The sequence below is a fragment of the Mixophyes fleayi genome, chromosome 7, assembly GCF_038048845.1.
Source record: "Mixophyes fleayi isolate aMixFle1 chromosome 7, aMixFle1.hap1, whole genome shotgun sequence".
NCBI lineage: Eukaryota > Metazoa > Chordata > Amphibia > Anura > Limnodynastidae > Mixophyes > Mixophyes fleayi.
In genome coordinates, this window is record NC_134408.1 from 25,358,354 (window position 1) to 25,422,272 (window position 63,919).

The 63,919-nt window shown below is 39.9% G+C and overlaps 1 protein-coding gene across 2 annotated transcripts; it reads right to left on the reverse strand.

The window, feature by feature from the left end:
* Window positions 1–10,409: 10,409 nt before the first annotated feature.
* Window positions 10,410–41,866, reverse strand: LOC142097538 (uncharacterized). Of its 2 annotated transcripts, none has more exons than XM_075179445.1 (14): window positions 41,823–41,866; window positions 31,659–32,695; window positions 31,322–31,535; window positions 30,736–30,881; window positions 29,514–29,621; window positions 27,699–27,875; window positions 23,809–24,350; window positions 21,183–21,507; window positions 19,861–20,071; window positions 18,615–18,763; window positions 18,397–18,510; window positions 17,588–17,764; window positions 14,429–14,522; window positions 10,410–13,383 (listed from the first exon to the last, which is right to left on the reverse strand). In XM_075179445.1, exons 2-14 carry the CDS (start codon window positions 32,503–32,505, stop codon window positions 13,320–13,322), a joined length of 3,168 nt encoding a protein of 1,055 aa, XP_075035546.1. In that variant the 5' UTR covers window positions 32,506–32,695; window positions 41,823–41,866; the 3' UTR covers window positions 10,410–13,319. The 2 variants fall into 2 exon arrangements, with proteins under 2 accessions (XP_075035546.1, XP_075035547.1); XM_075179446.1 differs by lacking the exon at window positions 41,823–41,866 and adding an exon at window positions 35,505–35,579.
* Window positions 41,867–63,919: the final 22,053 nt, after the last annotated feature.

Genomic DNA, 63,919 nt, shown 5'->3' on the forward strand with positions numbered 1-63,919 from the left:
TAAATTCCGTTGGTCTAATGGTTTATAGACCCTATTATAGGCTCTATATTTAGGTGGATTCCTAATAAGAGGAGATCTAGATACATTCAATCGGTGAGATCTCTTCTTTGGTGTATGATTGGATCTGCCATGTATATTAGGTGTTGCAACTAGTTTCTTGTTTTGAGATTGTGCATATATGTGAGAATGTGATTCTCTATTTGTTGGTAATACATGATAACCATATTCTAGATCTTTGAGATCCCTCTGAAATTTCTTTCTTTTTAGGGCAATAATATCCTCTTCGATGCTTTGGATTTTAGTCGAGGTCAAACTTTCTAGATTTTTAAAATCTTCCAGATGTTCTATGGGTTTAAGTTTTTCCCGTATGAGGTTCAGTTCCTCATCAATCTTGAGGAGGGACGAAGTTCTATTTTCAATGATGAGACTCATCAATGAGTGAGAACATGTATCCAATATACTGTTCCATTTGTTTAGGAAATCCTTATCCTCTGGGATAAAAGTGGGGGCCTTTTTAATTCTAAGGCCTCTAGGAATGATATTGTGTTCTATGTATTTAGTGAGGGTGGTGGATTCCCACCAATACTTAGTTTCTAAAGTGCGAAGTTTCTCATATCTGATATAATAGGAACAAAAATTATCATCCTCGACTTGTGGTGTTAGTACCCTCTCTTGTCTCGAAAAGATATCGTCCACCCTAACAAGCCTATTATTCCTAATGATATGTATCATTCCTACAAATGTGGATGGAGGATGCTGCTAGCCTTAATCTAGGGGTATAACAGAATGGTTGAAAAAGAGGGATAGGCTGCGCTTCCTCCAAATATATGAAGCAGCCAAATGCGAACCTGAGAGTGTGTGGGGGACCCCTAAACTCCCAACAATGTTAGATACGTATAAAAATAGTCAGGTTCTGGGCGCTTGTAAAGGAAAGATATATCAATTTAATATGGATAGGTCCACAATACGCTCCGGCCGGAACGAGACAGCTTAGATGTGTTAAACAATTAACATGCATCAATTGACACTGCCGAAAACAATGATAATGGTAAAAAACACTATAAACTCAGTGTGATTGAAAATATGGTTAGAGTGCACTTGCAAGCTACTAAATATGAAATGACAATTGGTATGAACCGCAAAAAGGGAATGTAAGGAAATATAATGTCCAGAGTTGTAAAATAAAATGTTGGTGATGATGAAAAATGCAAGCAAAAATGAAATTGGTAGCCGTTACTCACATGAAGCAGGGATGTCTGGCTGTCTATAATGCAGACAGGCACTTAGTAGCGGTCCCAGAGTCTGTGCTGATGAGGTTAGATATAACGTTGATTTCAATGATAAAAAGCACCCAGCAGAATGCCAATTATTAAAACAAGAATGAGGAAGAAAGTTCTTCTAGTTCCTAAAGGGAAATCCTCTCCTTGTTGAAAGAAAAAATGATCCCGCTCAAATAGCGTGTGCACGCTGCGGGATATCTTCGTGTTGAGATTAAATGTATGGATATCAAAATGCCTCCAATGATGGACAGGTACCCAGCAGAATATAGGTGGTGATGATCCAAATGTAGTCCTCCTAATCCCCAACGTAGTCTCTCTCTTTCTCATAAAGTTGAGGCTAAACAGGGGAAGCGGTAGTGCCGCTACGGATGAGCGCATACACGCTACAGGCTGGTCTCCGATGTGGATGTCTGTATATGGTAATGTAAGATGCTAGCATGCTAGTAAGTTGAATAAAACTGAGTTGAGGGACAGTCTCCAACGCGTTTCGCCCGGTGGCAATGGCCAGTGGGCTTCCTCAGGGATAGTAATGTCCAACTGGTCTTCCTAGCCAGTTTTTAAAGAGATCCGGATGTGCCAATCAGCCAAGAGGCAATGGAGTAATTAAGTAATTAGTGAATAAATCTGAGTACTGGTGATTGCACAACAATCCAACAGGCATGATGGAAAAAAACAAAAGAAAACGATAGTGCACTAGTTGCAAAACAAAAAAGAGCATGTTTGAACATATATAGAAAAATATATATAAATAGATCTGGTTGCATAAATATTAATTGGAAATTGAAAATTATTGGGGGATCCCACTCAGAAGTATAAAGCAGAACTCACTGTACTTCACTGTACTTCTCAATAGAGCTCTCCAACAAGGTATTTTGACCAAAGCAGAACATCAGTTTCTAAGCACTCAACATCCACGACTACCGGTTATATACTGTATACCCAAAATCCACAAATCCATCACTCACCCACCTGGCCGACCAATCATATCTGGGATTGATTCACTTACTACACACCTCTCTAGTTACATTGACACTTTTTTACAACCCGCAGTTATCACACAGAGGAGTTACCTCCGTGATACTGGTCATGTCTTACAGATTTTACAAAATATAATTTGGCAAACTGGATATTTACTTATGACATGTGACGTCTGTTCACTCTATACCATCATTGACCATGAGACAGGCTGTGAGCATGTCCAGCATATTCTCACAACAGAAACAAGTATCCCGACTGATCAGATACAGTTTATCATGCAAGCTATTGAATTTACATTACATCACAACTATTTTTGGTTCAATGGAGGATACTATGAGCAGGTTCGTGGGACTGCGATGGGCGCGAAGTTCGCGCCCAGTTACGCGAACCTGTTCATGGCCCATTGGGAAAATCTTACCATTTGGCATAACAACCCATATAGTTCACACATTCTTGGATGGTACAGATACATAGACGATGTGCTATGTATATGGACCGGTAATGTGGACACACTCCAAGAATTTCTTAAATATCTAAATACGAACGATCTCAACCTCAAATTTACCGCTCAGTTTAGTGATACCAGAGTTGAGTTTTTAGATTTGGACATTTCTATCGTCGACAATTGTATACAAACTAAAACTTATCTGAAACCTGTAGATTGTAATTCGTACATCCCAGCATCTAGTGGACATTTGAAGAGATGGCTCACTAATATACCAAAAGGACAGTTCTCTCGAATCAGACGGAATTGCTCTAATCTGGCACTATATGAGGAACAATCTGAGGTTTTGAAGACTAGATTCCTTGAAAGAGAGTATAATGATGTTGAAATACATAAAGCATTCGAACAAGTTAGAGACACGGACAGAGCCACCTTACTTCCATCAAAAGTAAATAAGGACATTTCAAATCCTTTACCACCGGCCCTCATCACAAAATACAATTCCAATCATAAAGAACTTGAAAGAATTGTAAGGAAGCATTGGCACATATTACGCATGGATGAGCATCTGAAGGACATCCTTCCCGGACATCCAAGGATCATTTATAGAAAATCAGATTCGCTTAACACTAAGCTCGTCAAGTGCTGCATTCCAAAAACAACTGCAGAAAAAGGCCAACAGAGTTGGCTGGAAGAGAAAAGTGGGGGCTTTTATTATTGCAATAGGTGCCATGCTTGCAAAACTATTAATCATAAGGGAACAAAGCCCATCACCAACTTCCACTCTCATACAACAGGTGACTCCTTTCAGATCAAAACCAAAATCACCTGTGATACTATGGGTGTGGTTTATCTGTTGGAGTGCCCGTGTGGACTACAATATGTAGGGCGCACTATCCGGAAACTTCATGTTAGAATTTCAGAGCACCTTCGCAACATCACCAATCAGTTAGATAATCATACCGTATCATCTCATTTTCTTAAACATCATAACCACGACCACACTAAACTTCAGTTTTTAGGAATATGTAAAGTTCATAAACCTTGGAGAGGTGGAGATTTCATTTCCCTCATTTCAAAAGAAGAGGCGAGATGGATTTTTAATCTTAAAACCCTGATCCCAAAAGGATTGAATGTGGATTTTGACCTGGGTTATTTTCTCCACTCATAATGTATCCACTATATTTATCCTTATACACATTGATACAATGGGAATAATATGCTAGCTATACCATATTCCCACTTTATTTTTATTTTTATACTTCTATTTTTTTTTTTTTTTTTTTTTTTTTTTATTTATTTATTTATTTTTTTATTTCATTTATTTATTTATTTTTATAATTTTTTTTTTTTTTTTTTATTATTATTATTTTTTTTATTATTATTATTTTTATATATATATATATTTTTTATTATTTTTATTTTTTTTTTATTATTATTATTTTATTTTATATTTTATTTTTATATTTATATTTTTTTTTTTTTTTTTTTTTTTTTTTTTTTTTTTTTAATTTTATTTTATTTTATTTATTTATTTATATTTTTTTTTATTTTTTTTTTTTTTTATTTTTATTTTTATTTTTATTTTTATTTTTATTTTTATTTATTTTTATTTTTATTTTTTTTTATTTATTTTTTTTTATTTATTTTTGTTCATTTCATATATATACCATGTACATCACCAATTAATATTTATGCAACCAGATCTATTTATATATATTTTTCTATATATGTTCAAACATGCTCTTTTTTGTTTTGCAACTAGTGCACTATCGTTTTCTTTTGTTTTTTTCCATCATGCCTGTTGGATTGTTGTGCAATCACCAGTACTCAGATTTATTCACTAATTACTTAATTACTCCATTGCCTCTTGGCTGATTGGCACATCCGGATCTCTTTAAAAACTGGCTAGGAAGACCAGTTGGACATTACTATCCCTGAGGAAGCCCACTGGCCATTGCCACCGGGCGAAACGCGTTGGAGACTGTCCCTCAACTCAGTTTTATTCAACTTACTAGCATGCTAGCATCTTACATTACCATATACAGACATCCACATCGGAGACCAGCCTGTAGCGTGTATGCGCTCATCCGTAGCGGCACTACCGCTTCCCCTGTTTAGCCTCAACTTTATGAGAAAGAGAGAGACTACGTTGGGGATTAGGAGGACTACATTTGGATCATCACCACCTATATTCTGCTGGGTACCTGTCCATCATTGGAGGCATTTTGATATCCATACATTTAATCTCAACACGAAGATATCCCGCAGCGTGCACACGCTATTTGAGCGGGATCATTTTTTCTTTCAACAAGGAGAGGATTTCCCTTTAGGAACTAGAAGAACTTTCTTCCTCATTCTTGTTTTAATAATTGGCATTCTGCTGGGTGCTTTTTATCATTGAAATCAACGTTATATCTAACCTCATCAGCACAGACTCTGGGACCGCTACTAAGTGCCTGTCTGCATTATAGACAGCCAGACATCCCTGCTTCATGTGAGTAACGGCTACCAATTTCATTTTTGCTTGCATTTTTCATCATCACCAACATTTTATTTTACAACTCTGGACATTATATTTCCTTACATTCCCTTTTTGCGGTTCATACCAATTGTCATTTCATATTTAGTAGCTTGCAAGTGCACTCTAACCATATTTTCAATCACACTGAGTTTATAGTGTTTTTTACCATTATCATTGTTTTCGGCAGTGTCAATTGATGCATGTTAATTGTTTAACACATCTAAGCTGTCTCGTTCCGGCCGGAGCGTATTGTGGACCTATCCATATTAAATTGATATATCTTTCCTTTACAAGCGCCCAGAACCTGACTATTTTTATACGTATCTACCGAGACTCCATGTTTATATACGTTATCCTCTTATGTAAGGGTGTTTTGCCGTCTGGCTTATGCATTCCAGTGTAATCACTTTTACAATGGGCCTTTAGCGGGTGTGTGATTTGTTTGTTGAGTAGATAGACAGATCTGCAAAATAATAGACTATTCTTGCCTTTATGTAAATTTATTTTAAAATGCCGGGAAAACATTCTCACTTTGCACTGGAGTGCACAGAGGGTCCGCTCGGTGCACTTCATGTTGTACTCCCTCCCTTTTGCTCTCAGGAGACACCTCCGTAACTACAAGTACGCCTAGGTATGCCCAGGGTCAGAATAATATAAAGAGGCGCAAAGAATCTCTATAAAGAGTGGTAAGGGTGACGGTCACATTAAAGTCCAACTTTCAATAAAAATGAACTTTTCCGCTTTTCACCTATGGCTTGGTTTAGCCTCGTTTGTGACTTAAATTATCATGTGACTGAGGAGACATTGGGTCGACCATTATAAGAGCAGGCAAACACACCATCTTGCTCGGTAAAAATTCTTTTGCCATGGCCATCTACATCTCAAAAGCCATTGAGCAGGTCATGTGACCCATTCCCTGATGTTTACATTATATTAACATTCCTGAACTGTGAGGAAAAAGACCCTTTAAACTTTTAGACTTTAATTTTAAATTGTGAGCTGTCAGAGATTTAAATGACAATATGTATGCATCTATAACTGTCAGACTACCAAATTGTGGTATGGTAATATTAATAGGGGGTTAATTTGTTTGATTGTAAGCTCTTACCACAGTCTTGCGTTAGTTAGGGGATGTAAGCCACTGAATAATCACTTTTAGCCCCACATGTTGACATATTCCTAGTACAGAGTCAGGTTTGAGCCATGGGTCGGTATTGGACATATACTGCCCTATTAGAAAATTGTTCACATATGATTGTTTTTTTAATTTTTGAAGTAGACCTGTCCCCCGTTCACGGGGGAGGCAGCCATTTTGTGGGAGAATGCTGCCTTCAATTCACAATTTTCTCACAATAAATTTTGGAAAAAAGTACAAAACAAAAACAGCTTATATAGTATAGTTGAATGTGTAAAAAAAAAAAAAAAAAAAAATAGAGGATGAAATTAATGGCATAAAAGTATAAATAGTTTCAGTATAGAAATCTATAACACATAGACTTGGCTTACTTTAGATTCAAATATATATTTTATTATTATAAATTAGGAAATAACGCATAATGGGATAAAATCATTTAAAAATTAATTCAACACTACAGACATCTGCATAATGTAATTAAGTACAAATGTACCAATTCTCTACAATTTATGTAGATGTAATCTTCAGGAAGGTACTACTCATACAAAGATACTGTTAATGCAGATATTGTTGCTGTACAGACCAGCCCGGCGGTTCCCAAACTGTGCGCCGCGGCTCCCAGCGGTGCCGCGGGCCAGACCTATAAAGAAGAAAGAAAACAGGAACTTACCAATCTGCCGGGCACCGGGACCCAGCAGCCTCCTCTCTCCCGCAGCTGTCACTGAATATCAACGTCAGTGACAGCTGCGGGAGATAGGAGGCTGCTGGGTCCCGGCGCCCGGCGGATTGGTAAGTTCCTGTTTTCTTTCTTCTTTCTGTGGCTGGCGCCTGGCGCGGGGAAGAGTGTGAGAGGGATCGTAGCAGAGGAGGGGGACAGAATGATGGCAGTGGAGGAGGACAGAATGATGGCAAAGGAGGAGGGGGACAGAATGATGGCAAAGGAGGGGGACAGAATGATGGCAGAGGAGGAGGGGGACAGAATGATGGCAGTGGAGGAGGGGGACAGAATGATGGCAAAGGAGGGGGACAGAATGATGGCAGAGGAGGAGGGGGACAGAATGATGGCAGAGGAGGGGGACAGAATGATGGCAAAGGAGGGGGACAGAGGGCAGAGGAGGGGGACAGATGGCAGAGGAGGGGGACAGAATGATGGCAGAGGAGGGGGGCAGAGGAGGAGGACAGAGGGCAGAGGAGGGGGACAGCGTGAGAGAGGGCATAGGAGGGGGACAGCGTTAGAGAGGGCAGTGTGCCTGGATGCAGAGGGGCATTTTTGCATACAACTAAATAAGTATTTCTGTCGTGACCTAAATACTTATTACAATTTTTTGACCCAACTACTTCTAAAACAGGACTGCTCAGTAATTATTTTGGAGGGGTGCCTTGAAAAAATTTGTAGACTCTAAGGGTGCCGCGAACTGAAAAAGTTTGGGAACCACTGGACCAGCCCATTCATATGTGTTTAGGCACAATTACAGTCCCAACAACTGAAAGGAGGGTTACAGTTCACACCCATACATCTATATTTGTGAATAATGTTTAGGTTTTTGTATCCTTTACTGAAACACTTTTTATGGGTAAAATTTTGGCATGAAATATTTTGCATTGACCTCATAATAAGCAGGCTGGAAACCTCACTGGTCAGCTATAGAGGCTGAGCTATAAAAGAGATAATATGATAAACCTATGTATATTCAACAATTGACACAAGCAGTAGTCCATATGTAATGTTTCGTTGTTTTTAAACCAGAGTAATCAATAAGACAGAGAAGTGCAATAAATAAGAGGAGATATTGACCCCCACTCATCTCTGATGTACCTGAGACAGCACCATCCATCCACACTGCAGAGAGAGTGGTGAAACCCCCAGAATATACTTCCATGCTCGTCCCTGATGTTGGACGGGAGGATAAGGGAACTGCTGAAGGCCTCATAGGGAAAATTATATAAACTATAATTGCTCACTTATATTACACAGAAGAGGGACTATAATTTAGAAAGGAATGTCGCCATCTGGTGGTAACAAGATCACAAATACATAAATCTCAAAAAACACTATTGATAAAGAAGACCAACATAACTTCAAGTAAAGAAGATGAGAGGAGAAACAGGAGAAGGCACGGTAGTGACCCCTAATCTGTCCTGGAAACAAGCGTCATGAAGATCTCCCAGGGTCACTACTAACCTAAACAGTAACTTGCCTGCTACTGGAGGATAATCTTGCCAAACATACACATAATCTTGTCCCAATCCTGTTTGTCTCTCCCCCATGCTTCACCTTTAACTCCTCCATCCCTACTCTGTGCCACCCACCCCTCTCAAACCTTTTATCTTAACAGCAAATACTCTGGAAACAATGGAGAAGCCCCAGCTAGATCTAATATCAGCATAGCAGCAACTGGGGCGATTTCTTAATCAAGTAATCTTCCATAACATTTAAGCATCATTCCAGACCTTCCATGAACCCATTATATAAGCAACGTTCTTTTAATTTACTTACCACTCCTACTGTCATATATATGTTTACATTGTTTTGTATCAGTATATATTTCTCTGTTTTTGCTCTTGCCTCACCACTACTCAAGCTTGTTGTTCTTAAATAGGCAGATCTCCTCACTGCCTGGTAATAATCATCATCATCATCATCAGCTATTTATATAGCGCCACCAATTCTGCAGCGCTGTACAGAGAATATTTGTGTGTCACATCAGTCCCTGCCCCATAGGAGCTTACAGTCTAAATTCTCTCACACACTCACAAAGACTGGGGTTAATTTTGTCAGCAGCCAATTAATCTACAATTATGTTTTGGCTGGCACTTTGTCCTTTCTTCTCTCCTCTCTCCCCCTCGCTCCTATCCAAGTAGATTCATGTTGGTATAAGACTAAACTTCTCAAGATTTACTCTTACAAAAGTAATTTCTCTAGCGGATATTAAGAGTCTAGTTATTTGATCTACTCTTTCGTGTTTTATATTTCTCAAGGGGAAATAGAAGTGTTCTAACCTATTAGTTAGTCTTAGAAATACTTATACAGTTGGTGACCCGTCTTTACTCTTTTTCTTTGTGTGATGAACAAATACGTTTCCAAATATGTGACCACGAGATCTATGCCAAGGGCAAATCTGGGCAACTTGGGTAAACAAATAGAACCAAAAACATAGTCCTTCCTCCCCACTTTCTTCTCAGAGCTCATCCGCTGATACGGGCAAGAATCCAGTGTGATGACTCTCATCTCTGATCCACGTAAAAGAAGTACCACCATATTTAATGTTATTACCATATATAAAATGATTATCATTATTACCCTATCTAAGGGTAATATATTTCTTACAGGTTAATGTGACATAGGAATAGGATGAGGCACAGATCAATACACATATATCCATTGGGTCTTATTTGGATCCATGCGCTATATAGGACCGCTCTTGGTAGAGCTGCGCCGTGATGTCACGGCGCAGTGCGCCTTGCAAGATCGCACAACCTGAGAGTCTCGCAACGCCATGGCAGACACTGGGAGTCAATGAAATAAAGGACACAAGCAAATGAACAAATAAATAAGAGACATGGGGGTATATTTACTAAACTGCAGGTTTGAAAAAGTGGAGATGCTGCCTACGGCAACCAATCAGACGCTAGCTGTTATTTTGTAGAATGCACTAAATAAATGACAGCTACAATCTGATTGGTTGCTATAGGCAACATCTCTACCTTTCTCAAACCCGCAGTTTAGTAAATCTAGCCCGTGGGGTACAAACCACAATTTTAGTAGACAAGGGGAGCAATCAATGGGAGCCAGATAAGAGACGGAAAAAGGGAGTAAGTAATTGGAGGTAAACGGGGGATTGACAATTGAAGCAAACAGGTGGAGGCTGAAGAGGGGGCTGACAGAAGACAGTAATACAGAGGACTACGGTACAGATCAAGGAGAATAAATTGAGAAACTGCAAAACCCCAGCCACATTGAGAAAGAAAGGTTCCCAATCCCACTAACCAATTATCCCTTCATAAATCTCTGTAACAAGGCTGTATATAGGAAACAGAAGAGTCATATTTCTTAAAAACATATATACAAAATTTTATTAAAACTAATTTTCCTTCAAACACAAATTTACAAGAAAAAAAAAAATATTGTCCTTTTCCTGGACAGTTTTCTGCTAAACTTCTACTAACCAGCACAAAACAAAATGGGTAATCCCCTCTATCCATGACAGTCTTATTAGATCTCTCCAGCAATTCAGAACATTTTGTCATTGCTTTGCAGACTTACGCTTTACAGCTGGTGTTCAAATGCATTTGAACGGAATTATATGTAAGGTAATAGTGTTGGTGAACTGGCTGTGGTAGAGCAGCTCTCTTAATTGTCATTGAGCGCCCTATGACTTTCTACATTTATTAGATACTTAGCGTCTGGGATACTATATTTGTATTAGATTTTTTTCTATGCTTCCATTTGTTTTGGATGCATTGTAAACATATTTTTGAAGGAATGTCCTTATATAGGTAGACCCCCTGATTTACATGACTATGTACCTTATAGACCAGTGTTGGCTAACCTGTGACACTCCAGGTGTTTGTGCAACTACAAGTCCCAGCATACCCTTCCAGCAATAAGCTGCTATATATTGGCAAAGCATGCTGGGACTTGTAGTTTCACAACACCTGGAGTGTCACAGGTTAGCCAACACTGTTATAGGGGCTTATTCAATAAAATGCACACACATATGCTGTGACCCATACCAGACATTGCGGTCATGTTCAAAACTGCAACAGAAAAAGAACAGCTAGAATCACATGGGTTGCTGTGTAATATGTGCACATTGCACCGTTTTATGAAATAAGCACCACAGAATAGTTAATTTACCTCATGACTGGTTGTAGTTTTATAAGAGCTAAGCATGCTGGGGGATGTAGTTCATACAACCCCCAGCCGGAGAGTTATATCCCTGGTAATGTGGCCTTATCGTCTGACATCGCTAACATCATCAACATCATCCTAACATTCTTTTAAAACATTGTGTTTTAAAAGAATGAACTTTCACATTTATTAAATTAGAAAAACATGTATAGATTGTATAAAGCACTTTATAGTATAAAAAGGTCTATTAAGTGATTTTCATTAAATGCTATACAGTCTTCATAATCAACACTGTGAAATATTTTTTCTCTAATTTAATATATTGCAAAATTGAGATGATGTTTAATTTTACACAATAGTTATTTTTTTTCTGGGCTGTTCAAATGCTGGAGCTTTCCGTGGCTATTATGTGATCCCGTTTCCTTGGTGCCTATAGTTTATGATTTTATTTTTATTGACAAAGATAATACACACTCAATGATAATATTGGACAGCGCTGTACCGGGGTTATTACAATATTGTTCTGCGGTTTTCATTCGATAGCTTTGGAGTTGCAGACGGAAACCTGGTGCAGTTTTGCAGCAAAAGCACCAACAGGGAAGCTTCCAAAATGCAATGGTTCCTTACGAGCGCACGTGTTTCTGCTTCCATTTCAAAGTGCACGTTCACGCCTCAGTGTTTGGAAACACCCCTGTAAAGTCTGTGCTTTGGGTTTGCAAGTTGGCCGAATTGGAAACAGTCAAAACATTGCATTAAAGTCTAACCTACAGCCGCTTCAGGACTAATATTTTTGCTTCATGAAATGAATCATGAGAGGGGGGCAATAGGGGACTTTATTACGTCTCACTTTTGTATGTTTGTAGCGTTTTATTACACTGGTGAAAGTGCACTAAAATGTGCTTTTATGCAGAAGAGAAACTGGAAGCTGCATAATGCATCCCATTATAGTTTTGGGATAAAACACGATCTGCGGCATCTCAGAGGTACATCGGGTCCTTTGTAGGAATGTGTAGACTCCGCGTTCAACTTTATTGCAAATCTATGAGCACTCTTATGCCAAATCCACATTCAGTAAGGAATGCTCCGATATTCCCAATTCCACCCATCTGATCTTCTAACAGACCTAGAAAGTCTTAAAAATAAATGTTCCACTGTGCATTAATAGCAACTGCAGCTTAGATAAGTCACATTTCGTAATGCTGAAGACATACTGTATATGTAAGAATATCCATGAACTTGGAACAGCAATTTCCAGATCCCTGTGGGAAAAACAATATTCTTCTTTGTAACACAGAACATAGAGACATCACTATGATGTGAAGTTTTCTGAGTCTGTTTTTTTTATTTTGGGTGCCAAATATGCCAGAAAAATGTTAGGACCCTATCCCCAAATATCCCGTCAATGCAGGTGTATCAGGGATCTAAATTCTAGACTTACTTTTGGTAAGAATCATGTCCTAATAAACCTAAGACTTATCAGAAGCCGCTGAGAAAATGACCTGGAAACTCTAAACCATCTTGATCTGTTCATGTAAAAATATTCTAATATTATTTAGCTACTGCAGTTATTTTTTAGCAAGAATTGTTTTTCTGAACCTTCCACTACAGTTTGTAAGCGGTTTTCAATCAGAGGTTGAAAAAAAAAACCAAAACCTCAACTCAGAGGTTGAAGAAAGCAACTTCCGAAGACATCATAGAACATGTGCTAAAGTCAAGGTGGAAGAAATACTGTAATGTGAGGCCAGGACAGCTGTATCCCGCTTTCCAGTATAGAGTAGTACCGATAAATGTGAATGTCACAAAAATATTTTTTCTTATAGAAACAATTGCATCGCTCTACTCCATAACTGCACCAATTTCGCAGAGTCTCCATATTCTGGTAAGAATCCTCATCTCTTGTATTAGAGTGGGCCGAACACTTCCCTGGCAGGAGAAAAGTGTTCACTGCATTGCGAAAGATAGAGACCGCTCAGACACCTTCAATTGCAGCATGATGTTCGTCTATGAAGCTTGCATCTAATAGACAGGGCTTGTGTCCTGGCTGAACCTGTTATATGTCCCACTTCTGTAGTCCATTCTTTCCTCTACTGTTTGCACTCTGCTCATCAGTATTCGGTTGTCAGCTCTGTGTGTGGATTCATTTCAATACTGGTGTAATTCTGAGGGCTCCTGCAGGACAAATGTGAAAATATTAATGTAGTATCAGAGGTGGCCAGGTAAGGGAGGAGGCCAAACTCTTCTTTTCAGTCAGGGTCAGTTCAGATAAAACTCTACAGCTGACACAGCAAATTATGGTTTAGGCTGAGCTGTCAGCTGAGTATGTCAGTTTCCATCATATCCAGTAGGTGTCTACCGGCACACTGTTAGATTATTGAATAGCCATTGCTATTCATCAGAGTGTCGGGGGGGTTCTGGCATGCTGATTGGTGTATGTCTAGCTTTATGAACCAATCAGAGGTCTGGTAGCTGTATACTGGATATAATGGATCACTGCATAGCCAAACTGTGAGACAGTAGAGATTTGGGTGAGTAGTATAGTGGTTATTAGTATGCATTGTGTTTTGCATAGAATTCACTTGAATGCTGTTCTTAATTTAAAGTCTGGGCTCTCCAAAACATTGCTGCACATCAGGCAACACAGTTTATGGTGCTGCCGAGTGTAGTCAAACCTGCTTTTTGTGTATATAAACAGTGATCGTAGAGGAAATTTAGAAGTGGCGGTATGTAAAATGTACTGGGAATGTAAGTAACTGGAATGTAATAGTGTTACAATGAAGGCAGTAGGAGAAGTAGCGGTATGGCATGACACAGTGCACACCCCCATTTCCAGAAGAAAATTAAAATATATATATATATATATATATATATATATATATATATATATATATATATGATATTTATTATATATATATATCTATATATCATATATATGTACTTCTCAACTGTCCTAATTTTGTGAAATAGGGACAGAGCTTATTTTGTCCTGATTTTGTGATTCTAAATGTTGAGAGGTATGTTGGATGTATTTGATATCACTGATTCCTGGTGAAATGTGTCTCAGTGATGTTACTAATTTCTGAGGAAGAAATGTAGGCAACAAATGTACACTTTAGTTATCTCACTGTGTATAACTTAAGTTTATTTATTAATTAAAGCCCTGAAGATATATTTAAGATAAAACTGCCATTTATGTTTGATTTCTGTTCCAATGTACCTTTTCCGCAGGTAGAGTATAAATCCAAGTGCTCCGCCTATCACCAGCAGCAACAGCAGCACCAGAAGGGAGACCTGCCACGCCCTGAAGGCTCCTGTCAGAACACAGACAGCACAGGTGACTAACAATCAGACGATACTATGGGGAGGTCATTTACAAACAGGATAAAATGTGCCCAGCAGAACATTTCATTGCACAAATGAACCTACCTGCACTCCTAGTACACTCCTGGCCAGCCTGCGGCTCTACAGGTGTTGTGAAACTACAAGCCCCAGCATGCTTTGCCAGGAGATAGCCAGACGATTGCTGGCAGGGCATGCTGGGACTTGTAGTTTCACAACACCTGGAGAGCCACAGGTTGGCCATTCCTGTCCTTATCTATGCATAGGTGTACACACACATTTAGCCAAATTTATGTCTTTAATTAATCAGGAGTGTGATTAATGTTCATGAAGCTGGACTAACATTCACACGGCACTGCACATAACATATTTTCTGTATAGAGAAGCTACCATACAAGTAGGAAAGGAAGTTGTGTGTGTGTTCCTTCAGTGCTAAACATGGCAGACTCCTATGTGAATGGAGGCCATCTTGGACGAGGCCAGGTCTGTGGTGTCTGACCAGTGTGCTAGAGAACCTGTCTGAGCTTCCCTCTTAACGCTGCATATTATTGAGGTGTCTTTTGGACGCATAGTCATGGATATAGTTGGTGTACTGGAAAAACTGGTGACTAGCTATCAATATATTCTGGTTGACGTAGAGACTGTGCCCTTGGGGAACAAAGCTTCATGTCTAGTAATACCCATGGAGATCTCAATGGATCAGGAGACCCCCTTCTAGTCCAAGATTCTGATAAATCTCTGTCAAGATGTTGAGGGTGAAAACCAGTGGTGGGATTCTGCCGGTTCGCCAGAACCGATACCTAATTTTAAGGTCAGTTCCGCGAACCGGTGACTCCAGACTCCACCCTCTTTGTTGGAAAAAGTAAAAAAAACAGAAAAAAAACCAGTTTGCGGCGCCGGCACTCCTCCTCCCTGCTTCATCTGCACTGAATGTCAAGCGTGATGACATCACGCCCGCCATTCAGTGAGGAGCGGTGCAGAGAGGAGTTAGCAAGCAAGAAGACAAGAAGAGAAGAAAAGAGAAGAAAGAAGCCGATACAGAAGGTGAAGTGAGAGTGTGAATGATTGAACAGTTTGCTGCTGTGGTCTTTAAAAAAAAAATGTCTTGGTCTACAATTGTGTGCAAGATTTTAAATTTAAGTAAAAAATGACTGTATAGCCAAATCTAGGTTGGCTTTGTCCTCCTCCACTCCTCTATGTGATTTTTACATTTGCTGTACTGAAAAAAAAAATGACAAAAGCTAAATGACTGTTTCTGCCTTTGTGAAAGCCAATTCATAGGTCAAAAGGGCCTCTAGATAAGGGGGGGATTGGTTCATGATATCATCCATCACTTGTGGCCGCTCTCTCCTTTGGAATGTCCTTTTAATAGCCAAGGATTGGATGTCTTCCTTTGGCACCATATTGTAATCGTGCCAAGAGTGAAAAGACAGAGGTCGTCGGGGACTTAAGCCAAATAAAAGACCAGCTTGCATATCAAAGGTCAAACATGAAAATGCCATAAGGGGTAGATAGTATGTGATCTTCAGATATGTTGAGCAACACATTACACGATGTTCTATGCATGCTTAAGAATCATGGGCATGAGAAAACCTACAGAGCCACAGGTTGCATAATACAGTAGTGTGGAACATGAATAGAGAGGCACATTGAACAATTTTAGTGGCACAATAAAAAGTATTGCAGGTTGCGTACAGTTGCCATGCTTTGACTTCTCTTCCCCATAATCCATCTATGTTTCCAAAGCTGTCTTGTCAATCTTTCTAAGGTGTGCTAATAATCCTCTAACAAAATAATATCTTAGGGTATGATCTAAAGGTAGGGGATATAGGTCACATGAATGGTGATGGGCAAGACTCGAAAGGACTGAAAAAAAGAGAGCTGACAGACAACTCCTTATGCGTGCTCATATTCTATACAGAGGGGTAACATAAAACTATTTGTACCCTGTGCCATACACAACAAGGTCATTTTGAGGTTACATCAAGGTTATTAACAGCACACAGCGGGGGCAGGGGTGATTCTTGTCTCCTGACGCTCAGTATAAAACACAGCCGAAATCCCCGGGTAAGAAGTTCCCACCTGACTAATATGCGGTTACCCAGACTGTAGTACAAATTATAGATTTTTAAAAATTGCATGACAGGTACACTTAAAAACTTGGGACTTGGAGGCCTTAAAAAAGTGCAAGATTTCAGGTGGGCACATTAGAAATCTAAAAGTTATAGTACAATGGAAACTGTCATAGGGGCAGACACATTGTTTTCTTAGATAGAAATCCACCCTTTTGTCACATTCCACATCACAGGGTATTTATAAGCATGTACCTAATATACGCGGTTATAATACATATTAATCATGCCCTAGTAGGGGACTAGACTACATTATGCAATATACGAATGGTTTAAATATGTATTATATCCTGTGTCCATAAGTGACCCTGCAGTTTGTTGGGGTGATTGAAGGCACCTGTTATTCTACACTAAATGTGCCAGCAAGACGCCCTTGCAATGTATGCAAGGTTGTGCAGCAACTATATATTGTGTCTGTACCTGTTCACCCACTGCCACACTCTTATCTCAACTAGCTGTATTTAGATTCTGTATAAATCACACAGTAAAAGGCAAGAGCTAGGATATACAATGGGCCAAATGTAAACTGAATTAGTCTCACAGGCCAACATAGGGCTGCAAATAACAGCAGGACTCCCGGAAGAGTAGGCAAACCTCCTGCATTCGCCGAAATTCACGGCATTGAATGTGAGGACGGGGCTTAATTACACAATTAAGCCCCGTCCTCACATTCAATGCCGTGAATTTTGGCAATTAATAGCGAGGGCGGGGCTATGGTGACGCAACAATGTCACCACGCCCCCTCCTCTCCGGATCTCCCAGGGGAGAAATTTTATAAGTTGGCATGTATGCTGTAAATATAGGACAAAGTGATGCAGCTCTGGGCCTAGAGCCCAGGGGTCAATGCAAGCTCCCCAATTGCCCTCATTATGAACCCCTAGTGGGCTGTCACCTACGTGTGTTACCTTGTCTCTTCTCCTGCATTAAACACCCTGTAAAATACCCCAGGGAGCTGTTCTGTAAGGGCTTTTCGTAGCTGGTCAGGTCTGTCATCCATCTCTGTATAAGGTGCTGGTCACTGTACGTGGTCAGGACATTGCCGGAGACGGTCATCTTGTCCTGCATACACATGACGTTCAGGTCTAATGAGAGAGAGAGATGTGAGTCAGATTGTAGAATCACTAAGAGAACAATGGCAGCATTTAAATGATAAACTACAAAGAAGAAATGTTACAGGATGCAGCAGAAGATAGACTATAAATCCAGGACTGACTAATCGCTACTAGAGAGATCACTTGTTCCAATAACAAAAACAGGAAAATATATATCAACTGAACCGTTCTCATCTGCAATCACAGTCTATCATCTAGTACAGTCTGGACACATCGACCTTCCTGACAACCTGGGTTCCTTAATGTAACCCTGTGACATATAAAGTGGACCAAAAATATCACTAACTTAGAAATGATCCTTTATAAGCCAGCTAATGCAATATTGCCTATAATATGACATTGAGACCAGTGTGTTTGAAAGTGTACAGCAGCCTTCACACAGTGGGTGCAGCCATTTTGTCGGCTTATGTCCCAGTGACATCACTGATTTCTCGTGAGCTGATAGGCTGCATTCTTGAATATTGATTCAGTCCACAAAATGGCTACCTCCACCGTGTGTAGACAATGGATACACATTAATTCTGGAAGAATAGTGCTACAGATACTAGTTGTCCAATATGTGAAACTTGGGTAATGGCTGGGAAAGGGGTGTGTGAAATGACCTTCTATATACGATGGGGGTGCAAAACAAGAGCAGCGATTTTCCATGGACCGGCTAAGGGTGGTTTTCAACTCATCCAGTGCAAACTCCTTCATCGTATCCCATTGAGAGCAATCTGCAAGAGGAAATGCAATTATTATGAAGCTGCTTTCTGCATTAGTGGTCAATTAATACGACTTTGTAAGACACACAGTAGCCCCCACCAGTGTCCCCAATTACCCATTGTGGAGCCTTTCACGCAAAGGTCAAGCTGTATTGAGGTCACTATGGAGGGACAAATGTTTTCCGAGCCTGGGCTGGGGTGCTGGACAGTCAGCAGCGGGGTGGAGGATCCCACGGGGGGAGTGCAGCGACTCACAGAAAATACCCTGAAGTAGGATAAAAGCAACGTGTGGGTGTGAAAATACCAAATAGTATTTAGTATGTGTCCACTGACATAATAAGCATTTATTGTCACACAAAAGTGCAACAAGTACCCTCTCTCAGATCCAGGTGTCATTTCACTGGGCTGCCACTATAGGGAGCTCTATCACATTATGAAGAAGTTTGAGCTGTTTTGCTAAACAACCTGACAAGTGAACAAGTAATGCAAATACCGTTCATACATGCTTGTGTCTTTGCGATATAATTTTTACACACAGACCTCATATAGTGACGGGAAAAAATGGTTGCACACAGTGGTGGAAGTGGGGTTGTATACAGTGGTATGTCATACCGCCACTTCTCCTACTGCCTTCATTTTAACACTATCACATTCCAGTCACTTATATATATATATATATATATATATATATATATATATATATATAATGTATCATACTTGCCAACTCTCCCGGAATGTCCGGGAGACTCCCGAAATTCGGTTCAGTCTCCCGGGCTCGTTGGCATTTTTCCCGCATCCTGATTGACGCCATTTTGGAGGGCGGGAGGGGGCGGGACGAGGCCAATCACGTCATTTTGGCCCCGCAACGTAAATTACGTTTTTGCTGGGGGCGGGACCAAAATGACACACCCCCTCCCGCCCTCCAGTCACGCCCCCTCTCCCGGAAACTTGTTTCCGAGAGTTGGCAAGTATGATATATATATATATATATATATATATATACAGTGGTAGAAGTGGGGTGTATACAGTGGTATGTCATACCGCCACTTCTCCTACTGCCCTCATTGTAACACTATCACATTCCATTCAGTTACATTCCCATTCTATTTTTCAGGCCGCCACTTCTAAATTTCCACGTCAGCCACTGGCTGTACAACAATGAAGTATAGCAAATAATGCTCTCACACTCATGTCATGTGTCTATCCTGTCTTCGAACAGACATAAAATATAATGGCAATTTGTATTATAAAGCATTGTATGAGGTAAAAGTTTTAAGAGTTGCCGTGGTAGTTAATACAGTGATCAGAAGGTAGATAACTACCATAATGCTTGTGGATTAGTTGTGACCTGCTGATACTCACGGCTGCTCTCCGTACAAAGTGACAGCGTGTGTATTTAAACCTCTTAGAACGTCTGTGTTTGCGCGACTTTCCCAGGTGTAAATTAATGCATCCAAAAGATCTTTCTGAGTCTGGAACGATCCTATTGGGAATGTCTCAGGTCGCCCTCTATAGAGAGCCAAGGCCTCCGGGGTGCCAAGGTAAGGTCGAGACAGCAGAGGGAGCTTCTGATCTGCGAGTAGAAAGCGATGGGCATCAGACAAGTGCTGCAGTTACAATTTAAGCTTTGACATTAACACAGCAATTGACTTTTGATAGCCTTGAAGTTTTTATTAGCATTTTTGCTTTATTACAGACCTCTGTTCAATATAAAGTTCAATATAAAATGTTGAATTATATAAGGAGAAGCATGAAACAGGGATTTTTCTGTGCAAGCACTAGAAGTTTATTTTCTAGTTTAAGTTTATTTTTCAAACTATATGCAAAGATCATTATGATCAAAATATTATTGGTGACATTTGTTTGTTAAATTGCAAGATAGAAAATCTTTGTAATAGGGGGCTCTTGTTAAATAGACCCCCTAAGAGTGTCTGGATAGGATGTGGTTAACTGAAGAGCTCAGTAACAAATAACTCTCGGTTCTGCTAATATACTATGTGCTGAGTATATAAGTTCAGCCAATGGTCAGCGTTTCAGGCTCAGCAAACGCACTATACATTCCATCTGAGAATGTCTCTGGATCCATCTCCTGGCCGGTGACCAATGCTGTGCTAAGAATAGGACGTTCGCAGGACAGTAAGAATATGTGACCCTTATACCTGATACTGTAACCTTGTAAAATCTCTCTGCTCTTCACTGCATACTGCATGTGTGAGATATTACACTATTACAGCCAAGGTAACTGATTTACAGAGAGATGACTAAACACAAAACATGACATTTTCATATGCGGAACTTGTTCTGCTCCGTCTTTACATTGTTGGTTTATTAAAAAGAAGTGTAATGGAGTATCTCCTTCCTTCTTGTCGGAAACAGCAAAAAAAACAAACCAAAAAACAGATGGTGAGAAGGGTCAAAAAGCTTAAATAGTAAAACTTTACGATGGCATGACTGATCATGGAAATGCTTGAATCCACCAATCTGAGTGTAACCATTACATAGATGTTTGGGAACCATTAAGATTTAGATGTTTGTGTATTGCTCATTTTCTCCTTTCCCATTCTAGAATATTGGAAAATAGAGAAAATCCACATCCAAGACAGAAAGTCAAATAATACAGTTTAGTAATGCCCTCATGAAAGCACAGCTATAATACAAGAGCTAGCTGAACAAGAGCAACTTACCGCCAGCCCCATTGGCGCCGATTAGGTAGAACCCGTTAGCTCCAATTATGCCTTGCAAACCAAACCGATCGTAAACCTTTCCATCTCTATTATACATGACCAAAGTGTGATTCTGAATTTGGCCTCCAGGGGGTCCCTTCAGCTCAATGAAGCTGTATGGTACCAAGTACTCCAGTACCCCAATCTCGCTGATCAGCAACATCATGGGCACGACGGACGCTCCAGGACGGGAAGAGGTTCTGGGAAGACTGGAAGTCACAAATGGAAGCGTGGAAGGAGAGACAGTCTCACAGTCATTCTTTGTAAGAGGGGTAATCTTAGTGATCTGAAAACAGAACACAACGTTGATGCATTGTGATTAGGATAGAAACATTTCTAATGGGGTGTATGTGTCATGATATATTGGTATATTGTGAAGATGCAGTACAGCTTAATTATCTCAGGAATCTTATATATAATCCAAATAATATTGCAATGGCTAAAACATATACATTATTTAAAATAGGGAAGCGAAACCGGTAAAATTAGGTAAATTGACTAATTTAGGTTTTTCGGTGTCTTTTCTCCCCAGCTCATATATTAATTTACAGTGTCTCATAAGTAATTTTAAGAGAACCTGTACACTTTATATTCTATGAATCTTCTAAAGCATCAGAGAATCTGGATAAGTCTTCAAGAGAGAAGCGTTAAAGCTTATAATTGTTTCACTTACTACAAAGGACAGCAATGTTTGGACACCTACCCATTTAGAAAAGCCTACTATGTAAAACCAAAAATAAATGTTAAAATATTTATCCAATAACAATTGACTTGGCTGGGTACACACTGAAGGCTTTTCAGCTGACTATTGGGTCAATCGAGCGATAAACGACCTTTGGGGCCAATACCGCATTAGTGTGTATACTTAAACAATGAGCGATAGTCGTTCCAATGTACCGATTGGCATTTAATTTGATTGTTCAGCAGACCTATAAATCTCCTTCCAATGTCATTCCAATCCTGCAGTCTGTATGCGCTCACGATCAGGATCTCCATAGAGTTTACAGAGTCGCAATCTTTTCAGCTGATGGTTATGACAGTTGAAAAGAACAGATCTGAAGGTAAATCTTTTATAGATTATATAGTGTGTACACATGAATCCGCATGATGATTGTGGCTTTTTTTTTTCTTCAGTCATTGGTACAATCAGTATAGATAACACATTGTTCAGAAAATTCTGCAGTGTGTATCCAGCCTTAGAAGTGGACAATCACCCAACGACGCACACCCAAACACACACACACACACCTCCCCACCAGCATTTTTTTTCATTTTCTCCCAGTGGTCTCATGATACAGACCCCTCAAATAATGGAATCCTTACTCCTTGGTCCTTACAGAATAATAACTCAAGTTAGAGCTGTCTAAGTAGCTTGTCCCGTGCTGAAGTTGTATGGATGGACGCACTTCACTTTATGTGAGTCTGTGTCATGGGAATTATGGAATACCACAATTCTATAAGTAAGTAAAGCATGAATCATCCTAAAACAGCTGGTACCGTACCCTTTTCTTTTGCAATTGGTTGTAAGGAATGGAATCAGGTTTTAGACTACCCATCCTAAATGTTACAGAGCCAGGACAATCTTGTATGATTAAAAATTCACTTTTGTTGTACAAGAAACATTAATTGGTGTTGGCCTGGCTGCCATCTTTTTATGGAGCGATAAAGGAGCTTACACCGTCACCAGCCCAATATTCTAGTGTATGTTGATAGATATAGTGTGCCTTTGAGACAAATCTTGGGCAGGTTTATAATCATCCCACTAAAAGTCAGTAATTCTCAATTGAACAAAGATCTACAATACACGTGCATACACGAAACAGTGGAAATACACCATAGTTCAAACAATGAAGACCAATGACATTATATTATAAGCACCATAAACACTAGCCAACTTCTTTAACCAACAGACAGCCCATCACCCCCCTGGAGAAGTCTATTGTGACGAAACGCGTAGGTTCATTAGTGCGGTTTACTAGATGTTTACATTATTCCGAGGTAGTCCTTGTCTGCCTTCCGTGTCCTTCATAAGGGGTGTGAACATTTAGTGGTAACCAAAAGAGCCTTATCCTAGGATGACTAGGAGCGGACTGCTGTATTACTATCGCTGCAGAAAAGCTATTTATAGTACCTTTTTATGTACATATTTTTAATCTACTCAATGAAAATAAATTTTCTATGAAATACTACACTATCTGTTTTGGTGTACCATTTTAACTTTGAGGTTAAATAGAAATTATTTTGGAAGAAACCTTTGATGTACCAGTGATGCACCTGTGACACGCCTTTAGTGTACCATGGACACACCTTTGGTGTACCATTGATGCACCTGTGACACACCTTTGGTGTACCAGTGATGTACCTGTGACACACCTTTGGTGTACCATGGACACAATACTGAAGAACCACTGACACACCACAATTACCCTAGGCTATCTATTACAATAGGTCTATAACAAGACATTTATCTGGTAGAGGAGTTCCTGTAAGATAGTGGGTACACTATACCAAATGTACTTCGCCATATGGGCACCTCCTTTTACTCTTCACACACCTACTGTAATACACACACATCATGCCAACTCACCTGATAGCTGGAATGGTCCAACGGTGCCAACCCATGGCAACGACTTAGGGACTCATCCTCCTCAATAAATCTTTCATCTTCATGTACAGCATTCTGTGCCGGGGTTAAGACCGTCAAGAGGCCGGAAGCATCGTCCCTTGCTTGTGATACGTACACCACGGCATCCACCAGGCCGTCTGCTGTCACCGGCATGTTGGCCTTGTAGGCTTTCCCCAGACGATAATACAATGCAACTGCATCTGCCCCGTTCTGAATGGTGTTAGCACGTAGCGGAATGTGAGGCTTTGGGGTCATCTTAGCGCTGCCGATCAAGAAGTAGCCATTTATGTCTGTGTAGGCGTCTTGGAGGTTGAGTGCAAAATAGGCCTGATTGTTCTTCCCGTTGTAGAGGACCAACCAGTAGCCGGCCAGGCTGACAGAGCTGTTGCTTGGGTGGTAAAGCTCCACAAATTCGGTGTCCTCAGCTGCACCTGGGTTATTAGGATTCACTTCGCTAATTAGCAGACTGGGGACGTTAGAAGATGTAGAGGTACTTGTAACTGCTGTAGAAATGGAAGTAAGAAATTACCAAAGGTGAGAGTCACTGGTCTGACGGAGCTTACACTTTAAATGAAAAATAAGTGAAGCAATTTCAAATGTGATCATCAGTAAATTTGTCCATAAAATAATATTTTTTTAAATCTTGTGTGCAGTTACAAAAGAATTATTCAACAAGTTAGAAATCATTTTTTTTTTTCTTGCTGGTATTCACAATGGATGAGTAATTTATAACAATCAGAGTGCTCTTATAAGCTGTAATGTGATGTCTGGCTGCACATCGCTCCAAACTAAATCCCCCCCCTTCCCCTTGAATGGGTTTTGTTATTAGCTTTTGTCATGCAGAATGGAAGGGTTGATGGGGTGCATTGTCTAATTAGTAGGTGGGGAAAGGGAAGGGGGGTGGAAATAAGAAATGTTAGGATGAGAAGCGGAGGGGTATAGACAAACAGAAAGGGGGTTTCCTAGTGCCTAGAAACCCCCCTCCAAGCCTGGAGCACTGTATAATTGAGGTTGCTGGACCCTGTCCCCACTTCACACGGCTCTGCTTGAAAAGGGAGAGCTGCGTGCACCTAACAGTAGTGCACGCAGCATTGCCCATGTATATTATAGGGATAGGATGAGTTGGAGAGCAGCCAAACACTGTCTAAAATTATAGCGACGACCCCATGCATGCTGGCCATGCCCACTGGCGGCGTGGTGTGGAAACCCCCCTCTACAAATCCTGTGTTTGCCCCTGTGGGGGGAATTAATGGTTACCATGATACTGTTAACAATAACTCTCCTTTTTAAAAATATAACCTGTTGGTATGATTTTACTTTGTTTCCTCTGGTCAAAAATTGAAAATAAAGAAAATATATAATAAAACCTCTCGGAAATTAAGTAAACAAGTAAAAATCTTGGCATCTGTGCGCAGGGGTGGATCTAGAAAACGACAGGGTGGGCACCTAATACAAATATATTGCTACCAAGAACCCCAAGAGAGAGAGGTATATTTTGCATGGAAGAGACCGTGGAGAGAGGGATGCTGCAAGAGGCAGTGTAGCAGCAGTAGAGAGCCGAGGGGCTGAGAGTACACAGAGTAAAGTGTCAGAGCCCAAAGGAGAAATCGTCCCCGCAGAGGAGAGATGAGCTGCAGTTGAGAGTTACACAGCATGTGTCAGAACTGCACTGAGAAGAAGCTGCCTGCCTGTTAGCATCCATGTGAATGCCCCTGCAGAGAAGGGGTGAACTGCAGTGACGTATGGAGTACTGGAGTGTAAGAGACATGTGAACTATGTTATATTACATCTAGATAACATTTGGGGCAGCACAGTGGCTTAGTGGTTAGCACTTCTGCCTCACAGCACTGGGGTCATAAGTTCAATTCCCAACCATGTGGGTTTCCTCTCGGTGCTCTGGTTTCCTCCCACAATCTCAAAACATACTAGTAGGGTGTGTGTGTGTGTGTGCGTGTGCGTGTTTAGACTGTAAGCCCCAATGGGGCAGGGACTGATGTGAATGAGTTCTCTGTACAGCGCTGCAGAATTAGTGGCGCTATATAAATAAATGATGATGATGAAGAACTGTGCAGGAGGAGTAAGGAGAGATACTTGCAACCATATTCATATTGCTTAATAAGAACTGTGCTGGAGAGAGTAAGGAGCTGTATATATTTCTGTATTGCTGAAACCATTATAATTATTGTGCTAGAAGAGGAGGAGTGTAAATAAAGAGTTCAGTTTGTCATAGAGATGGTCTATCGCCCAAATTATTCTGCACTGCACCACAAAGTGACATTACCTGTGTCCTACTACTTACAAGAAACACCTGCATGTGCAGGGACCCCCTGGTCATTTACACCCATGCCCATCAGCTCGCCAGGGCTGAAGAAGGAGGTGCACTGTGTAACTTCGCACCTCACACTACACACAGCGATAGGGGGTGACATATTGGTATTACGTGTGCAGAAGAAAGCAATTTTATATCATTATTTCACAAGAACCCTTTTCAAGGGAGAGTGTCTGCTTGGGGATAACAGAAAGGATGAAATCTACCTTTACTTTATTCCTTGGCCAGGCCTGTTTTTCCACCCCTAGTCTACCAATACCTACCCCATAGTACCGCCAGGGCTGCAGAGAGAAAACTTGGGCTTGGATTTGCACATAGCCATACAAAAGCTTGTGTTGTGTGTGCAGCCTATGGACGCTAGGTTGCCAGGATTGCAATGTGTGCCGTGGAAAATTTGCCACTGCCAGACCCAGGTACGTAGTACCAGCCCCTCCCATCTTAGCAAAAATGATTACCGGAGCATGCTATCTATTACCTGACTTTGGGAGAATCTTTTCTTGTGCAGTCTGATAAAAATTATGGGTACACGTTTCTAGCCCTAAGAGACAGAACAGGCTGTGCAGCCTTTTTGTGGGTGAACCAATATTCCCCAGAATGCAGTTTGTGCTTCAGTGATGTCACTGGATCCTAGTGAACCGAGAGGCTATATTTACCATATTATTGGTTAAGCCCACAAAATGTCTGCCGCCACTGAGTGTAGGTAACAAGCGTACTTTAAAATGGAGACTACAAAATAGTATTCTAGAGAATCGTATCAGTTTGTACATAGAATTACCCAATTAGTTTCCTGTCAGGAACGCGTGTGTTACACCATAAGCTACTACCTTTAAAAACACATCCTGTTTAAATCATCATGAGAATAGCTTGTTTTCTTTTTATTTTGTGCGGATAAATACAGTAAATAATAGTGAAAAACAATAGATAGTTCTAGGGACATTAAACATTTTTGTGATGAGTCCTTGATGGCAGAATTAGTCAACATGTGCATTGCCAGTTTCTGTGGAACTACAAATCCCAACATGCACTGTGAGCTATTCTGAGATCAACGACGGAGAGCCACAGGCTCTCTAACCCTGCCGTGAAGTACAGAATATGACATTCAAGGCTAGATTTACTAAATGGCGGGTTTGAAGAAGTGGAGATGTTGCCTATAGCAACCATTCAGATTCTAGCTTTCATTTTGTAGAATGCACTAAATAAATGATCGCTAGAATCTGATTGGTTGCTATAGGCAACATCTCCACTTTTTCAAACTCGCCTTTTAGTAAATATACCAATCAGTGTACATATATATATATATATATATATATATATATATATATACCTGTTCACTATTGCACTATTGAGAAGCAAAGCATATAGGTAGCACCTCATCACCTGAAGTTTATATAGATATACATATACATTTTTTATTTTATTTTTCAATTAAGTCAATAATTATTGAATAGACAAACAAATGCCCTAGTTGAATGTACCATACATCCTCTCCCAAAAGAAGACATTTTTATTAAGTGTCTTTTACCTGGAGACAGTGTTGGGCTGGAGGTAGGTTGGGTGCAGGTTGACGTCACTGTAACGTTCTTGTTTCCCACAATTAAAACACTCCCCATTGTCACAAACTGCTGGATATCTATTCCAGTTGATGCATTCTGCCGGCCATGCAAAGTCAGCAATCGGGACTGGCAGGTAAGATTGACATCTATACACAAATAAATTAATTCATACAATTAACATGTTTATAAAAAAGAAAGCTAATGGCAATATTTCCTCAGATCTCTACCAGTACCGTACCATCCATTGTTGGGCCCCCGGGCAGCTCATTGGAATGGCTAGTTTTTATAATGCGGTAAATATTCTGTACTGCAACTACTAGATAAGATATAGCTTATTAGAATTATCAGCCAATCATGATTTTTAGCGTACACATAAATAAATATCAACAATGGGAAAGCCGGCCAACGTTTTTATAATGTCAGTGTATTGACAAGACGGTGTAGAGGTGGTAACTGGATAGTTTTAAAATACAAACACAACAAACCGGAAATCGGCGACTTTGCAGTAAAAATTGAAAGCAGCGATGGATTGTAAAGGCAAGTTTACCTTTACGATCCATTGCCGCTTTAAATTTTTACTGCAAAGTCACCGATTTCCGGCCACTTGCATATATCGCAAGATGATACATTTACCATCAGGAGTATCCAAACTCAGGAGATGGAAGCAGCTGTTAAATTCTTAAAAATTAGCAAAATCGATCACTTTCAAACATAAATAACACAAGCAGCCCAATTTCACCTACTTGCATAAAAACTGCTTCAGGATTTTAAAGTACTGTCTATTGTGGGCCCCTTCTGCCCAGGGGCCCTGGGGCAATGCCCCTGCTGCCACAGCCTAGATATGGTCCTGATCCCTGACCACCCTAATTTCCACCACAAAAAAAAACTTTAAAACATCTAAATCTATTATTATTTATGGGCAATTGTAAATGGATGTTTCCATTTGTGATATAATAACTATAGTATAATATTTACTGTGGTAGCATCCTGCTGACACTGTGATCTAGCTTTAAAATACAATAGATGTGTGCTTTCCACTCATGGAGGAACCAGTCCCTTGATTATACAGTGGGGGGGAGGGGAGGATTAAATACTGTTAAACTGAGTACACACCTGTGCAATCTACTTTAGATTTAATTTCTGTAACGATCATTTCACCAATGATTGAAAGTCCAGATCAACATGCCGATTCATGTGTACACGCCTACACAATTTACTTTCAGATCTGTGATCTTCATCTCTTATAACCATCTGCTGAAAAGATGGTACAGATATCTGCCTACACTGGTGGTCGTGAGTGCATACACACTTCCATATTTGCCCGACATCGTTCCATCGTTGATCGTGAATTTTATGAAGTTTTGACAACCAAATCAACAGATGCAATGTGCTTTGGTGCGATAAAACATGATTGTGGGAGTGTACACACTATTGCAATATCTGACGAAGCGATTGTTTATCGTGTGATCTGCACAATCATTGGTTAAGCATGTACCCGCCTTTAGAGTCTCTCCTCCCCAGTCTTGGAAATACACTTTGGGCTAGATCTACTAAGCTGCGGGTTTGAAAAAGTGGGGATGTTGCCTATAGCAACTAATCAGATTCTAGCTGTCATTTATTTAGTACCTTCTACAAAATGACAGCTAAAGTCTGATTGGTTGCTATAGGTAACATCCCCACTTTTTCAAACCCGCAGCTTAGTAAATATACCCCTTTGACCCTTTTATTAAATTGTCCCTGATTCAACTATCTCTTTATAAATTCCTTTTCAACTTAGCTCTCACCTGTGAAGAAGCTTGTAGATAGATCACACCTGCATAGAGATTGCAATGACTGAACCACAGCAGCCACAAGTTCAGAGAGGAGATCATCTCCTTGCCACAGAGAGCAGTCTGCAATGATAAAGGTGAAAACAATAGGAAAGCATGCAGGATATTCTGGTGATTTATATACTCGTACACTCCGTGTCAATATACACGTCTGCTTGCACAAGTTGGTGTTGCTGTGCATGTGTGGTTTGTGTGTTAATAGACAGTAATTATATTTTACATTATAACTTGGCACTGACAACTAGTTTCAGTTAGATATCAATTTGACGTGTGCTGGCAGAGAATGTGAATATATAGTGTGATAAAGCCAGTGATTTTCCGCAGGCCTCTAAGAGAGACCAACTCCCTAGACACCGGGTGACTTATTCAGCATCAGTCACCCTGTTCAAATGAAAAAGACAGGTTTAAATAATTTACACTCCTCCCACAGCCATAACGTGATGAACAAATGACACTCCCACCTTGCCTTTAAAAATGAGTTCTCTGCAGGTGTTCTGTTTGATTACTCTCACTGCAGACACACACTGTCTATTTGCTGTTAGCTGTGGAAAAAGATCCTCCTAAACCACTACAAAATATGTAAGTTAATTCACACTCTATACTATTATTATGTCCTCCAGCTGTTTATCTTTAAACTAGGTGCACTGTTATGCAAATATATAATTATGTTCAGCTGACAGGCTGCAAGGCGAAGCTGCAGACATAATTATATATTTACATAACAGTGCACCTAGTTTAAAGATAAACAGCTGGAGGACAAAATAATAGTATAGAGTGTGAATTAACTTACATATTTTGTAGTGGTTTAGGAGGATCCTTTTCCACAGCAAATAGACAGTGTGTGTCTGCAGTGAGATTAATCAAACAGAACACCTGCAGAGAATTCCTTTTTAAAGGCAAGGTGGGAGTGTCATCTGTCCATCACGTTAGGGCTGTGGGAGGAGTGTAAATTATTTAAACCCGTCTTTTTCATTTGAACAGGGTGACTGATGATGAATAAGTCACCCGGTGTCTAGGGAGTTGGTCTCTCTCTCTTTTTTTAGCACTGGGGTCATAAGAAAGTGCGTGTAACTTTGTGTCATCTGTTACTTTGCTATCCTGACAAGCAAAGGAAAAACCAAGCAAAAAGTTGTTTGTGTGTGCATCAGCAGAAGGGTGCACCTGCCACAATAATTACCTGTAGTTATCCTGAAACATAGTGTGACATTGCGGGCAGCCACTGGGGGGCACTCATTAACCTGCCCAGGAGTGCTTCCTGCCAGTATGAAAGACGCGGGTACATCCTCACCCTGACTGCAGAGGCTGGCAGAAATGTTTACATCCCTAAAAATAAATAAAAAAATTATATAGAAATTTGTTATAGGATATATATTATTAATATTATTATTACCATTTATTTATATAGCGCCACTAATTCCGCAGCGCTGTACAGAGAACTCACTCACATCAGTCCCTGCCCCATTGGAGCTTACAGTCTAAATTCCCTAACATACACACACACAGACACACACAGACTAGGGTCAATTTGTTAGCAGCCAATTAACCTACCAGTATGTTTTTGGAGTGTGGGAGGAAACCAGAGCACCCGGAGGAAACCCACGCAAACACGGGGAGAACATACAAACTCCACACAGATAAGGCCATGGTCGGGAATTGAACTCATGACCCCAATGCTGTAAGGCAGAAGTGCTAACCACTTAAGAGAGAGAGACACTGTCTATAAAAAATAAAACGTTAGTAGAGATAGATGTTTTCTCTCTCACCAATTATGCCAGTAAATAATATTGTTGCCCGTGGTCAGATCCTGAAGGGTGTGATATGCCATGTCCTCATAGTCACCATACACTAAGGCATTAACCAAACCGCTGGTAGTATACCGGTTCTTTTGTAAAACGTCACCTCCCTTCCCCATGTACAGTGCCACCGCACCTCCACCCTTGGTGTGTAGCCGAGCAGCCGCTGGCAGTGTCTGCTGGCCTGGATGGTAAGAAAACAAAGAAAAAGCACATTGCTCATAACACACACAGTCCGAAAAATAATACCACTTATTGTTTATATAATAAGCTATGGACAATTCATGTGCTGTCAAAATGTACTTACCTCTATTATCATGCTCCTCATTCACAAGTAAAAACAACCCACTGGCATCAGTTTGACCCCTAATCTCCGTAGAGTAATACACCTCTTGATCGATTCCACCAATAAATGCCAGGGTCAGGCCAGAGAGAAAAATAGATGGTGGTCCACGTATTTCTACATATAAATCTGCAGCGTAAGGAGAGGACACCTCGTTTATCACGACCGGGAAGATCTTACAGTGATTTTCGCTCCCCGGAGAGATTTGTGCCATGTGGAAGGTCCACTGGCCATCTATGTCCAAGCACCTCCCAATGGACTCATCGGAGGTGTGAAAACTGGCATCTTCTAAGAAGGCCTCCAACCCTGGCGTGAGGGACTTTAGAAGATCATCGGCTTGGTCGGTGCTCTTAGACTTGTGCACCAGGGCATCCACTAATCCATCACGGGTTACACTCATAAATTCTTTGTAGGGTCCCTTTCCAAAATAAAGAGCTATGGCATCAGGTCCATTCTGGATGGTGTTGGTTGGCAGGGTAATGGTGGGCTTAGGTTTAACATCAGAGGACCCAATTAAGAAGAACCCTTTCTTATCTGTTGAGTATCCTGTTAAGTTTAACACTTTGTAGGCTGTGTTTGATTTGCCATTATAGAAGACCAATGTATATCCATTGAGAGAGACGTTTTGTCCACTAGTATGACGAAGCTCAACAAACTCGGATGTATCTTGACCAGGGTTATCTGGGTTTACTTCACTTATCAGGAGTCGTCCTTCTAAATTTATCTCCTTGGGGTTCTTAATAAGGTTCTGGCACTTGACCACAAAAATCGTCCAAAGCAACACTATTAGTGAGGACTTTGAAGACACCATACTGCTACCTGTGTCTGGGACTTACCAAACCCTCACACTTTCTTTGATAAATGTAGGAAGAGGGTTTTGAATAGGAGGTTAGTATCATCCAATGGAATGGTGAAACATGGGGATATAAAATGCAGGATCACAGTGTTCCGGAGAAGGTATATCTTCTTGAAGCAGCGGTGTATTTTGACTTATCACAGATCTGGAAAAGAAATACCCTTTTAATCTACAAGTTTTCACATTTTCAAATGTCATCATTTATGAAGCAAGATGGGTATAGACTTAAGAAAAGCACTAAAACAATACTTATTTTCAAAATATTATATATTAAACAGAAGTATATATTCAAATATTATATGTTCTTCTTAAATAAAAAAGGTAATCCTTGTGTTTATATAGTGTCCATTTAAGGACATCATCGAATGTCATAGTCAAATGATGATCATCATCCTCATCGTGTTTCTTTGCGCCAGATCTCCAGCAACCACAAGAGTTGTGTCTAAGGATGCATTTGTGTCAAGCCCTTAGTTTGGTCATCTTATGCTTGTCTGACGCTGTTTCCACCTCTCAAAGTGTAAGGAGAAGCAATTGTACAATACGCAAAAACCTCAATACTTTTAGTGCACATGTGCTGTACAGAATTGCCTTTGTTATAGCAAACGATTGGTGTGCACCTAATTCTAAATGGGGCAGATAGTAATCTATGTAGAATATCAACCTCTGTAGACTGTAGATTTTTGCAGGTTTCCACCTTACGTGGCTTTTTGTGATTGTAGTGGGTACACAGAAATCTCTTTATCCAAGTAATATTACCTGGGAATTTTCCATTTTGCATCCCTTTTGCATTTGTGCAATACACACAAATACTACCAGTCAAGTTGTCTATTTACAGATAGACAAACTCATCTTTAGAATTCCTTAAAGCATCCCTATTGCATGTGACCTACCGCCCTTAGCAATTTGACCACCCTGGGTTCAGGACTTTGTCATTTCTATACAAATCGGAGCCTCTCAATCACTGTTAAGGAATGTGGTCATTGCTACTTTATATTTTTTTGCGTGTTACATTTATGCTATAGATTATATAATGTGGTGGTTTTGATTTAATAAAAGGGGTTAAATTGGTGTGCAGCAAGAAGACAGCAGCACATATTAGCAATTTACTTATTTATCCATACATTAAGCTACAAGTATGGGTAAATACTTACAGTAAATTGCTAATATTATTGCTGTTGTTTTCTTGCTGAGCACGATTGTAGGACTCGGATTGGTGTTTGTTAAAACAACAATCCCACATAGAAGATTTTTTTTCCCTTAAATTATTAGTGCCTTTTAAAAACACATCTGTTTTAGCAAACCTCCTGCAAATCATTATCTCCTTTTCAAAAGCTCTCTGGTTGGCAAACAAAAATGACTGCCGCACACAGACACAGTTAGGGCTAGATTTACTAAGAATCGTGTTTGGTGGCAGTTTGAAACCACCACCCATCGCCGGCGGTTTAGTGGTTCAAACCGTCGCATTTACTATAGGGCGGCTTGAGGCTTTGGATGAAACCGCCATCAAAACCGCCATCTAAAAGACAGGACAGGACAGTTTTAATACCTGCTTCAGAATGGCTTGATAGCTTAAATATGCTGTTTGAACTATTTTGCCATTCTGAACATTAGAGAAAGCACCATTGACATTTAAATTATGTTGGCAATCATTATTTATTGATTAAGGGGCAAAATGAATTAAATATTAACTTATGAGGGAATAAAAAAAAATTCATTATATTAAGGGGATACATTTATTTAATTATTATATTATTTGGACAATATGTCATGACAAATTGTGCAACATAAATAATTATATCCACCATTCACAATCAGTTAATAATATTATATATTCACATTTTCTACATAATATAATGCTATAACAGTGTCCCTTTAATAAAAAAAATATATACTTTCTCTCATAAATTAATATTACATTTATTTTGTCCCTTTATCAATAAATAATAATTTTCCAAATGATTAAAATATCAATGGTGCTTTCTCTTATGTTCTGAATTGCAAAATAGCTCAAACAGCAGCTGTTTGAGCAATACCGCCTATTGCAATCACCTCTTTCATTTTGGCCGTTTGGATGGCTGTTTTGCGGCGATTTTGAAAACCCCAGCTTAGTAAATCCAGCTGTTTGTATGTTCATCATTGTTAAAATCAGGATGGCGGTTTGTAAAGTGGTGGTTTTGAAAAATGTCATTTCTGGCCGTTTTGACGGCGGTTTGGGCTTTAGTAAATCTAGCCGAAAAGCGGCGGTTTGAGTAAACCGCCCGTTAGTAAATCTAGCCCTATGTCTGCTACTCAGACACAGGCTCACAGCTCTCAGCATGTCATGTGATGGCAGAAGGGGGGGGGGTATGGCTCAGTCAGAGCTCAGAGGGGCTTTCAGAAGTCTCCCTGCTTACTACATTGTTTGCCATGTGACCGCCACACCTGTTTTTATTCATGCGATTGCTGCTTTAATTATTTACAGTATAGTAATGCTGCTGAGATTTACCATCTCACAGTAGCACAGTAGACAATTATTTGTATACATTTTCTTAACACTGCAACGTAGGGCAGTTAGTTTATCTAAGGCAGACAACCCACGGCTCTCCAGGTGTTGTGAAACTACAAGTCCCAGCATGCTTTGCCAGTAGATAACCAGCAGATAGGTGGCAAGGCATGCTGGGATTTGTAGTTTCACAAACACCTGGAGAGCCGGTGGTTGCCTATCCCTGATCTAAGGTAAGTGTTGTATCCCAGCATGCATTGTATAGACAGACAGAAATAGATACTTCTTGCCTTTGCCAAACTATCACCTAGTTATAGAGGCAGAGATTTTCATATAACAAAGGCGTATATAGTGTCCAAGCAACTGCTCTTGTATTCCTGTCCTGATGCTGGAAAATAGAAAACATCACAGAAGTATGACAGAGGGAAAGATGAAAAAATATCAAGAAAGAAAGTTGCATTTTCATACTAACCATTTACAGATCCTCCCAGACTGAGATGTCTCTCAGAAGCAACAGAAACAGTTATGTACTGTGTCTCTGTCTCTGCCACAAGACCACAGTTGCAACTCTGCAATTTTGATGACTCAATGGAAATGACTCACAGGATATTTACTAATTATCACAATGTTTGCAACAAAATATCACTTTCCACAAATAGAAAAACACCTCACTGCAGCCTAAATAAATCAAACTGAGGTATCAATGGAAACATTAAGTAATAAATTATATTGCAAAAATATTAAAAGGACAGTACGATTTATATGAATAGCTGATGATGATGATGAATTGTCCTAATTCTCTAATCTGCCTAACAACGATTTTCTTTCAAATGCATTCATTTTTATATGTTTTGCTGGTTCTGGTTGATTTAAAAGAAAAAGATCTGATTTACCAATTATGTTCTAATAATTTCAGAGCTTTTCCCGTTCATTTCAATGGGCACTAAATTCAATGAGGTTTCCAGCTACCTGTAGAATCCCTATGGAAGGGTTCACGCTATTGAAGACATTGCAAATGGTATTGAAGGGAAAGTATGCATGTTCGCAGATGACACAAAGTTATGCAGCAGGGTGGACACACCATGAGGGGTAAAACAAATGATTGATGATCTATGTAGACTAGAGGAATGGCCAAGAGAGTGACAACTACAGTTTAATGCCAAAAAATGCAAAATCATGCACTTGAGTCTAAAAAACCCAAAGTCTAAATATAGTATTGATGGCATAATAATGGAAACTACTGAGGAGGAAAGGGATCTAGGAGTCACTATATCAGATGACTTAAAGACAGGAAAGCAATGTAACAAAGCAATGAGGAAGGCAGGTCAGATGCTTGGTGGTATAGGGTGAGGAATCAGTAGCAGAAAGAAAGAAGTAATCATGACACTGTATAGGTCATTGTACAACCTCATGACTAGAATACTGTGTTCAGTTCTGGAGGCCATATCTCCAGAAGGATATAAATACATTAGAGACTGTACAAAGAAGGAGAACTAAAATGGTGCATGGCCTACAGCACAAAACGTACCTGAAAAAAAGTAAAAGGTCTTAATATGTAGAGTTTGGAGCAGAGAAGGGAAAGGGGGGATATGGTAGGAACTTTCAAATATATCAAGGGTTTGAACAAGGTAAAGGAGGGAAACTTTCTTCTAAAGAAGAGAAGTATTAGAACACGAGGACATGCACTGACACTGGGGGGAAGAGGAGTATTAGAACACGAGGACATGCACTGACACTGGGGGGAAGAGAAGTATTAGAACACGAGGACATGCACTGACACTGGGAGGAAGAGAAGTATTAGAACACGAGGACATGCACTGACACTGGGGGGAAGAGAAGTATTAGAACACAAGGACATGCACTGACACTGGGGGGAAGAGAAGTATTAGAACACGAGGACATGCACTGACACTGGGGGGTAGAGAAGTATAAGAACACGAGGACATGTACTGACACTGGGGGGAAGAGAAGTATTAGAACACGAGGACATGCACTGACACTGGGGGGAAGAGAAGTATTAGAACACGAGGACATGTACTGACACTGGGGGGTAGAGAAGTATAAGAACACGAGGACATGTACTGACACTGGGGGGAAGAGAAGTATTAGAACACGAGGACATGCACTGACACTGGGGGGTAGAGAAGTATAAGAACACGAGGACATGTACTGACACTGGGGGGAAGAGAAGTATTAGAACACGAGGACATGCACTGACACTGGGGGGAAGAGAAGTATTAGAACACGAGGACATGCACTGACACTGGGGGGAAGAGAAGTATTAGAACACGAGGACATGCACTGACACTGGGGGGTAGAGAAGTATAAGAACACGAGGACATGTACTGACACTGGGGGGAAGAGAAGTATTAGAACACGAGGACATGCACTGACACTGGGGGGAAGAGAAGTATTAGAACACGAGGACATGTACTGACACTGGGGGGTAGAGAAGTATAAGAACACGAGGACATGTACTGACACTGGGGGGAAGAGAAGTATTAGAACACGAGGACATGCACTGACACTGGGGGGAAGAGAAGTATTAGAACACGAGGACATGTACTGACACTGGGGGGAAGAGAAGTATTAGAACACGAGGACATGTACTGACACTGGGGGGAAGAGAAGTATTAGAACACAAGGACATGCACTGACACTGGGGGGAAGAGAAGTATTAGAACACGAGGACATGTACTGACACTGGGGGGAAGAGAAGTATTAGAACACAAGGACATGCACTGACACTGGGGGGAAGAGAAGTATTAGAACACGAGGACATGCACTGACACTGGAGGGAAGAGAAGTATTAGAACACGAGGACATGCACTGACACTGGGGGGAAGAGAAGTATTAGAACACGAGGACATGTACTGACACTGGGGGGAAGAGAAGTATTAGAACACAAGGACATGCACTGACACTGGGGGGAAGAGAAGTATTAGAACACGAGGACATGCACTTACGCTGGGGTGAAGAGAAGTATTAGAACACGAAGACATGCACTGACACTGGGGGGAAGAGAAGTATTAGAACACGAGGACATGCACTGACACTGGGGGGAAGAGAAGTATTAAAACACGAGGACATATACTGACACTGGGGGGAAGAGAAGTATTAGAACACAAGGACATGCACTGACACTGGGGTGAAGAGAAGTATTAGAACACGAGGACATGCACTGACACTGGGGGGTAGAGAAGTATAAGAACACGAGGACATGTACTGACACTGGGGGGAAGAGAAGTATTAGAACACGAGGACATGCACTGACACTGGGGGGAAGAGAAGTATTAGAACACGAGGACATGTACTGACACTGGGGGGTAGAGAAGTATAAGAACACGAGGACATGTACTGACACTGGGGGGAAGAGAAGTATTAGAACACGAGGACATGCACTGACACTGGGGGGAAGAGAAGTATTAGAACACGAGGACATGTACTGACACTGGGGGGAAGAGAAGTATTAGAACACGAGGACATGTACTGACACTGGGGGGAAGAGAAGTATTAGAACACAAGGACATGCACTGACACTGGGGGGAAGAGAAGTATTAGAACACGAGGACATGTACTGACACTGGGGGGAAGAGAAGTATTAGAACACAAGGACATGCACTGACACTGGGGGGAAGAGAAGTATTAGAACACGAGGACATGCACTGACACTGGAGGGAAGAGAAGTATTAGAACACGAGGACATGCACTGACACTGGGGGGAAGAGAAGTATTAGAACACGAGGACATGTACTGACACTGGGGGGAAGAGAAGTATTAGAACACAAGGACATGCACTGACACTGGGGGGAAGAGAAGTATTAGAACACGAGGACATGCACTTACGCTGGGGTGAAGAGAAGTATTAGAACACGAAGACATGCACTGACACTGGGGGGAAGAGAAGTATTAGAACACGAGGACATGCACTGACACTGGGGGGAAGAGAAGTATTAAAACACGAGGACATATACTGACACTGGGGGGAAGAGAAGTATTAGAACACAAGGACATGCACTGACGCTGGGGTGAAGAGAAGTATTAGAACACGAGGACATGCACTGACACTGGGGGGAAGAGAAGTATTAGAACACGAGGACATGCACTGACACTGGGGGGAAGAGAAGTATTAGAACACGAGGACATGCACTGACACTGGGGGGAAGTAGGTTCAGAGGAAATGTGAGGAAAAATTACTTCACAGAAAGGGTAGTAGATAAGTGGAATAGCCTCCCATCCGAGGTGGTAGAGGCTAATACAGTAGAGGAAATTAAACCTGCTTGGGATAGACATAAGAATATCCTTACAAATAATTAATAATAGGGTTGAGGTTACCATAGGTTAAAAAATGGGCATACTGCATGGGCCAAGCGGTTCTTATCTGCCGTCAAATTCTATGTTTCTAATGTCATGCATTCAGTGTTTATAATGTCCCTCTAGCGCCCCCACACTGAGTCCTGGTGCTCAGTGTGGGTGCGCTGCTCCTCCCTCCCTGTGATAGGCTGTGAGTGTGTCTCTGGGTTATGATGTCGCTGAGGTATGGGGCACAAAGGCTCTTATGCCTCACGGATTGCATTAGCTCCTAGTGAACTGATAGGCTGCCTTTTCAAGAATACGAGTTCAGCTCATATTGTGTGTAGGTGACAAGATGGAAATGGTCTATGATACACATGATTGGGACCATTTATCAGATCCCAGAGTCTGAATATTCTTACTACTCCTGCGGCCCATGCTCTATTGACCAGAGCCTGAAAATCCATGAACTGCGTGCAATGTTCCAACTTTTGGTCATTGAGCAGATAGATAAGATTGTAGCAAGGGCTTTAAATAAATCAGAAGAAGTGGAGACACAGTATCCTATATATCCCATATGTGGGTTCATTGATAAGGGATAGAGCGAGATTCTCTATTTAATAATGGACACTAGTATATAAACTGGCTGCTCTGCAATACGTACAGACACGTAACAAGAGTTGCAATCATTGACAATCTGAATTAATACAAGTCACACAGCCTGTGTATTTATATGATATAGATTAGAATAGATAGATAGGCAGACAGACAGATTTGAATTTAATATAAGATAGACAGACATTTAGATAGATAGATAGATAGATAGATAGATAGATAGATAGAGATAGGTAGATAGATAGATAGATAGATAGATAGATAGATAGATAGATAGATAGATAGATAGATATGACAGACAGAATAGATAGATAGATAGATAGATAGATAGATAGATAGATAGATAGATAGATAGATAGTTCAGACAGAATAGATATATATGAGAGATATACAGACAGACAGATTTGAATTTAATATAAGATAGACAGATAGATAGATAGATAGATAGATAGATTAGATAGATATGACAGACAGAATAGATAGATAGATAGATATGACAGACAGAATAGATAGATTGATAGATAGATATGACAGACAGAATAGATAGATAGATAGATAGATAGATAGATAGATAGATAGATAGATAGATAGATCAGACAGAATAGATATATATGAGAGATATACAGACAGACAGATTTGAATTTAATATAAGATAGACAGACAGATAGATAGATTAGATAGATATGACAGACAGAATAGATAGATAGATAGATAGATAGATAGATAGATAGATAGATAGATTAGATAGATATGACAGACAGAATAGATAGATAGATGCATAGATAGATAGATAGATAGATAGATATGACAGATATAATAGATAGGTATACATGAGATGCGATAGATAGATAGATAGATAGATAGATAGATAGATAGATAGATAGATAGATAAGATAGATATGACAGACAGAATAGATAGATAGATGCATAGATAGATAGATAGATAGATAGATAGATAGATAGATAGATAGATAATGACAGACAGAATAGATAGATAGATAGATAGATAGATAGATAGATATGACAGATATAATAGATAGGTATACATGAGATGCGATAGATAGATAGATAGATAGATAGATAGATAGATAGATAGATAGATAGATAAGATAGATATGACAGACAGAATAGATAGATAGATGCATAGATAGACAGATAGATAGATAGATAGATAGATAGATAGATAGATAGATAGATATGACAGACAGAATAGATAGATAGATAGATAGATAGATAGATAGATAGATAGATATGACAGATATAATAGATAGGTATACATGAGATGCGATAGACATAGATAGATAGATAGATAGATAGATAGATAGATAGATAGATAGATAGAGATATGAGATAGTATGTTCTCCTCGAATTTGCGTGGGATTCCCCCCCAAAAAACATAATACATAATGGTAGGTTAATTGTCTTCTTGTGAAATTAACCCTAGTCTGTGTTTGTGGGGTAGAGAATACAGATTGGATACTCCAGTAGGGTATAAACTGTTGTAAATTATTATATTTTCTCTATTAAACGCTGCCTTACAGATAAGTGCTATATAAATGAAGGAAAATAGATCAAATCAACAAACATGAGATATTATAGATAGATGGATCCTTTATACATTTGAGGAGTGAATTTGGAGACATAATTAGCCTATTGTCACAGCGGTATTTCAGACTTAGATGCCATAGTTTAGTTTCAGCAATACTACATAGAAAACTGACTGACTTGCATTGAAAGTTTTGTCCAAACAAAAGCGATGGATGATAACGTTTTCTTGTGAGTTGAGAAGAGTTCAGTTTCTAACACGCTGACCTATCACTGTTAAACAAGCATCTCTAACACCCCACTACCAGTACAGCATTATAGGCCCTCTGAAACTTACTTAGCATCCTGTCTCCTCCACCGCATGTCTGACCTAAATTCTTCTGACTGCCACTACCCAGCTTCCTCTTCTCCTCCCCTCTCATTCCCAGAAACCCAGGATATAAAAAAAAAAGTGTGTGTTACTTTTCTCTGAAATCCGAAACCTTTAATGTACACGTTGCTATAAAGCACAGTGATCTGTTTTAGGATCCTTCCCCACTGAAGGGATTAGGGATGGGGGTAGAGAGAGAGCCTAATCACTACCAGATGTTGGTCACTGCAGATGGGAGAGTGGTTAACTCTTTCCCTCTCACACATGCTGACCGCTAGTTTGGGAAGTAAAATATCTGAGGTAAAAGTAGTCGCTATTGATATTCCAAACATACCAGAGTGTAAAACACGGTATTATTGCAAATAAAAAATAGCAAATTGATTTAAACATGATGGGGTTGATGAAGAGAGGGTCGTACGCCAGTTTGAGTAGCGTATCGTGCATGGAATGGTGCGTTCCCAGAAAGTGGGTGCACATATCTACTCCTATGCAGTCTTAGATTTTGGCACTTACGCCCCTCTGCGCCTGGACGGGGGGAGGGAAGGGGACTGCAAAAGTAGGCCGAGTACACTAAAGGCGTATTCGCACAGATGCGGCTCATGCAGACCTGCAGAAACATGTAGATACGCCTGTCAGGAGGCTTCTCTAACTATGCAAAAATGAATTATGGGCTTCAGAGGACATAGGCAAAAAAGGGCCTTAAGATGGCAACACACATACACATCATAATTGCTTACTCTCCCTGAATGTCCAGGAGACTCCCACATTTCTGGGAGTCCTCCCGGTTCCCGGGTAGTAGTGATACTTAAGTGGTGAGGGCGGGGTTTATGACGCAATTCACGCGTCATCGTGGCCCCACCCCTGGCTGTAATAGGCTAGCAATGGTGAAGACTGGTTAGGGGGCGGGTTCCACCGAGCCCCACCCTGACACACCCACTTCCCCTGGAGGCCAAGTATCACACACACACACACACACACTCACACACACACACTCACACAGATTTGGTTGTCCAGTTTGATCATCCTTTTACAAAATTGGCCAACATTTGTACCGTGAGTGGCACCTTCATTTCAAATCACAATTAGTTTAGATAGTCTTGTCAATCAATGACTTCAGTCATTTTGTATGTGAGGCCCCGAAAGTGGAGTGGAGACCACGTACCCCCCAAAATGACGTGATACGCCTCTACCCGCCCCCTTTATCTCCCAGAGGGGAGGAAAAAAAGTTGCTAAGTGTGCTGTAACTGTGAATCATACAACTAGACTGGCTTATAAATACCGTATTTCCCCATGTATAAGACGCACCTTTTTCCCCAAAATTTTGGGTCTAAAAACTGGGTGCGTCTTATACAGGGGTAGTAGCACTTACCCCATCAGATGATTCCTCTGTCCGGTAAAGTCTTTTTTCTACTGTCCGTCTGATCCTGATGCTGGAAAGTCGCTTAAGGTCCTTTTTGCGATGACCGGATGTGGCGCGTGAACCGCATGTGGAACGCACACTTCCGGTTTCTGCATTTGGTGTTTTTCCAATCAGGACCTTGCAAAGGTCCTGAAAGGACATCCGGACATCGCGTAGAGGACGGTAAGCGGCTTTCCAGCATCTTGATCAGACAGAGAGAAGACAGAAGACTTTACCAGACAGAGGAATCATCTGACAGGGTAAGTCAGAATCCACTATAGCGTTGTCTCTCCTCTGTATAAGCTGCACAAATACTCTGAAAAAGTTGAGGATAATGTTTAACCTCAATTTTTTCACATGATTTATATAGGTGCGTCTTATACAGTGGAGCGTCATATACATGGGGAAATACGGTAAGTTGTCTCATAAAATATGTGCTAAAGACCAGGTATAATTATAACAACACTAACTACATTTCTCTAATTGTACAGGTATCAATGACTGTAAGCCAAGAGCTACAACAAGCCAATTCCTGGATCAGTCATGGAGAGACGCTGTTAAGCGTGGTGGAATCATCATCATCATCATCATCAGCTATGAAATATACCGCACTATTTGTCACGATGGTCCTGAATCATGGACCTCAAAAGGGGCTGAGCTTCTGCAGAAATGGTTGGACTTTCACCTAAAAGTGGGCGTTTTTTGGAAGGATGTGGGTGGGGTTTAGACATATGGGGGGTGGGACTTATTTTGTCCCGATTCTCCCATACCTCCCAATCAGCCTGATTTAGGTGGGACAGTCTCGATTTGAGAGCTGTGTCCCGCAATCCCAATCGGGACAGCTTTGTCTTGATTGGTGGTAAAATTGTTAAATATTCTGTTCACTGCGGCAATGAAGGTGTTTGGTGGGGAGGGGAGAACGGGACATCCTAACGATTAAAAAGTGCTAGTCGTGTCCCTGGGGGTGTGGCCACATGCCCATTATGTTGTGACCACGCCCCCCACTTTAATGTGGACACTCCCCCAACGTGGTGTGTTCATTCCACTGACCCAATGCTACATACCCAAGTTTGTTCTTCATGTCTCCATGTTGGGGGGTATGAATCACTATTATGTCATTTAATATCATGGGTGCCAGTTTGTTTGTTAACTCATGTCTTTGCTTAAGGGAATCTTCTATTGCAGTCAATACATTTTTGCTTTACGGTTTCTGCTAGGATTGCAGGTCATCATCCTAAGGGCCAGCCCATGGAGAAAGGTTTTTGGGGTAGTGTGACAGCTGAATTATTTCTGGATTATTTTAGTTAAATGTTGGTATTAGTTTTCCATTATATAATTGCATTGCTTTAGCATTTTCACTTATTTGGGGTTCCACTTTGTTACTGATATTTTACTTATATAAGTGCATTCTATTAAATGGTCATCTTAATGAAGCAGATTGTTCCTCTGCAAACGTTTCTTGAGATCCTCTCCTTGGTGAATACGAGCCTAGCTGTTTGTGTTCTCCGTCCGTTTAAAAAAAAAAGTAAATTGCGCTCCCTTTGCGTTCTTTAATGAATCAGGCCCCACATGTATATTGTATCTTGGATTTATGTATTTATTATTATTTATTTATATAGCGGCACCATATTGCACAGGACCTTCCAGAAATGAGCCATTCATATCATTCCCTGCCCCATTGTAGCTTGTAGTCTAAGTTTACTATCATATAAGCACACACAGACACAGATAGACACACACAGACACAGATAGACACACACAGACACACACAGACACAGATAGACACACACAGACACACACAGACACAGATAGATAGACACACACACACACAGATAGACACACACAGACACAGATAGACACAGACAGACACAGACAGACACACAGACACACACAGACACAGATAGACACACACAGACACAGACAGACACACACAGACACAGACAGACACACACAGACACAGACACACACAGAAACAGACACAGACACAGATAGACACACACAGATACAGATAGACACACACAGATACAGATAGACACACACAGACACACACAGACACAGACACAGATAGACACAGATAGACACACACACACACACACACACAGACACAGACACAGATAGACACACACAGACACAGATAGACACACACAGACACACACAGACACACACAGACACACACAAACACTGATAGACACACACAGACACAGATAGACACACACAGACACAGATAGATAGACACACACAGACAGACAGACACACACACACACACACACAGATAGACACACACACACACACACAGATAGACACACACAGACACAGACAGACAGACACACACACAGACACAGACAGACACAGATAGACACACACTGGGGTCCAGTGCAGCCAGAAGCCAGTCATCCTGCCAGTATGATTTACTTGTTAGCCATGATGGAAACTTCTAATTAAAGTGTTGCGTATTGCATCCCTGTAATGCAGTACACTGTGAACAACTGGATGCAGTGTCCCCTTACATTCAGATCGCTCTACTGGATAAACAATTTCACACCTCAAAATACAGCCTAAAACATTGTTGATATAACGTTTACGTATATATTGGGCCTGACTCCTTAATAAACGTATATGCCGATATGTGCCGTATTTTGCATTTTTTCACTTTTCATGTGTGCGAAACTGATACATATGCCAAAGAGCGTAATTCATGTTTGCATGTAAATTACCCTTCCGACAGCCTAATATTTCATGGGTGGAGCGGGGAGGGGAAGGGGCGTGTGCACGTTGTCAGTGTACAGTAAGGGGGCGTGTCAATGTTGAGCGCACACATTGGCGCCCGTTTCAAGCTTTGGCCATTTCTAAAGTACATGATTTTCTGTCGTATTACTTGCTCCAGCTACAGGAGAGATGTAAGTGCCGGAACTAGTGATGACGGTCACGTAAACATGCTGGAAATTGGGATTGAAAGTGTAAAAATGCATTTTATGTAGACATTAATAATATCACAATAAAAGTATTTTATGGGGGCGGTGAAAATTGAAAAAATATTTTTGTATTTTAATGGTTTTTCATTAATGACTAAATTATAAATAGGTGGCAATAATTGATTTTTTTTCTGTGTTTTCTGTTGGAATTTTATATTGAACATATATATATTGTACATATCCAGCACTGTAAACGGGAAGTGCCGTATTGGCAGAGCATACCTTGACCCATATTCAACAAGAGATGTTTCTTCAGATCCACTTGCAATTGAATACGGACGTTCGCATGCCCAATTTATGTGCGGTTTTAAAATAACGCACAATCCAATCTAGGTTAATTGGCTGCTAACAAATTGACCCTAGTCTGTGTGTCTGTCTGTCTGTGTCTGTGTGTGTGTATATTAGGGAATTTAGACTGTAAGCCCCAATGGGGCAGGGACTGATGTGAGTGAGTTCTCTGTACAGCACTGCGGAATTAGTGGCGCTATATAAATAAATGATGATGATGATGATCCACTCATTTTGCGTTCCTTGATGACTCAGGTCCATTATGTGTACAGACATATTACAGGGTAACTTAGGGCACTATTTACAATTCATGCGGTGAAATTTATAAATATAAGTGTACAAGGATACATGACTCAAAACAATCAATATTTTGATAACAACCTAGTCTGTGTGAAGCACTGTCATATGTGTTTCTCCTTGACATTTACAAATCATCATATTACATTATAATATCCAAAAACATGTTTTCCTTCAGCTAATATATACAAGCTCAATATCTCACATCAAGCAATACACAAATTGCAAAGCTCAAACAGAAAAGAAAATGCACTTAGACTTGTTCTACAAATGCTTCAAACTTGTAGTTGTGCTCCGGGCATTGGAGATTGTGAAGGAACACGCTGCATTCTATTATGTTGTCAATATGATCTCAACTGCACATCATCATCATTTATTTATTTATATAGCGCTACTAATTCCGCAGTGCTGTAGAGAGAACTCATTCACATCAGTCCCTGCTCCATTGGAGCTTAGTCTAAATTCCCTAACATACACACACACACACACACAGACTAGGGTCAATTTGATAGCAGCCAATTAACCTACTAGAATGTTTTTGAAGTGTAGGCAGGGCCATCTTTTCCATTGGGCACGATGGGCAGCTGCCCGGGGGCCCCATGGGCAAGGGGGCCCCATAGGCACGGCTCTTAATGAGAATAAATAATCATGCAAAAGAAAAAAACCTGCAAAAAAAACCTTCAAGGGTCACTGAGCAAGTACATCTATCTATCTCTATCTCTATATATGTATATCTATATCTGTATCTGTATATATCTATATATCTATATCTATATCTAGGGGCCCTGGTGCACTGCTTTGCCCGGGGGCCCATAATGTTGTTAAGATGGCCCTGCTCTCTGGAGCAAAGCAGCTAAGTCCAAGCTCTCGGAACACGTCGCCAAACAGCAGGAGGTAAATTATATTTAGAAAACACTTTATTCATAGTGGCTGTATATTTATTTATTATAGCGTTTCACTCTACTAAGCTTTGTCAAGGCAACTTAGTAGAGTGAAACGCGTGTCGGCGTTACACGCGCTGTTTCTCCTCTACCTCAACACTATATAACCAGGGGCGCACGCAGGATTGTCAGGGGGAGGTTCCCCCCCCCCCCCCACTCCCTAACCCGGAAAAAAAAAAAACAACCCCCGGAGAGAGAGCTGCTGCGCATGCTTCGTTTCGGCAGCGTCCTATACAGCAGCAGCGGCGCTGTCAAAGAAGCATCCGCGGCGGTGCTGTATACAAGGAAGGGAATCCTCATATACAGCTGGGAAATATTATCCTTGCTTTATAGCAATAATAGGAGTCTTGATTTTGGTGTCCTTTGAATATAAGGAACTCCATGGTTTAACTGATTGTTTAAGGAGAAGCATTCATATATCTGGCCATATAAATTTTAGACCTAGCATAGAGCCTTAGTTGGTATATATTACCTGTAGAGAACTTTTTATTATTCTCCAGTTGAGTCAGCATCCAATATAGAATCCATACATTATTGGGGTAGAAACAGCGCGTTCCGATAGTTTCACTATCGGTTTTAACAGTCATATATTTGTTGGTCAAATATGTCATACACTTGTTTTTAATATTTCACTTCGTCTAACCACTCATCAAGTGTTACTATTTTTAATAGATACTAATGAAATTTGAATATGTTTTATTATAATTCCATTATCCTCTGAGTGCCCCTCAACACATAAGGTGTTTTTCAGTTTTTCTCTCAGATTCTGCAATTTTGTGTGGGTGCACCTACCCGCAAATGCTGAATAAATGTATGAAATAAAAGATTGATGGTTGATCATAGTATATTTTTTTGCATGTGTGTAGGATTATCCTGGTGCGTAAGGGTGGGTTCGTAATAAATTGTACTCTGAACGAGTATTCAGCACAGCCGGTAACTTAGTCAGTAATCGCCGTAGAAGGTTACTTCCATAAAATGTGGAGAAAATGATGTTTATAAAAATGAACTACATCTTCCACGAGGAAGGCCTTCACCATCAAAGACATCCAAGCACTGACTGTTCTCTAATGGCGGATTCAAGCGGCGATGATCTGATAGTCTGTGATGATGACATACACACTGATGAGGGTGAGGATGAAGCTGAAGATGATGACGATAACATCTTTTTAAAACTTTATATTTAAGTGTAGGGTGCAATCTACCCCCGAAGAGGAAAGGGACTTGGGGAATTTCTATATCACGTACCATTTTGAAAGGCTGCTGTTTTGGCACTTTGTCATTAAGGATAGCGTGTAATACACAGACTGACCCCAAACTGGCTTTGTCCATTTCAATTAATATTGTACAGTCTATAACGGCTGAATTTTTTAGTATTTTCTACAAGTGGAGGGAGGCCTATAGAGACAGAAACCAAACTGGCTTTGCCCATTTCTATTAATATTGTACAGTCTATAACAGCTGAATTTTTTTGTATTTTCTACAAGTGGAGGGGTGCCTAGAGAGACAGAAACCAAACTGTCTTTGTCCATTTCAATTAATATTGTACAGTCTATAACGGCTGAATTTTTTAGTATTTTCTACAAGTGGAGGGGGGCCTAGAGAGACAGAAACCAAACTGGCTTTGTCCATTTCAATTAATATTGTACAGTCTATAACTGCTAAAATTTTTAGTATTTTCGACAAGTGGAGGGGGGCCTAGAGAGACAGAAACCAAACTGCCTTTGTCCATTTCTTTAGATATTTAACTATAAGTGTAGGGTATAATATACATCCAAAGACGATGGCTTCATTGCCAATATGCATAGATGGAGAGGAAGACAATCTGGTTTGTGTGTAGAATTAATGACGGTCTACCAGGAATTAAACTGTTTTTTTTCAGAATTATATAGCTCTACAATTACATTACTTATCCAAGAAACAGGTGGAGCACTAAATTAGGTTATTTAATGCCCAAAAAACATTGATTTTTAAACAAAATTGCAAAACAAAACCAAACAAAACCAAAACCAAAACACGCAAGGGCGGTTTGGCAAAACCAAAACCAAAACACGGCAGTAATCCAGATCCAAAACCAGAACCAAAACACAGGGGTCAGTGAGCATCTCTAGTAAAAATATACCCACAATTTGACATCAGTCCCCCACAACTGGGTAGTCACAGGGGCCATTATCAACAATTATTTATATAGCGTTAGCAAATTCCGTAGTTCACAATTCTGAACAAACACGGTAATAAAACAATGGGATCATTACATTACCCAAACACAGCGTCATGAAATTATGTGTTTACCCTTATTAAATAAAGCCTAGTTTGGTTCGGTATGTTTGACTAAAAGCATTATCAACCTCTCTCATTCTAAGGCAGAAGTTCCATCCATTTTGACGCATGCGAATATGAATATTTGAGGCTTAATGGGTAGATCAGTCACAAGCTACTATGTGAGGGCACTGGTTGGTGTGGGGGACATTGGGATAATGATGCTGGTATATTATGTGGGATCTGAGTGTTGGTTGCTAGCTGGGTGCTGTGTATATAGTAAAAGTTAGGGATGATTAGAACACTCTGAGCTCCTCTATGTTCACCCGGTGTTGAGAGGTGCACAGAGCTCAACATAAAGATCACAGGTTGCAGACATTGTATGTGCATGTGGAAAGTCTATGTGGCTTACGTAAAGGTGGACACATTGGCATTCTGAATGTATACAGTAAAAGACACACAAAAACGGTGTGTGTGTGTGTATATATCATCATCATCATCATTTATTTATATAGCGCCACTAATTCCGCAGCGCTGTACAGAGAACTCATTCACATCAGTCCCTGCCCCATTGGGGGCTTACAGTCTAAATTCCCTAATGTAGACACACACTCACACATAGACACAGAGAGACAGGGAGACAAACAGACGGAGACAGACAGGGAGAGACTAGGGTCAATTTTGATAGCAGCCAATTAACCTACCAGTATGTTTTTGTAGTGTGGGAGGAAACCGGAGCACCTGGAGGAAACCCACACAAACACAGGGAGAACATACAAACTCCACACAGATAAGGCCATGGTTGGGAATCGAACTCATGACCCCAGTGCTGTGAGGCAGAAGTGCTAACCACTAGGCCACCGTGCTGCATATATATATATATATATATATATATATATATATATATATATATACATATATATATATACATATATATATATACATATATATATATATATATATATATATACATATATATATATATATATATATACATATATATATATATATATATACATATATACATATATACATATATATACATATATACATATATATACATATATACATATATATATATATATACATATATATATATATATACATATATATATACATATATACATATATATATATATACATATATATATATATATATATATACATATATATATATATATATATATATATACATATATATATATATACATATATATATATATATATATATATACATATATATATATACATATATATACATATATATATATACATATATATATATATATATATATATAATATATAAATGTCTAGTGGCGTGTGTTAGTCTGTCTGTGTGTGTGTGTAAAAAATAAAACCAAGCTGCAGCGCCACCTGCTGGGCGGAGTTATACACTGACCTACTAAATTCTTAGTGTGTGTGGGGGAAAAAATTCAGAAAGGGCTGAAATTTGGTATACTAAGATGTTTTTAATTTGTTAGTTTAATTTGTTAATTGTTAAAAGTGTTTATAAAGATTTTTAAAATATATATATATATTTCTTGAAGGAGAAGTGACATTTGGGAGTGGTTGGTGGTTGCCGGGGATGACAGTGGGGAGTGGTTGGTGATTGCTGGGGGTGACAGAGTGAGAGGAGTGTGATACTCAGGACCGCTGAGAGAGATCCCTGTGTCTGGATAGACATCTGGATAGATGTGGCGATGAAAATGAAGGATGAGGTGATGGAGAAGAATGATGAGGTGGTGACATGTGGACAAAACCACGTTAAAAAAGGGCGCTTACGTCGGGAAGTAACGCTCTTCCCCTGAGAAGGCCTGGGCTATGGCCGAAATGCATGACAAGAACCTTTTTAACACCTTAAGTAGCTTGATTTGACTAGAATGCATGAGTATCATGCACGGGTTAACTTGTTACATATATACATATAGTGACCAATAACTAACTATATAGATTCCAAACATGGGGCAATAAGCCTTTATTATTTGAATCACATATAGGCAATATATTAAAAGCAAATTCTAAAATTGAAGAATAAAGATAGAAAAATAAGGAATAAAAGAATATCTAAAATTGTTCGGACCTTAAGGAAGTGGGAGCCGCTGGGATTGTATAATATGAGGGATTGGTGCGATATGGAGTAGCTCTGTATTGTCATGACTATATAATGTTCGATATGTACTCCAATAATATCTATCACACATATATAAAATATCCCAGAGATGTTTTAGATATATAAGAAGGGCATAGATGGTAACCTAGGGGCAGGGGGACAAGGCCTTCAAGAGGAGGGGCCCACCATGGTTTTTCTCAGTACCCCGGTGGCTAGCCCGACCTGACCTAATGCTCTACCATTGTAGTATCATTGGCTGAATTGTTAGCCTACAGAACATATCAATTTAAGGTTGGCAATTGTTTGTCTTCAAAATGATAGTTTGAAGGTAATTGGATTATAGAAAGGAGCCCAGCAGTAATTTACTCTAACTGTTCGATTTAATACCCATTGATAAGATTTAGACCATACTTGCCTACTTTTGGCAAGTCTTATCCGGGAGAGGGGCGTGTCTAGAGGGCGGGAGGGGGAGGGGCACGGCCAAACGCGTCATTTTGCCCCCCCCCCCCCTGCTACAAATATGCCATTTGGGGGGGGGGGGGGCAAAATTACGCAATTTTCTGCGAATTGCGTCATTTTAGCCCTGCAAATGTGGGATGCGGGAGACTTGCCAGCTCTCCCGGGAGTCCATGAGACCGATCCGAATTTCGGGAGAGTTGGCAAGTATGATTTAAACTAAATGCAGTAATTGATAATTACACTTTAATTCAGGTTAGCTAATGGTTCATAATTTCAGATATTTTTGTGTGACTCCTAGCATTAGTAATAGGAGTTCTGCAAACTATGTTCTTCGTGGGTATTGTATTGTGTGTTTTAAAATGCTGGAAGTCCTTTGTTTCAAAGCAGTAATCTTTCAGGTCCATGCAAACAAATATAAACACAAAAAAATAAGATTCAATTTTTAGTGGAGAAATATTGCTGTTTAGACCTCAAAAATCAGGTTTTGTAAAAAAAAAAAAAAAAAGTTTATTTTGCCCATCTTTTTGAGTCCAGAGTGTAAATATTGATCTATTTGAATATTCTATGACCATGTCCAGTCTAAGGTTCTAATGTTTCTATTGTGGAATATGGGATTGACTTTTCTGCAAAATTATAGAACATTATACTGTACATTAATGAACATAATTCCAATGTAACCTTTCTACGGGAAACTAATTTAACTCCTAAGGAACATGAGAAATTAAATATGCAAAACACGTAGTAGTAGCTTATGCATCATATAATTCTAAGGCAAGGTAGATACATAATTGGGGCTACATATAGTAACATAGTTGATGAGGTTGAAAAAAGACACCAGTCCATCAAGTTCAACCTATTTTGGATCTCCTGCGATCCTGCACTTATATATGAAATTGATCCAGAGTAAGCAACCGCCAATCTGTTTCAATTGTGACAATCCCCCCAGACCCAATATTGCAGTCCTATTTTTACCCTATATCCACTACTATCCTTCATTTTAATTAACGGTCGTATCCCTGGATACACTTTTCCGCTAAAAATTTGTCTAACTCTTTCTTAAACATATCTATTGCATCTGCCATCACAACCTTCCCAGGCAATGAATTCCATATCTTGACTGCCCTTACTGTAGAACCCCTTCCTTTGCTGGTTGTGAAATTTCCTCTCCTCTAACCTTAGGGGGTGACCACTTATCCTGTGTATGGTCCTTGGGTAAAAAGGTCCCATGAAAGCTCTCTGTATTGACCCCTAATGTATTTGTACATAGTAATCATATCTCCCCTTAGATGCCTCTTTTCTCAAGTAAACATGCCTAAACTGGCTAACCTTTCCTCATAACTTAATGACTCCATACCCTTTATCAATTTTGTCGCCCTTCTCTGAACCCTTTCTAGTTCCAAATTATCTTTTTTATAAAGTGGTGCCCAGAACTGTACTGCATATTCAAGATGAGGTCTTACCAACGATTTATACAGTGGCAAAATTACACTATCTTCCCTTGCATCTTTGTCCCTTTCTATGCATGCCAATACTTTATTTGCCCTTGCAGCTGTTGCTTGACATTGAGCACTATTGCTAAGTCTACTGTCTACGAGCACTCCCAAATCCTTTTCCATTTTAGATTCTCCTAAATTAATTCCATTTAATTTATAGATTGCGTTCTTGTTTTTGATCCCTAAATGCATAACCTTACATTTATCTATGTTAAACCTCATATTCCATTTGGCTGCTCAATCCTCCAGTTTATTTAAGTCCCCCGGTAGAGAAGCTACATCTTGCTCTGATTTTATTACCTTACAGAGTTTTGTGTCATCAGCAAAAATAGAAACTTTACTCTCTAAACCAGTGATGGGCAAACTACGGCCCGCGGGCCAGATCCGGCCCACTTAGAGGTTCTATCCGGCCCGCCAATATTTTAAAAAATTTCATTAAAATATGCATAAAATTATTAGGGCCGACCCTGTGTGTCAGAACCTTCATTTTTATGCCTTCCCAGCTATTTCCTCCATTACACTTCATCCTCCTTCCTAAAAGGACACTTCGTATGTCAATCACTCAAACACCTGCCCGCCCCCTATTGGCTGAAAGTCATTTAAGAAGAGATGGGCTGGGCCATATACTAAGGCGGATTTCGATTGGCTGCTGTGTTGTCAGTTAGTGGCTCACCAGAAAGACGGATCTGCAACAACCTGCTGAAATAAGTGCTGTGTCTGTACGATCGCTGCACTTATAGAGGTAACACTGCTATATAACACCCTCCCGTCCCATTCAAAAAATTTGTATTATATATTTCGATATTTGAGTTTTTTAATAAATTATATTGGCCCGCCTAAAGTTTTTCTTTTTTATTTGGCTCGCTCCTGAAAAAGTTTGCCCATCACTGCTCTAAACCATCACCAAGGTCATTAATAAATATGTTAAAAAGGAGTGGCCCCAGCACGGAACCTTGAGGTACTCCACTTAAAACTTTTGACCAATTAGAATTTATCACAACTCTCTGTTTCCTATTCTCTAACCAGTTTTCGATCCAAGTACAAATGTTGTTTCCTAGACTCAGTTCCCTTATTTTGTAAACCAACCTCTTGTGTGGCACTGTATCAAAGGCCTTTGCAAAATCTAAGTAGACCACATCTACTGTGCTGCCCTGGTCTAAGTTCCCACTAACTTCCCCTTAGAAACTAATTAGATTAGTTTGACATGACCTATCCCTCACAAAGCCATGTTGATTCCCACAAATAATCTTTTTTTTTTTTTTTTTAACTATTTATTTTGAGAAATAGCAATCATGTACAGATAAGAATCAACAAATAATACATTTGCAGGAATAGAAACAAAAACAGAGAACAGTACATATCATGGGTATCTGTCAATGAAGCTGAAAATATTTGAGTAGCAAATATCCAAGACAGCCAGAGGATGTCAATAAACAGACTGGCAAATATACAATTGTTATCCAGAATACACAAGACACTATAACATTTTATAACAATATAATGTGGGGGGGAAGGGGGGGTAAGAGGGGAGGGGGGGGGGGTACTGGTCGCCACCGAGAATGAAGGAAAAAGAGAACACACTTCCCTTTATCCACACAGTTCCTTATCCTCATCTTGTCTCCCACGAATAATCTTATTGTGCACCAAGTAATCCTGAATACTATCCCTTAATATACCTTCCAGTAGTTGATGTCAGGCTTACAGGTCTATAATTCCCTGGTTGTGATCTCATCCCCTTTTTAAACAACGGCACCACATCTGCTATAGGTTAGGTAACATTAAAATTCGGGTCAAATTGCTGACCACAAGTTAATTGGTTGGTGGGTAATATGGTTGTATTCCCAATGCTGATAGGAAATTGTTAATCTCGTCATCCTGCTAATTTAGAGTACTGTATATCAGCCTATCCACAACATATAATACAAAGTCAAGAATAGATTTTATTCTTAAATGGCCTGATTCATCAAGGAAAGTACTAATTTTATTACCTAACCTTTCTCCTGGACAAAACCATGTAACAATGCAAGGGGTGCATACAGGGCCGGATTAAGGGAATGGAGGCCCCTGGGCTAAGGGGCCCTCCATTCCCCGCGAGGCCCCCAATGTGAGCCGTCCGCCGCCCCCCACCCCCCGCGAGGACCCCCCCAAGCACTTACCTGTCAGTGCAGTCCTCCATCCCGGCGCGCTGTAAGCTCCTTACTGAGGAGATCTCGCGAGAGTTCATGAACTCTCGCGAGATATCCTCAGTAAGCAGACTACAGCGCGCCGGGACGGAGGACTGCACTGACAGTACTCAGCAGCATCGATCGGGCCGGGGGCGCCCCCGCCCCCGACCGATCAATAATGCTGCTGAGGAGTTTGAAGGGCCCCCTGGATGCCCGAGGCCCCTGGGCTATAGCCCAGTTAGACCTCGGGTTAATCCGGCCCTGGGTGCATATTAGTTTATAATTTTGCACATAAGGAAAATACTGGCTTTTTTTCCTAGATCAACTTAAAATTTCAGTGTACAAATAAGCTATCAAGTATTTGTGTGCTACATGAAAAATCAGCCAGTATTTTCCTCATGTGCAAAATAATAAACTCATTTTCACCCCTTGCATAGCAGAATGGATTTGTCCAGAAAACTTAAGTAAGAAAACTTACTCAATTTCTTGCTTAACTTTCCTTAATGAATCAGGCCCATAGCCTCCAGCTTGGCTATTAAGGTGAACAATACGGGTATCAACATTATCTTATATCAGATCATGCCCCAAATGGGTAAAAGGAGTGTGAGCTCTGGGAAGAAGAGAACAGATCACAGGACAGTGTAGAAAAAGGTCCCAAACGAAGGGATGGAACAGTCCACTAAAACCAGGAAAAAGGTTTTCTGGGATGAAGGACTGTGGCAGTGTCTGCAGGATGGGGATATGGATGTGTTGCACCACCCCACCACAATGCAGCACATTTTGGATTATTGGGATGAGGAGTACTCAAAGATTATTATGTGGAAAGGAGCCAGTCTACAGGAGAAATTGGAGAACCTGTTAGATGTGTTCCTAATGTTGAAAGAGGAAGCAAGTGCCTTGAATTTTCGGGATGAACCAGAATGGGATGATTTTACAAATTAAGTTATTTGTACTATTCAGAATCTGGCCAAGGGAAAATCCAGTTACAACATTAATCAGCAGTACAGTAATAATAATAATAATCAGTGGTAACTGGTTTCTAGTGCTAACTGCTTTGCAGAGCCCTGTAATGTATCACGATAGAGTTCCGCTGCAGCTCTACCCAGAGATTACCTGAGATTGAGTGATCCCACTACTGCCACCAAAAATGTGAAGATACCAGGTTTTCTGGCACAATTCTACCCATTTTACTCAGGCTGGCCACCCACGGGTGTCTTGCTATGCCAGGGAAGTCTACCCAGTACCTTCTAGGATTCGTATAGTCACTCAGGCAAATGCAGTTTGAAAGTAAAGCAATATATTTATTGTAATAAAAACAATCACTAGAGATTATTATGTACACACAGTAAATAAATGCCAGGCAGGTTTACCACATCATCTGTCCCTTACCCCACTAGATTAAGGCGTTACAGTCACTTGGCTGTCCTGACCTAAAGGCCCATGGATCTCTCTCAGCTGCATATAGAGTCTACTCTTAGCTGCAGCTGTAGTCCATTGGTAGAGAATGAAAGACTCAAAAGCAGCTACACTACACCTTCCATAAATCAATCCTCAGAATGAATATTACCTCCCCCCTGGAGTGGCTCCTTATATCTAAGGTCTAATTTCCACAGAAACTCCCCTCCCAGATTGTAGACCAAATGTCTGGAGTAGTCTTGTGAGAACAATGGACACTTCCCCTTCACCTGTATCTTGCAACCTGATTCCTACCCATAACCCCCCCCCCCCGGCTTCACTTTAAGGACAATGAATAACAACCTCACTGCTACATCATTAATATACAATACACAATATACATATTTACAATGATCTACAATGTCCCCTTATCCACATGTAATTATACAATGCATTTGTACTCTGTTGGGCTGGAGAACTAAAGCAGGGGCTATAAAAAGTACTTTCTATATTCCACATTTTGTGAGAAACGAGGGACAGACTGGTTAGGGTGATATTAATACCTTGTTTCTTGTTCATGGTGGTGGAGGGTTGCTTTTTTGGGGTTATTTTGAAAGTACAGGGCTTAGACGCTTCACAATCCACCATGAACTCTTTATACCCCAGAATTCTGTGATGTCATCTGTCCAACAACTTAATAGATTGATAATCTCATACAGAAATTAAATATGGCAATATATTGCACCTAAAATGGTTGTACCAGCTACTGAACCATTGGGGTATGCTTTATTTATTTTTCTTTTCTTTTTAGTAAAAATCTGTTATGTGTTATTTGTCACATGAGATTAGATTTAAGAAATTTTGGGATTTGGTGATCGTTAATTATGTATTAATATGTAAAAACAAAAAATTGAGGCAGTACTTTATTTTCCACATGACAATTTCTAAGACGGGAGATGCAGAATATTTTTTTTCAGGCTTAGTCCAGTCGTGTGACACTTTATATTTTAGCGGTGCGGAATTATTGGCGCTATATAAATAAATGATGATGATGATATTTTAATATACTTAATTATGCAGCTTTTCATATAGGCTTTAGTGTACTCCCGATCCCGTGACCTTAAATGATTTCCATTAAGCTAAAGATGATTGGACATACACTATATGGACAAAAGTATTTGGCTACACCTGTTAACTATTGAATTGAGGTGTTTCAATCAGACCTGTTGTCAGATGTGTATAAAATCTAGCACCTAGCCATGCCATCTCCATTGTAAACATTTGTGATACAAAATGGGTCGTTCTAATGAGCTCAGTGACTTCAAGTGTGGTACTGTGATAGGATGCCACCTTTGTAATAAGACTGTTCGTGATATTTCACGGTCAACTGTAAATGATATTATTAGAAAGCGGATTTAGGAACAACAGCAACTCAGCCACGAAGCAGAAGACCACGTAAAATCACAGAGCGGGGTCAACGACTGCTAAAGCGCATGGTGTGTAAAAGTCGCCAACGTTCTGCTGATTCAATTGCTGAAGAGTTCTAAACTTCCACTGGCATTAATATAAGCACAAAAACTGTACGCCGGGAGCTTAATGGAATGGGTGTCCATGGCCAAGCAGCTGCATGCAAGCCTCATATTACCATGACCAATGTCAAGCATTGGATGGAGTAGTGTAAAGCACACACAGACACTGGACTGTGGAGCAGTGGAAACGTATTCTGTGGAGTGACGAATCACGCTTATCTGTTTGGCAGTCAGATGGGCAAGTCTGGGTTTGGCGGATGCCGGGAGAACGTTACCTGCCTGACTGCATTATGCCAACTGTGAAGTTTGGTGGAGGAGGGATAATGGGATGGGGCTGTTTTTCAGGGTTTGGGCTAGGCCCCTTATCTCCAGTGAAGGGCAACCTTACAGCTTCTGCATACCAAGCTTTTTTGGACAATTCTATGCTTCCAACTTTGTGGCAAAAGTTTGGGGAAGGCCATTTTTTATTCCAACATGACTGTGCCCCAGTGCACAAAGCAAGGACTACAAAGACCTGGTTTAATGAGTTAGGTATGGAAGAACTTGACTGGCCCACACAGAGTCCTGACCTCAATCCCATCGAACACAATTGGGATAAACTGGAACAGAGTTTGTGAGCCAGGCAGGGCCATCTTTTCCATTGGGCACGATGGGCAGCTGCCCGGGGGCCCCATGGGCAAGGGGGCCCCACATGCACGGCTCTTAATGAGAATAAATAATCCTGCAAAAGAAAAAAAACCTGCAAAAAAACCTTCAAGGGTCACTAAGCAAGTACATCTATCTATCTCTAGCTCTATATATCTATATCTATATCTGTATCTATATACATCTATATATCTATATCTATATCTATATCTATATCTAGGAGCCCCGGTGCACTGCTTTGCCCGGGGGCCCATAATGTTGTTAAGATGGCCCTGGAGCCAGGCCTTCTCGTCCAACATCAGTGCCTGACCTCATAAATGCTCTACAGAAGGAATGGGTACAAATTCCCACAGAAACACTCCAACATCTTGTGGAAAACCTTCCAAGAAGAGTGGAAGCTGTTATCACTGCAAAAGGGGGACCAACTCCATATTAAAGTATAAGTATTTTAATACAATCTCATTACAATCCCTGTTGGTGTAATGGTCATGCGTCCAAATACTTTTGTCTATATAGTGTATATCCCAATCAGGTGATAGTATCTTTAGCGCTCTAGCATAGTGCTCTCTCAGGTCTAAGAGTATCTTTAATCATTTGATGTTAATCTAACCAATCTAACCAATTTTGGTATAGTTGTCATTCTTGCAGCATTGCTTGTAGTTAAATACTTATTAAATTGTATTCAGTACTCAGCATAAATATTGCACTTGAAATCTTTCCTCTCGTCGGCTTTGCAATGTGACAATAAAGTTTTTTTGGGGATAAGCGTAGGCTAGCCAAATCTTATTCACTCCTTTATATGCTCATTCTAACATTTGTATTTCATAACTTATACGGGTTTTATAAAAAGGATGAATGAATATGTGTTGAGTACCATATTTTTAGCAACTTACATGACATGAACAATTGGTGCACACATATGGAATCACAAATTGTTTTCAATTATGCACCAAGTATGTATATGTATTAATATATTGTGGTGGGGTTATTAATAAAGGGCTACAGCCAAGACCCAAAACGTTGAAATAAAATCTTTATTCAATCAGAACCATCACTTTACATTTAATTAGATTAATAATCTTTAAGCCTAGCACCCAGAAATTAAGGCGGTTTGGTGATTTCATGTCTTTTGTTTGTTCATATATATAAAAAGTCTGTATAAAACAGGAAGAAATTAATCAAACCCATGTTGGGAAATAGAGGAAATGACTGATGGGGTTTTCTGAAAATATGTATTTATAAAATGTATATTTCTCTATTTATAACTAGACTTTGGTACAATAATTAAATAATCTTTTTAATAAATTTGTAGAAACATGTTCTTTTAGCCATGTAAAAAATTAAGCATTACCTTAATATATAGGGATATATTTACTAAACTGCGTGTTTGGAAAAGTGGAGGTGTTGCCTATAGCAACCAATCAGATTCTAGCTGTCATTTTGTAGAATGTACTAAATAAATGATAACTAGAATCTGATTGGTTGCTATAGGCAACATCTCCACTTTTCCAAACACGCAGTTTAGTAAATAAACCTCCTAGAGTTTACAGAAAATCACACATTTTCTTAATCCTTTAATGAAATACATTTATTTCAACACCATAAACCTATTATTTTACTTTAATGTTTTATTTCCCATAAATAGGCACTACAAAAGCATAGTCTAATAAAAGCATTATCTATTATTCAATATTTAACTTTTCATTCTGCGATTTTACAAATTAATCACGTGTACTGTCAGGAAAAATATCAGGGCCTGGGTCATTAAGGAGAGCAAATTTAAAAAAAAGAGTAACTTTATCTGGGCAATACCATGTAGCATTGAAGGGGGAGTTCAATTTAAAATATGGGGATATATTTTTTATTTGGGATAGAGAATGTCCTAGATCAACTTTAAATTTCAGTGTAAAAATAAAGCTATCAAGTATCTGTGTGCTACATGAAAAAAACAGCCAGTATTTAACTTACATGCAAAACAATAAACTAATTTGCACCCCTTGCATTAACATGGTTTGTCCTGGAGAACATTTAATCAATATTTTGCCTTACTTTCCTTAATGACTCAGGCCTGGAAACACTACACAGCACCATTAAACAATTTGCCACCTGAAAACTGTAAAATTGTTTGTAACTATTTAAGTGCATATAATTCTATATAATCATTCACTTAGAAAACATTTTTGTAAACACATTAATCTTTTGATGACGGTTTATTTTTACGTAGCACATGCATTCATATAAACATAGAGGTATACACTTATTATACAAATGTCCTAAAAAAAGATAAGGCTTAAATACATAGGCACAATTATTGTTGATGATAGATAATTAGAAATTGTTGGAAACTTAAAGTTGGTGTACACTGATTGCTGGATTATCTGTTCATATACCAGAGTCTTCACTAACACATAGGGCTAGATTTACTAAACTGCGGGTTTGAAAAAGTGGAGATGTTGCCTATAGCAACCAATCAGATTCTAGCTTTCATTTATTTAGTGCTCTCTACAAAATGACAGCTAGAATCTGATTGGTTGCTATAGGCAACATCTTCACTTTTTCAAACCCGCATCTTAGTAAATATACCCCTAAGCAGCGGCAGACTGGGTTGGGGGCCAGGAGGGCATCTTCCTCAGGGCCAGTCCCCTAGTGGGCTACGTTGGGCTGGATCACTGGGCCATCTGCATTTTTATTCCCATTAATATGTTCCTAATAGGCTGCTGAGTCAAGTCTTGCCCCCTGGGCTAAAATTTGTCAGCCAGCCCCTGCACATAGGACTACACTATGGAATCCATTTAAACATTACTTTACCCCACCTCCAGACAAAGATCAACCTACATCTCCCTCCTTCTTGATCTTAAATTAGTACTGAAGAGAGAAACATCTGTCCCTATTGGTGAGTGATTTAGAGAGTAATCTTCACTAATTCATTATACCAGCTGTGCATGTCTATTTATTATTATCCCTTATTTAAAAAGCGCTTTACAATTAGAGAACGTTTAATCATTCATCCTGCCCTAGTGAGGCTTATAATATAATTCTCTACCACATGGCACAAAGAGTTGACTTACCAGTATATTTACGGGAGGAAACAGGAGCCCTCGGAAAAGTGGAGCCCCCGGGAGGAAACCCACATGAACAGTGGTAGAATATACAGATTCTACAAAGATAGCACCCTGTCATTAGTAATGTACATAGCACTGTACAGCTCAGTACCGTCTATGTCATCTTAGAGAGGGCTCTGCACCCTGTCATTAGTAATGTACATAGCACTGTACAGCTCAGTACCGTCTATGTCGTCTTAGAGAGGGCTCTGCACCCTGTCATTAGTAATGTACATAGCACTGTACAGCTCAGTACCGTCTATGTCTTCTTAGAGAGGGCTCTGCTTGTAATTCTGAAATTATTATCACACAATGTAAAAGTTCTCATTCCAGGGAAAATGATTGGGACGAATTAACTTCCACCTAACAAAGAAACTAAACTCTCTAATCCTTACGGATTTCTTTTGTTATCCTGAAACATGATTTGCATATTTTGGTTGGCCAGACACCAATGATTTGCTTGGCCAAACTCCCAGTGATCTTGTTAAACCTTTAAGCTGAATCCTTAACCAAAGCCTGAATTCATTTCCCTTCAAATCGCAGGATCACAGGTCAAAAACCATCATTGACCCAAAAGACAAGTTTACGGCCCCCCTATCGTGTGCAAGACTAGTTGGATAAACAAATAGATATATAGCAAGCATCCTATTCATGGTGTTAGTTAGGTAGCAGTAATAAAATTTTAAACTGAATTGCTCCATATGTTTCCCTGTAAGAAAAAGTGTGTTTGCCTTTATTTGATTGACTCGATTCTAATATATATGCAGTTTGTGAGCTCCGCTTTCACTGCAGTAAACAAAGAATTAACAGGAGTATCCACAGGGAACAGAATAACTGCATTACCTTTAGCTGGCCTCTTACAGAAACCCTACACTTTTTTGGTAAAAATGTTTTTCACAGTCCAGTAGATGTATTCTATATGTGCTCTTAAGTGAAATTTTAAGATGATAATCTTGTTGGATGAATCGCTTTACACTTTATCACCTTGTTTCTCTGTAACATACAAACTTATCT

Bases quoted from the DNA above. Each gene is read 5' to 3' on its own strand.
- LOC142097538 (XM_075179445.1), bottom strand. From the start codon at position 32,505: ATGGTGTCTTCAAAGTCCTCACTAATAGTGTTGCTTTGGACGATTTTT. The intron at 31,536-31,658 runs GTAAGTACATTT...CTTACCATCCAG, and splicing joins TGAGGAGCATGATAATAGAG to GCCAGCAGACACTGCCAGCG. The intron at 18,511-18,614 runs GTAATTGGGGAC...TTCCTCTTGCAG, and splicing joins CGTGAAAGGCTCCACAATGG to ATTGCTCTCAATGGGATACG.